Below are 72,089 nucleotides of genomic sequence, written 5' to 3'. Positions count from 1 at the left end.
AGGTAACTTAAAAATTAACAACAGTCTTAGGTGGCCCCTCTCAGGAGTGGAGGAATAATGAAAGTCTCCACATCTCCAAAATGCCATAACTAATTTTAGCTGGACCAGGGACACTATCTAGGGCCAATGGACACCTTCTGTCCTCTGGGGAAGAAGAAGATTGTGAGGAAGACAGGCACCTGCTCAAGCCAGACTGGTCCCCCTCCCACTGGGCCAACTTTGCATTTTATATTATTTATTTCTATTAGTATTTTAGTGTAAACTGCCTTGGCTGCCTTGGCAGAAGGGTGGTATATACCTGTAATCAATTAAGAATAAATAAATCATACATGGATACTTTATCTTGACCATATAATACATTTTTTAAATAAACAATCCTTATCCTATATTATTTTTATGGTGGCCTCTTTCAGTTCTCTTTCCCTGCCCCAATCTGTCTTAAATCCCATTTCACTATTATTATTATTTTTGTATCTTTCTGCTGGTTTTTACCTGTCTTCTAAATAAGATTTTCTTGAAGAAGAGCGTTTCTGGTTTTTCTTCATTTACTCCTCTGTCTTTCTAAGGGGGAAATGCACAGGGGGTGGGGAACAAAGAGAAAGGGAACCCCGGCATTCCCAATGGGACCTGCTATATTGTATTGAAAGCCCATGGCACTGGGAGGAAGCCCAAGGTCAGCAGAACAAAAACTAAGCAAAATAGTTTTAAAAAACAAGACAGCCCAGTGGGGACTATGTGTGATAGCAATGGGATGTTGAATGTCAGTTGCAAAATAAAAATGGGTGGGAAATAGGGTTGGGGAGAAATTCGATTTAGTTCTCAATTACAGCTGGTTTTATAATATTCACACTCTCCAAAACAATATGAGAACACAACCATCCTTTAAAATTTGCAATTATACACATTTTGTGATGCAGCTCTCCAACGAAACAGTGTTTATTAAAAGGCACATATTAGGGGGAAATGTGCATAAAAAATTACGTATTGGCGAAAATAACGGAGGGAAAAAATGCATTGTATCTGGAGAAACTGCATGCCTGAAAATTGCACTAAAAGGCTGAAGAAGTTTCATTAGTTTTTGTTGTTTTTATGCAGATTGCTGCAGAATTGTGGAGAACTGAATTTATCGTTGGAAAAAGGAGAAACCAAGAGACCAACACTGACAGATCCTTCCATCCCTAGCAGGGAAGGAACGGAACGGGATATTCTGAAAAAGGTATGGCTGCCCCGAGTCCTGCTAGCCAGTGGTAAGGAGACGATGCATATTTTTGTCTGTGTGGGTCCCACTTGTAAGAACAATTCACAGATCAGCATTTTCTAATGCGTAGGCATTGTCCACAGGCGTAAAAGGTTTGAAGTCTAAGGGTAGAAATGATTCGAGAGTGAATATTGCCAGCATTTGCATATCAGAGCATGACTCATATACAGCCGGTGACTAATTTTATTTCTCCCCTTACAGTAATAGAGGGTTCTTACTTAAAAGCTTTTCAGATCTATATGGACAATGTCAAGTAAAGTGATTTCTCGCCCTCTCTCTCTCTCTCTCTCACTGTGTCTAGAATAATGTGTTGACTAATAATAACAACAGGACTGACTGATTGACTGAGAAGGATAGGTAAGAGACCCGGTCTGATGTAAGGACGACTGTGGGAGTAATTTGACATAAGGCTGTTAAGGAAAGGGAGAAGATGAGTCTCTGCCATTTGCCTGCCTGCCTGCCTGCCTGCCCACCCACCCGCCGCCTACCCCTGTAACTGATCTCTGTGTCGGAGGTCACAAGCCAGCTGTCTTGCTTGCTGTTTTTGCTTAGCATTCAAATGAATTATATTCCCTTTTAGTCACTATATCTTGGGTGGCTGGGGCTGGTTAAATGCTTTTGTTTCTTAAATTAACCTCTCACAAAGACATTGAACTAAAAACGCAGTGTCAGTGTGTAAGATTTCATGCCCACAGGTTATCATAGCAGCAGGAGTCGTGGATGTCATATTTTGGGTAACTTTCGAATTACCGTCGGCACAGGAGAACCTTTGATCTTGACCATGTTCTGCTAATTATTTAATCTCAAACAATATAATAATATGTTCCAGCCCATACCTTAAGTAAGGGCACAGCGCTTACGCAAGGCCTCGTTTGTACACATGAGCCTGCAGCCTTCACTGTGCAGAAAGGCATTGTATAAAAATCTTTTGGGGGTGCAATTTTATTTTTTACACAGTTCATTATTCTGTGTAAATACATTTCTCTGTGTAGCAATCGTGTCCATTTCTGTGGCCCACATATTTCAATTTTTAAATTTCATTTCTTCTTATCCTTGAACGAAATGCTAAGAGCAAGTCTATTTTTTCTCTCTTTTACCCTCTCACTTCTTGAAACAGGAAATGGGGGGGGGGAGCAAAGCAAAGGATTGTGGCATTGCGGTGCACACACACACACACACACACACACACACACACACTCTTTTTAAAAAGAGTGAAGCTTGTGATTTCCCCAGTTCAGTTCTTTTATGAATTCTCAGGTTTGCTCTGCCCTGCCTCCCACGCCTTCCCAATCCCAGTTTAACTAGGACATTTCGAAAATTAATTCTGGGCCAAGAGCATGTGCGACGTGCCACAACTTCCAGCTTCTTTAGTACATTTGCATCTTTGTCTTCTCCCACTTTACTAAAGTGAATTGTTTAAAAAAATAATAATAATAGTTTTTAAAATTTATATCCCATCCATCTGGCTTGGGTTTCCCCAGCCACTCTGGACGGCTTACAACAAATATAAAAACACAACACAACTTCAAGCATAAAAAGATATCCTATGCAACCCACAAACAAGCCAATAAATCAATAGAAACCAACAACAACAACAAACAACAACAGCAGCAGCAAACAACAAACAGTTTACAGTTATACCCAAATTGAAATAACTGCCAACCGCAACTAAGCATTTAACCAACACCAACCCAACAAAAACAAAACAGAGGAACCAAAATTAGAACCGTTTAAAACACTTTAAAACACTTTAGCCAGTTGCCCCAACCCAAGAGTTGTTCCAGGAATGTCCCAGTGGCCTCCCAGGAGCCTTGCAGCAGAGAAGAACAGTTCTCCTTCCAGCGCTCTCGGCGGCGGCAGTGTCACAGCAGCAGCAATGTTTATTGAATTTATATTGCACCTACGCTCCTAAAGAAGCCCAGGGTGGTAAACAACAAGTGATTAAACAACAAAAAAAAATATTTACAATCAATTCCAATACAGATGTAGGCTAGGACTCTACTTAAAAAGCTATTTGAGAAAGAAGAAGGGATCCAGAAGACATTGAAAAGAAAACAGGTGTCACCTGTCTGAAATTTAATGGTGGTGGTGGGGACTCCAAAGGGCAGGTGACACAACACTAAAGCCTTGATTCCTACATTGGGCAGAATGGACCTCCTGATAAAATGGTATCTGTAGTTGGCCATCATTATTACCTGCGGACCAAAGGTATATAAGAGGTGAGATGATCTTTCTTGTATCCTGATCCCAAGCTCTCTAGAGCTTTATGCACCAAAACCAGCAGCTTGAACTTAGTTAGACATTGCCAATCCACACGTTGGTTGGGCTTCCCAGACGATGTGCCTTGCTGATGTGGTCCAAAGGAAAACAGAGCAATATGTTTCGCAACAGCTTGGCTGCAGGAGTTGTCAGAAGGAGCCATCTAACTGTTCTAGGAACTCCTCTCCAGATTTGCGTAGGGTTTACTCCTTGGCCTATTCTCCTCCCAAAAGGCAGCAGAGGTTTAGGATCAGTGTTTTCATTCTCCTAGATGGGCTACCTTCTCAGGTTGAGGAGTCCCAGCTAGCCCTCACTTCCCTCTACAGCACATGCAGAAACTGCCTTCTTGGCTGTTGGGCCCACTTTTGGTCACATCCTCTCAATCTGCCAGAGCCTGTATGCATTGAGGAAACACTCAATAAAGCAGTTTTGATGTGATTAGTGCCAATATTCTTTTTCTATGGAGAATGGATGCAAACATGAGTCCTTGCACAACAGTGTCATGCCATACAAAAAAGAATCTTATTAACTCATATTTTAAAAGAACACTTTTATACCACTTTTTGGCCCTGTGGGTAGAGTGAGCAGCATACAACAATTCTTCTCTGTTGCCTGTCAGAAGCCGCTGCTACAGAATGGACTGACTAAAATCCCAAAAGCATATTTGCTTCCAAAGTTCTGAGAGCCCCCAAGATTTATAGATCTCTCCCTGGATGCTATAAGGGCCCGCCTGTTATCACAGCTTCTTTTAAACCCGACATATCCTCCCTTACTAACTTTAGCTCTTTATCTCAAAATCCAGCACGGTGCGGACGGTACCTTGGGAATGTCTGCCGTCACACCGCCAGTGTGCCTTCTCAAGCCCATTTCAGAGAGGCCAACCCCCAAGGGTGAGAGAGCCTCTCTGTGTTTGTCCTTTGTGTGGAGACAGTGAACAAGGGCACTAATTAGTGCACGGCCTGAGTATTCTAAACAAATAGAGGAAGGGACAACAGAATAAAGAAAGATATGTGTTCACTACTGGAATTGTGTTTTGACATTTATTTTGGACTTCATCAAGGCAACAGTCTTCTGCATTAATTGAAGAAGAAAAATAAACAGTCTCATTACCATCAGATCTGATGATGGGGGGAAATGGGCTGGAAAAAAATCCTGGATCTTGGCTGAGCCCCGTTCTACATTTAACAAAAGGGTAGAAGCACATTCTTCACGGCTGTGCCGTTTGGCTATTATGTTTAACAATCTAATTAGAAGGGCTGCGTAGTGTTTCCCCATAATAAAAGCAAAGACAGCACACACAAGCAAAACCAATTAGATAGCTGTAGTTCCACAGAGCTGGACTGCCCTCCAGCTAGTTTCTAACAAACCATCCAAAGGCAGCTTCTGCCCACAGCCTGAACAGGAACATGGCAGTGGTTTTAAGGGACAAGGCATTGCTTACAGACCCTCCAAGTGCCCCTATTTTCCAGGGACAGCCCCAGATTTATTTTTGATCCCAGAATGTCCTACTTTTCCTTAGGACGTCCCTATTTTCATCAGAGAACTATTGGAGATTATGGAGTTATGCAGCCTTTGAGCCAAGGAGATAAGTAACCATGCAGCCTTTAGAAGACACCTGAAGGCAGCCCTGTATAGGGAAGTTTTGAAAATATTTAATGTTTTATTATGTTTTTATATATGTTGGAAGCAGCCCAGAGTGACTAGGGCAATCCAGTCAAATAGGTGTGGTATAAATAATAAAATTGTTATTGTTGTTGTTATGGAATAAGACAGCCCTATTTTCATCAAAGAAACATTGGAGGGTATGTGTTTATCAGTGGTCCAGTGCCAAACCAGTGACCGGCTTCAGAGTTTACTGGTTTTCCCCACAATCATAACTTCTAAATACCCTACAGTCAAGACCTCCTAAGCATGAACAAAATGTTACTCAAGTAGAGGAATTTCCCAATATTCTTCTACATGCAGTGTTGTTAGAAACAGGCCAACATGCATCTTTTTCAGACTGTTTGCAGTTGGCAAGCCTAATTCAAGAAAGCAAACATTTAAGCCTCCTCAAATTGTTTTATTCATGGGGGCCACTGTGGATGCTGCGATGATTCTCTGCCTGCCCATTTTAGTGAGCTCAGCATCCTCCTCAGAAAGCAGCAGGATGTCTTAGCAGGTTGACTGAGCTCTCCCAGCTCAACCAATTGAAGATTCCCAGCATTACTATTAGCTCAGTAGCAGAGTATCTACTTTGCTTGCATAAGGTCCTCGGTTCAGTCCTGGGCATCTTAATCCACAGAGGCCATGTGAAAGAAGCATGCCACTGATTTACACCTCTGAGAGATAGGCTAGCTCTCCAATTTGAAAACCATAGGTCTAGTCGAATGTTGCTAACAACTAACCCAGATCTCTAGATTCTCCTAAACATTATTCTTGAAAAGAGTATTTTTTTGAAATACCACTGCCTTAAAAAATCTGTTCACTGAAGCCATGGTGAATGGTAGTTAGAAAACATCTGAAGCAGGGAAAGGTATCCCACAGTAAAAGCAAAAAATGTCCATTTTCAGGTCACCACCTTATTACCGGGAAACACTGGCCTGCAAGCGCTCCAATTGGAGAACAGCCTTTACCAAAGGTGTCATGGGCTTTGAAGACACTCAAACTCTGGACGAAAGGGAGAAATGTGCTAAGAGGAAGGCACACTTGGCAAACCCTCCCATGATCAACTCCCACCTGGAAATCTATGTCCCCACTGTGGAAGGACGTGTGGATCCAGAATTGGCCTCCACAGTCACTTACAGACTCAGTGTTAAAACATTGTTTATGGAAGACAATCTTACTTGGCTATGAGTGATCGTCAAAGAAGAAAGAAGAAGAACCTGAAAATGTAGAGTGAGGTACCATGAGTAGAATTTCCGCAGATAATCTAAGTGATCTTTTAAATCTATGCAGGTGATATTTCAGGGAGGAACATATGAACAGGTGGGAACATATGAACATACTTTCTACTGAGTCAGACCATTGGTCCATGTAGTTCAGTGTTGTCTACACTGATGGGCAGTGGCTCTCCAAGGTTTCCCACGTGGAGATGCCATGGATTGAATGTGCCAAGCAGATGCTCTCCCACTGAGCCATGCCCCTTAGTTGATGGGCCAATTGCCAAAGATCTATGAAATGCTACCTTAATGCCCATCCCCCCTTGAGATGCATTCCAATGCCCATCCCCTCCCAAGTTCAATAGCATGCAAACAGGTGACCATAAATCAAAAACGTTGCTTTTGCTTTTATGAACATTAGGTTCCGTACACAAGGGACTCCTTTTAATTTGAAACAGGACCAGAGCTATACATTAAGCAACATAATTGCCATGCTCCTCTCGGCCTCTTTTCCCTCTGCCGCCTTCGATCATGTATGAATTAAATTAAGGCAAAACTGTACTGAGCGGGTTGCTCCACTGCAAGCTTAGTCATCTGCTTAGCATTTTGTGTGTCCCACAAGGCAATTGTGGTTATTCACAAGTCTATTAATTAAAACGAAAACTTGTAAGGAAACGACTCGGTGGGTAGATGAACCACTCAACCACTTCAAAATAAGGAAAACATAAAAAAAATTGCAAAGAAGGAGGGCTCTTGCATTCCACGGACTGAATAATCTGATAGCACCAATCATTTGAAGTAAACTTTTACAAGCCTTGTGGACAGTGAGCACTTGTCATTGCGGCGTTTACACACATTTTTAATGCCTGAGAGTTAATGCAAGCAATGCAATGCTTGCTAGAATCTGGGAGATGGTGTTAATACCGACAGCAGAAACAGAAAGCCTCTGGGTCCGGGAGGGTTTTTTGTGCTGTGATTTGCAGGCTCTCTTTCCATACAGATTTGAGGTGGCATATAAAAAGAAAACAGTAACATCATAATAGGTGCTGGTGGCTTATCAGCCACTGAACCAATTTTAAGGGCTTGCTACTTACATATAAGGGACGCGGGTGGCGCTGTGGGTTAAAGCCTCAGCGCCTAGGGCTTGCCGATCGAAAGGTCGGTGGTTCGAATCCCCGCGGCGGGGTGCGCTCCCGTTGCTCGGTCCCAGCGCCTGCCAACCTAGCAGTTCGAAAGCACCCCCAGGTGCAAGTAGATAAATAGGGACCGCTTACTGGCGGGAAGGTAAACGGCGTTTCCGTGTGCTGCACTGGCTCACCAGATGCAGCTTTGTCACGCTGGCCACGTGACCCGGAAGTGTCTCCGGAGAGCGCTGGCCCCTGGCCTCTTAAGTGAGATGGGCGCACAACCCCAGAGTCTGTCAAGACTGGCCCGTACGGGCAGGGCTACCTTTACCTTTACTTACATATAAAGGGACGCAGGTGGTGCTGTGGGTTAAACCACAGAGCCTAGGGCTTGCCAATCAGGTCGGCGGTTTGAATCCCCGTGACGGGGTGAGCTCCTGTTCCTCAGTCCCTGCTCCTGCCAACCTAGCAGTTCGAAAGCACGTCAAAGTACAAGTAGATAAATAGGTACCGCTCCAGCGGGAAGGTAAACGGCATTTCCGTGCCCTGCTCTGGCCACGACTGGACTTAATGGTCAGGGGCCCCTTTACCTTTACGTACATACATATAAAGCCATTAACAATTCTAGAATGGGGTTACCTGAGATGGAATATGGAAATCTTCACCTACACTGCCCAGTAAGAACATCAAGATCAGCGGCTTTTAATATCATTAGCAACGGTGTTCTTCTGGAGCAGCTTTCTGAGCTGAGGGTGGATGGCACCACTTTGTGATGGTTACAGTCCTACTTGGATGGTTGTTTTCAGAGGGTAGTGCTTGGGAGTGTTGTTCATCCCCATGGCGTTTTTTATGCGGGATTCCACAGGGTTCATTTCTAACCCCTGTGATGTTTAACATCTCCAGGAAACTGCTGAGTGAGGTCACCTGGATCTTTGGAATACATTGTCAGCAATATGTTGATAACACGCAACTCTGCTTCTTCTTTACATCTGCAGGTGTGGCAATGAATGTGCCAGATCAACCATTTCAACTCTCTCAATTGTTGTGCCATTTTGTTGTTGTTGTTTAGTTGTTTAGTCATGTCTGACTTTGTGACCCCATGGACCAGAGCACGCCAGGCACTCCTGTCTTCCACTGCCTCCCGCAGTTTGGTCGAACTCATGCTGGTAGCTTCGAGAACACTGTCCAACCATCTCCTCTGTTGTCCCTTTCTCCTTGTGCCCTCAATCTTTCCCAGCATCAGGGTCTTTTCCAGGGAGTCTTCTCTTCTCATGAGGTGGCCAAAGTATTGGAGCCTCAGCTTCAGGATCTGTCATAGAATCATAGAATCATAGAGTTGGAGGAGACCACAAGGGCCATCGAGTCCAACCCCCTGCCAAGCAGGAAACACCACCAGAGCACTCCTGACATATGGTTGTCAAGCCTCTGCTTAAAGACCTCCAAAGAAGGAGACTCCACCACACTCCTTGGCTGCAAATTCCACTGTCGAACAGCTCTTACTGTCAGGAAGTTCTTCCTAATGTTTAGGTGGAATCTTCTTTCTTGTAGTTTGGATCCATTGCTCCGTGTCTGCTTCTCTGGAGCAGCAGAAAACAACCTTTCTCCCTCCTCTATGTGACATCCTTTTATATATTTGAACATGGCTATCATATCACCCCTTAACCTCCTCTTCTCCAGGCTAAACATGCCCAGCTCCCTTAGCCGTTCCTCATAAGGCATCGTTTCCAGGCCTTTGACCATTTTGGTTGCCCTCCTCTGGACACATTCCAGTTTGTCAGTGTCCTTCTTGAACTGTGGCGCCCAGAATTGGACACAGTACTCCAGGTGAGGTCTGACCAGAGCAGAATACAGTGGCACTATTACTTCCCTTGATCTAGATGCTATACTCCTATTGATGCAGCCCAGAATTGCATTGGCTTTTTTAGCTGCCGCGTCACACTGTTGGCTCATGTCAAGTTTGTGGTCAACCAAGACTCCTAGATCCTTTTCACATGTACTGCTCTCAAGCCAGGTGTCACCCATCTTGTATTTGTGCCTCTCAGTGTTCCTTCCAGTGAACACTGATTTCCTTGCCATTTTATTGGGCTTGCTTTATTCTGCATTTTCATTGTGGGTGTTTATTTTGAAGAAAGTGTTCTAATGTGTATTTCTATTATATGTGTGGCTTTATACTTGCAAATGGCTTAGAAGCCACCTTGGCAAATAAACAGCATACAAATAAATAAAGATGCAATTAAAAAAAAAAAGCTGCTTTGAAACAGGATTCTTTCTCCTATATGCGGCAGTATTCTGGTGCCCAAGGCAGAAAAACTAAATGGTGCCACACCCAAAGTATAATAATAGGTAAATATTTCACAATCTGCTGCCTTCTTTCAGTATCTCAGAAACTCTCTCACCTTGCCTCACCCTACCTAACAGTGAGGTTGGCCTTCTTACGCTAATATTATTTCAAGGTAGAAGGGGGAAAGAGCATAGCTGTGTAATTTACTTTTGTAAATGAGATATTGGTTATGAAAGGCGGTCAACCTAAACCTACACCAGATCCACTAGCAAATATTATTATGCTTGATGATCAAGGCATAGGTTAGCCAGCTAAACCAATATTCTGTATGATGTTATATACCAGTGAATGTGTTGCTTGGGGTTCCATGTCTATTTAACTGACTCCCAATGAATATTCTTAAATAAATCTTTAGAATAATAAGCAAAATGTGTCTGGAATTCCTAGGAGGATTAGGAGGAAGGCCAAATATACTATATGAAGGAGTTGGTAAAAAAAGAAGTGTGTGTTTGGAGGGGGGGGGAGAGGTCAGATTACTAAACCAAGAATGTATCATGTATTTTTTGTACTGAATGAATACTGTTGTTTGAAAGTATAAGGTGAAGGAACTGGATGGGCAAGACTTGGAGATTATTGCAAAAATTCCTTCCCATTTGTCTGTAATTATCGCATACTTAGTAACTGAGGGAGCAATAGTTATGATGATGTCCTTATGTTGTAGTATTTCCAGATAGGGATATGGGAGACGTTCATGTTTAAACTTGCCTCATGCATGCTTTCCAAAACAATATGGAAACTGAAATGCTGCCATGCTCATTGGTGGCATCTTTATTCAGCCTGCCTGTTATTTTTCCTCAACCCAGCTTTTCTACCACTTTGTTTTCCATCCCTACCAGTCCATGCCAGGCCCTTCTTCAAATATCTATCTATCTATCTATCTATCTATCTATCTATCTATCTATCTATCTATCTCTATCTATCTATCTATCTATCTATCTATCTATCTATCTATCTATCATCTATCTATCTATCTATCTATCTATCTATCTATCTATCTATCATCTATCTATCTATCTATCTATCTATCTATCTATCTATCATCTATCATCATCTATCTTCTTGTCTGTATCTTAAAGGTAAAGGGACCCCTGACAATTAAGTCCAGTTGCGAACAACTCTGGGTTTGTGGCGCTCATCTCGCTTTACAGGCCAAGGGAGCTGGCGTTTGCCCTCTCTGCAGACAGTTTTTCCGGGTCATGTGGCCAGCATGACTAAGCCGCTTCTGGTGCAACAGAACACCAACACCAGAGCAGTGCACGGAAACACCGTTTACCTTCCTGCCGGAGCAGTACCTATTTATCTACTTGCACTTGACATGCTTTCGAACTGCTAGGTTGGCAGGATCTGGGACCAAGCAACGGGAGCTCACCCCGTCGCGGGGATTCGAACCACCAACCTTTTGATTGGCAAGCCCAAGGCTCAGTGGTTTAGACCACAGTGCCACCCGCGTCCCCTAGTGTCTGTGTCTTAGTGGTTTATATTATCTGTCTTTAGTTAGAATAGTTACTTGGGCAGGCATCATTTCTTTCCCCTCTCCAGCAGCCCCCATCCCAATTTGGCCATAGCGTTAGGCGTGGCATTTTATTTAAACTGCATCCTCTTTCAATCAGTCCTATTCATTTACAGTGGTACCTCAGGTTAAGTACTTAATTCATTCCGGAGGTCCGTACTTAACCTGAAACTGTTCTTAACCTGAAGCACCACTTTAGCTAATGGGACCTCCTGCTGCTGTCGCACCGCCGGAGCACGATTTCTGTTCTCATCCTGAAGCAAAGTTCTTAACCTGAAGCACTATTTCTGGGGTTAGTGGAGTCTGTAACCTGAAGCGTATGTAACCTGAGGTACCACTGTATTCTTTAGTTTATAATGAACATAAAAACATAACTAACATAAAAACTGGGGCCATTGTGAGTACAATTAACACTGAGCATACTGTGTGCATTTGACTTCTTCACCAGGGACAATAATCTTAATCCTTACATTAAATTGGACTCATCGTAATGTGTGTGTGTGTTGAGGACTGGCTCAAGACATTTTAGTACATGAGGTAAACCACAAAATGGCGCCCTCCGCCCTGCCAGGGTCAAGAGTCCACTGAAGTGGTGGCAGATCTGGCCTCCAAGGAATGTGCCGTTACTGTTGCTGCCACTATGGAAGTGGTGCATTCTTCGGAGGCCACAACTGACCCCCCCCCATGGATCCTGCTGCCTGAGGTGGTCACCTCACCTTGCCTCATGGATGGGGTGGCCCTGGAGTGTATATTTACACACACTGAATAGACCATTCATATATGGCTTTTTGCAGGCATAAATGAGAGAAGGATGATAAAATCCAGCATCTGAAAGTGAAATAGGAACATGGGATGTCATCCAGCTATGAGCAGACGCACTCAAATTAACAGAGCTAAGTTAGTCGTACTCATTATTTTCAATGGATATTCATTATTTTCAATAGATCTACTCTGGGTAGGACTAACATCCAATCAGAATTGGGACAGATGGACCTAATTTCATTTAACAGAAAGCCTGTTGATGCATTGCTCATGCAGTGAGGGCAAGTGTGGTGAAATGATCTGTGGGTTCTGTACCTTCAAAGTCACACTGTTCCTTCTGCCCCTGTCCAGGGTTCTAAACAATGTATGCATAAGGGTGTCCATGGATAGAAAAGTTTTAATGCTACTCAACATAGTGATGGCAATGGTGGGGGTAGGAGGAGCAATATGACTTTGGTGCAGAGTTAAAGTTGTGGTCGCACAACACGTTTTGCCACCCTTTCTCTCTTTGCATGAATATACTTACGGTGGTAATCCGAATAACTGGGTGTATGTTTCTTTTTCCAGACAAAGCCTACTTACTCTTGGAAGAGTTCCAGTCTATTTCCATTGACATAATATTAAAATTCATTTTGCTTTTAATGGGAAGAGGACTGCAGCCTATGGGGATGATTAAGTCAAACACAATCAGGAAATATATGAAGTTGCTTTGTACTAGGTCAGATTCTTTGTCTATCCCTGCATCATCTACTCCAGACTTACTCCAACCTTTCATCCTCCAGGTGCTATGGACTACAAATTAGGGCTCTGCATTGGATCCAGCTTAATCCAGGGTCCCAAACTGAATTGGTCTGATTTGGTTCCACCTGGAGCAATTCAGGGCTGTCAAAAGGGATGGTGGTCTAGCAATAAGGAGTGGGGAGAAGGAGATCCACAGGCAGCCTGCATGTGTCTCCTTTTCCCTGTTTTAAACATGTCCTTGGGCGCATCTCTTTCTCCCCCTGCAACCATGTGACATTGCAAAACCCTCAAATCAGCCCAGGGCCCAGATCTGATTACACCCATACTATACATCCCATTGAGACGCGGGTGGCACTGTGGGTTAAACCACTGAGCCTAAGACTTGCCGATCAGAAGATCAGCGGTTCGAATCCCCGCAACGGGGTGAGCTCCTGTTCCTCAGTCCCTGCTCCTGCCAACCTAGCTGTTTGAAAGCACGTCAAAGTGCAAGTAGATAAATAGGTACCGCTCCGGCGGGAAGGTAAGCGGTGTTTCCGTGCGCTGCTCTGGTTCGCCAGAAGCGGCTTAGTCATGCTGGCCACATGACCCGGAAGCTGTATGCCGGCTCCCTTGGCCAATAAAGCAAGATGAGCGCCGCAACCCCAGAGTCGGCCACGACTGGACCTAGTGGTCAGGGGTCCCTTTACCTTTATACATCCCATTATCCTTAAACATTGGCTGTGCTGGCTGGGGCCAATGGGGGTTAGATTCCAAAACATCTGGAGGGCAGTAGGTTGGCATATGACATAGGAAGCCAAGACCAGAATCAAAGGAACCCCGCAGCTATTTCCATATACCCAAGCAAGCTTTGAGCTTGTGTGCCTTTATCGGCAGCCTCCTCACCCCATTCGTGCAAGGCAAAACCTTCTGCAACTAAGGGAACTTTCAAAAACATTTTTATTTCTTTTTTTGCACGGCAGAGGGGCCTGCTGTTTAGAGGGGGCGGGGGAAAGAAAAATCCCATTGGTCAAGCCCAAGCACTTGGGCATGCTTAAAGTAGTTTTTGTTTCGGATCCCAGCCAATGTTAGGGGAGGAGTCCATTCAGTATCTTGAAAGTACTTCATTTTACTTTGTAAATGATGACCAAAATGAAAAGCAGATTGATTGCTCAGATGCTCTAGAAAAAAATAGAATCACTGTGCAGAGCATCCTGGTAAACCCAGTATGGTAATAATAATAATAGTTCTACAGGCATACACAGGAATACTCTTTATTCAAACACATTCACAGTGACTGTACCTTGGGTTAAGTACTTAATTCATTCTGGAGTTCCGTTCTTAACCTGAAACTGTTCTTAACCTGAAGCACCACATTAGCCAATGGGGCCTCCTGCTGCCACTGTGCCACCACTGCACGATTTCTGTTCTTATCCTGAAGCAAAGTTCTTAACCCGAGGTAAAATTTCTGGGTTAGCGGAGTCTGTAACCTGAAGCCTATGTAACCTGAAGCGTATGTAACTCGAGGTACCACTGTAACTTGGTTACAATAGAAAGAAGAATAAACCCAAATCAGACTGTTTCCCTAAACTAAAATGATATTTTTAACAACAACTCTGACGGTAGCTGACTTAGTATGGACTTCCACAACTTAAGGTGCAATCCTAACCTGACTTACCTGGGTGTCAGTCCCTCTGAAGTTCATGGTATTTACATCTGAGTAGACATGGTCAGGACTGCAGCCATAACTGTTTACCAACAGCAAAACTATTCAAGGTGCAGTCATACCTGATGAATGTGATCCCAAACTTTCTCCAAGGTGTTTTGAGCCTGGGAACATTTACAGTACATCTGTTATTATTTTGGTTCACCGTAAAGCTTGTTTTACAGTTTCATTTGATGGCTGCTTGTACAAATTACAGAGGAGGAGAGCGCCCAGTGACTATGCTGCAGGCCCAGTTATTTATTTATATGGTGCCAATTGTGGTGGGAGATGTTTGGTTAATGATGAAATGATGATGCCACAATTCCTATCTTGCTCAGCTGTCATGGGAAAAGATATTGACCAATCAGACTTGACAAACGGGAGGGAAGGGGCAATTAAGTTGAATCAGGAAGGTTTTTTTGGGGGTGGTTCCAGCCTTTGCTATGAGCTCATTAGCTGGGGAGGAGGGAGAATAAGATACAATCATTCTATGATTCTGTGAATCTGCCAGACACACAAGTCATCTGTCCTTGAACTATGGCAATCCCTCTTCCTTGCCTGGATGCAGAATGGAAAGATTTTGTGTGTGTTTGTAGAAACCTATATTTTGCATCACTGAAACGTCACCTATTCTACAAAGAAAAGAGCCACATCTGTGGCTACCTCTGCTTCTGACCTCACACCCACCACTTGACATGTGACCTGTGGAAGATTGTCTACGAGAGGATGTGGTCCCCCCGGCTGCAAGTTCACCACACCTGATACAAACCCTATGACAAATTCTGCTTTTCAACATCTGATAATCGAAACAGAGATGGGAGTCTATTCAAAGATGGTGGTTCTCCTGCGCCTCCAGTATTTGTGGGCAGAAGATGAGTGCAATAAATGCCGCATTTGCTGTTTCACAGCAAGACATTTGGATATTAAATAAGTACTCTGCAAACCACTTTTTCACTACAGTGGTACCTCAGGTTAAGAACTTAAATCGTTTCGAAGGTCCGTTCTTAACCTGAAGCTGTTCTTAACCTGAGGTACCACTTTAGCTAATGGGGCCTCCCGCTGCCACCACGCAATTTCTGTTCTCATCCTGAAGCAAAGTTCTTAACCCGAGGTACTATTTCTGGGTCAGCGGAGTCTGTAACCTGAAGTGTCTGTAACCCGAGGTACCACTGTATTATAAAAGCTGGATATTATGGCGAGTGAGTACATTTCCTGAACTTTTCAGTAGACATTCTGAAGTGTCTTCGTTCCACTGGCCATTTTTCACGCCTTTAAATAGCCCTCCCTTCTCCTTTCACTATTTATGCTGCAAATACTTGTCCACTTTTATGTTTGTCCCATTAGCTCAGCTGAGTTTGCTGTCTGCGTTTAGCTCTTTAAATCTTTACTCACATATTTCAAGCCCACCTCCCACCCCCTTTGCTCAGGCAAGCAGGCCAGTTGGGAGAGAGGGAGGAACCCTCCCATGCAGCTGCTCTGTTCCTTTTTCTGCATCGGTTCTGCAGAAAAGCAAAGGCACTCACTTCACAGCAACGAGCTCAGGAATTCTATTCCTAACTCCGCCACTGATTTTTATTTTTTTTGGAGGGGGGGGGGCCTCCAATCCAGCCGAGCAGTTCAGCTGCTAATTCAAACACGTTTAAGGCTCATTAATTTGATTGAAGCTTTCGTGCGCTGCGTTACGAAATTGCCTTGATGATTTGAGAAATTATAATTTTATTGAATGTGTATTTGGCGGTTATATGTACGAGAGAGCATCTTGTTCCTGGTCTGTGTATAAATCTGCTGAGAGCCGTGTGGCGGCGGGAGGGGGGCTGACTGGGGAAGACACTGCAGTAAAGATCTGCAAAAGGGGAGGGCCATAGCTCAGTGGTAGAGCAATTCATAGATAAATACCATAAGAAGAGCCTACTGGATCAGACCAAAGTCCTATGTAGTCCAGCACTATGTAGTCACAGTGGCCAACCAGATATCAAAGGGAAGCTTGCCAGCAAGATCTGGGCACAACAGCACTGTCCTAGCCTAGCACCTTTTGTTCAGAGCCATTGCAGCTAGTAGCCATTGATGGTCGGCTAGTAGCCTTATTTTCCATGAGAATGTCTAATCCTCTTCTAAAGACATCCAATTTGGTAGCCATCACTCCCTCTCATGGAAGTGAATCCCATAGTTTAACTGTGTGGAGAGGTACTTTTTTTTGCCTTGACTCTTCCAACATTGAGCTTCCTTGTAGGTCTCTGAATCCTAGTACAGTTGTACAGTGGTACCTCGGTTTATGAACTTAATCCGTTCTGGAAGTCCGTTCTTAAACTGAAACCGTTCTTAAACTGAGGTGCGCTTTCCCTAATGAGGCCTCCTGCTGCTGGTGCCCTTCCACCATTCAGATTCCGTTCTTAGACTGAGGTAAAGTTTGCAATCTGGGACACTACTTCTGGTTTTGCGGAGTTCATAAACCAAATCGTTCGTAAACAGGGCTGTTCTTAAACCGAGGTGCCACTGTACGATCATGCAGCCAATGGGAAGCCTCACCTTGGTTTTCGAATGGGAACGGACTCCCAGAACGCATTCTGTTTGAGAAACAAGGTACAACTGTACTGTGTTATGTAAGAGGGAGAAGAAAGAACAACTTTGCCCAATTTCTGTGTGAATGAATAGATGCCCTTTTGCATAGGAAGTTCAATGTACAAAGTCGGCTCCATCTCCTGCACAGGGATGCTGCAAGTTTAATCACATTAGGTGGTTTTGTTGGTGCTATTAAAATTGTCATGCCTTTGTGGAGGAACAGCTTCACACAAATCGCTTCCTGTGTGGAAGGGCAGCCCTTGCCATCCTTCAGAGTTGAAGACCTGTAGCAAGTATTCAGAATGTGATGTTGATGCTTTGCTGTAATAAGTTAATAGAAACCCCAATAAAAGCCGTCGAAATGTGTTGGTCCACTGCAAATGCGAGTAGCCTTGAATCAGTTTAGCAATGTTTGAGTGCAGTCAGCTATTTTCGCTGTGCTGTGTGGAGAGAGAGTGGATTTACACATTTTACCAGACATCCATTTAGGAGAACTTTAGGGTCTTATTCTGTAAGTTTGAGTTTGACACCTCTTATATGCTGAAGAAACTACTGTAGTATGTTGAGGCTTGCCAAGTCTACTGTTTCTCCCTGGGGACTTTGGCCTTTTGGCTTTCTCTTCTGGGAAATCTAGCCATTCTGCAATTTTTCACTAGCACTAGTTTTAAAGCTTAGTGCAGAAAATGAGAGAACAATTTGCCTCTACTAAATAATAGGCCTGGCGCTGAATTGCATTACAGTAATCTTTTGTTCCCTTGTGTTTTCTGAAACCTTAAATGATCCAGAAACACATTATCTACATTTTCTCACAGGACCTCATTCTTCTCGGCAAATATTTTCTTTCTCTTTCTGTTTTCTCCATCAGTTTTCACATTTCTCCTGCTTATTTCTCATACGGGTTTCGAGTTTGCCACAGAAATCTCTAGGGATTAATTGTGCTGGGCTGTGTCCAAATCATGCCCTCTGGTTTAAGAAGGAAAAGAATAGTCCAAAGTTAAGCTACTTTTAAGATTCTGTGTGACTTCAAAGGGAGAAGTGGGCAAGCCGAGAAGAGGGCATCTCTCTGCTTAAAGCAAAAGAGAATTAAAAGTGTTTATATTTGGTTCCTATTTCAGACATATAAATATAGGCTGCCATTTTTCCCCAGACCTATCCAAATCCCCACTGTCTAGGCTCTGTAAGAGCAGCCGAGCCACTGCTGAATCCACAGCCTGGTCACAGGACAATTGAGCTGGGGTAGCAATCAGGTTCCTTTAGGTCCCAATGCCAGTCTCTCTTCTGCCCCCATTTCGTGTTCTGTGCCATCCCCAGATCTGCTTTGGAGGGTTGTGGGATTGTCCAGAACGCATTTAGGAAGTGTGTGGGGTGAGGAGGGGGGTAGAGTCCCATTGCACAATTATTAAGTTGAATACCACTCTGTGTCCAAGTGACTGATGTGGCTGGTCAGTCTGCTGCCCATGTGCTAAACCTTGATGGAAAACATCATGATTCCTCCTCCTCCTCCTTCTTACAGCTCTTTATAGTGGTACCTCGGGTTACAGGCGCTTCAGGTTACACACTCCACTAACCCAGAAATAGTGCTTCAGGTTAAGAACTTTGCTTCAGGATAAGAACAGAAATCGGGCTCCGGCGGCGCGGCAGCTGCAGGAGGCCCCATTAGCTAAAGTGGTGCTTCAGGTTAAGAACAGTTTCAGGTTAAGAATGGACCTCCGGAATGAATTAAGTACTTAACCCGAGGTACCACTGTATCTTTAAACTGAAACTGGATTGGTGAGGAGTCCTTTGAAGAGGAGACTGCCCTCTGTAAGGTAGAATCCATGATCAACAATTTATTTACTATCTAGTGGTTCCTGGTGTATTGAGCTACACCTGGAACCAGCCAACATGATGACCTCTGAAATTCTGGGCCACAGCTCCCATCATCCCTGCCCTTTGGCCATGCTGGTTGAGGTTAATGGGGACCATAGTCCAAAACCTTAGCACTACATTGGCTATCCCTGTGCCACATAAACTTCGGCTGTGTTCTTTCTCTGGTGTTCAACAGGTTGTGGGTGTTTATTCAACACTCCCCTTCTTGCCCCTGGTCTGAACTTGTAGTCTTCCAGCATTCTAAAAATCACAGTGCCTATTTATTTCCCCATATTAGTTGGAAAAGCCAACAAACACACTTGCTGTATCTGTCGCAAAGGTAAAGGAAAAGCCCAGGGATGTGAATGCAGACATTCTCCAATTACTGTTCTTCATTGAGGGAGCCACCAAAACACTATTAAATCACAGTAACAGCATTACTAATTCGATTTCCTGTACATAAACAATCTTCCCTGGGCTTTGAAGAGTTTAACTGAAGGTACAAATAGGTTCAAATTGCAATAATTCAGCTGAAAGCATAAGGCTAATCCATCTTCCTTATAAATCAGTGACACAGAAGTTAATTAAAATGTAAACAATGGGTTGCATTGTTGCTGAAAGCTCTAGAGAAGGAAGCTCTGAAATTCTTTCTGTAATGGCTTTTACCTGACTGTTCTCACCACTGTGGGCGAGGTTAAGTACAAGATCACATTACCAAACTCGTCCTTTCTTCCCCTTTAAATGAAATACAATTTTCAGTTCATCTGACAACAGCATGGCAAACTGTAATCAAAGAGATGAAATGCCTTTGGTGATTCCCCCACCCGCTGCCAGCAGATTATCCTGCCTTAAATTTGCTTCCAAACAGCTTTATTAAATAAATATCAACAAATTGTTTAATTTGGGGGAGATTACTAATTAGAGAAACAACAGCACATAACAACCCCTCCAAAAAGCATTGCAGATTCTTTCTCTCTCTTTCTTTTTTAAAAAAGATATATTTTATTAAATTTCCAAAAATTTCAAACAAGCATTCCAATACATAATAGATTTTTCTTTTGTCGACTTCCCACCCCATTTTCCATGGTGCTTTTATTTATTTATCCCCCTTGCTGCACCCTATCTTCCCTCTCTTATATCATAACAACAATACAATAATTTCTAAATTCTTCTGTGGCTCCCAGTTCAAATCCTGCTCGCGAATTCATCCTATTATAATATTTCTCTAAATAGTTCAAAAAAGTCTTCCCTCATTCCATAAAGCGGTCGTCATTAAGTTCTCTTGTTTTAGCTGTTAACTTTGCTGATTTTAATTGTCTTGCAGATTCTTAAAGACTAAAGGTGTTTTGGGTTCATCAGATGCATGAAGTGTTAGTGTCACTGGCCTGCCTGCCGATCTATCTAGAAGAAGAAGAGTTTGGATTTGATATCCCGCTTTATCACTACCCGAAGGAGTCTCGAAGCGGCTAACATTCTCCTTTCCCTTCCTCCCCCACAACAAACACTCTGTGAGGTGAGTGGGGCTGAGAGACTTCAAAGAAGTGTGACTGGCCCAAGGTCACCCAGCAGCTGCATGTGGAGGAGCGGAGACGCGAACCCAGTTCCCCAGATTGCAAGACTACCGCTCTTAACCACTACACCACACTGGCTATCTATCATCTATCTATCTCTATCATCTATCTATCTATCTATCTATCTATCTATCTATCTATCTATCTATCTCTATCTATCTATCTATCTATCTATCTATCTATCTATCTATCTATCATCTATCTATCTATCTATCTATCTATCTATCTATCTATCTATCATCTATCATCTATCTATCTCTATCATCTAAAGCTACACACTGCAGTATTAATAAAAAATATAAACAGTGGGGCCAAAAAGTCATGAAATGCAAGAGGTATCTTTATGCCATTCACAACTGCAGGAAAACCTTGACTTTACTTAAAACCTTGACTTTACTTGACTTGACTTAAAATCAAGGACAGGAAAACCTTGATTTTAACTGAGTCCTGAGTTCCTGAAAGATCACTTGGATCATCTGAGGAAATTCTCCATGTGGACCCACACTATACAGAATATCACAGAGCGGTAACATGAAAGCAGGCATTTTCTGCTGCTGCACTTGTGGAATGCTTCCCCCTACACCGTGTGGGAAGCAACAGCCTACAGCTGCTTCAGGTGTAAAGAAATATCTTTTTGCTGAGGTTTCCCCTGACCTGTAAGAAATCGGAACTCATTTTACATGTTTGAATCTTCTGAAATTCTGTTTTATTCACTCTAGTATGCTTTCATGTGTTTTTATATACCTGTTTTACTGATTTAAGGTTATGCTGTCGATTTTGCTTTAACGTTTTAATCGTATTTACATATTGTACACCGCCAAGAGATTTTTTGGGGAATATTAAGTGGTATATAAATGATTTTAAGTAAAGTAAAACAAATGCTGGGAAATCAAATTTGCTGATAGGGCCTAGTGTCACAAATCTTAATTCAGTGCTACAGTCTCCCTTTGAATTCCCATCCAGCCACCCAAAGATTGTTGATTTCCAGTTGAGCATCAGAATGCCCTGGGAGAGTTCAATGTTCTGCTACTGAACAGAAGTGAAGAGCTGGAGATGGTATGCTAGCTTCCCAGCAGGAGGCCCACTGTTGTTTACTAGGAAAGGGAGGGATAAGGAGGTCAGTGCAGTGCAAACGCATTGGCACAGGCAATCTGGCACTCCCTTCCAGGGCATTTGCAATGTACCAGCCTCCTTGCTACCTTGCCCCCCCCCCCCCGGTAAGCAACAATGACTTTCCTACCAAGAAGCTAGTGTAGCATCTCTGCTCCACCTGGTGAGCTGCTCCTTTGTGTTAGATATACAGGCATTCATTCTTCTATACTGACATCAATCTATTTGTTCCAGGAGGTTTTGGGCAGGTGATGACAGGCATAACTGAAGATGAATAGGTGAGTGGTATGACAGATGTTATGTGGTCCTGTAATCACGTTGCTTGGGTTTTATATATTGCAGAATTAAGTTTTGCTCGCTGTGGAAAGGAGTTTTAGGCCAATACAAGGTGTAAAAGCCTTGAGCTTAGCACGCTGATACTGAATATTATTGCTTTATTTCATCATTTGGAAACTGCTAATCATATGATGTTTCATAGCAGTGTCCTAGTAAAAAATTATAGAATTGGAGAGTTGGAAGAGACCCCCAAGGCTCCAACCCCCTACAATGCAGGAATCTCCACTAAAGCATCCATGACAGATGTGTTAGCATTCCTGCTCCGTGATTACAGTCATGGGATTGTTGTCTTTCACATGACAGTGTATGTTTTGATTCCACAGAGTGGGAAGTGACAGAGACAGGATGTTTGTGTTACTGTGTTCCGTGAAGTAGGACTGTTGTCCTTTGTTCATTCTCTTTGCTGTCTGGTGCTAGAGAGAGAGGGAGCCGTATTGCAGTGCTCTGTGTGTGTTTATATGTAAATAAAGTAGATTAGCTAAAATGCTGAGTTGCTGGGGTCTGTTACACAAGCTGCGAAGACTCTGCGGGTCCCTAAGTGTGCCGATGTCTGTTGGCATCGGTCGCTGTGATGTTTGGGCAGAAGAAAGCTTTTGAAGCTCCCGAACGATCGACCAGGAGGGAGGGAACATGCCAGTCAGGCATGTTTCTCTGCCAGGGTCCTACTCGAGAGTAGGATGAGATCCTGACAAGATGGCCATCCAAACTCGAGTCCACAACCTGCCAAGGGAGTCCATTCCACTGTCAAACAGTTCTGTTCAGAACGTTCTTTCTGATGTTTAGTCGGAATCTCCTTTCTTATAACCTGAAGCCATCAGTTGAGGTTCTACCCTCCGGAGCAGGAGAAATCCTGTTTTTGCTGCTCTTGGAGGAAGCAAATATGTGCCAGAAGACGGAGCAGAAATCCTGGCCTTTAGAGCCTTGGGGGGGGGGGGGGGAGGGATACCTGCCAACCTATTCCCATCCCTTTATTTTGGCCACAAATTCTGTAAATAGTACACCTTGTAACTGAACGTGCACCCCAAATATTCATGAAAGTTGCATGAGCTTGAAGGGAAAAGGATAAACCACTGAGGTAAAAGCAGTGCGCTACCAATTGCCAGCACACGCAAGTGAGAGCCTATATGTGGCTTGCCTCCTCCGTGGTGCGCAGCTTGCTGAATTATTTGGATCACCTCATGTAACCTGCCGCACCGAAAAACCATTAGAGCAAGAAAAACTCCTGTATACCACCGTTGCTACGCATCTCATATAAAAGAGGAAAAGAAAAACAAAACAAAAGTTTGTTCCATGTACAGTACTTCTCCTGCTGCTCTGGCAGCTGCATTTATCTCCTAATGTTGCCACTATATGTGAAAAAGTCAGGCTTGCGGTATTTTTCTCTCACCCCTCACCCCAGCAGCAAAACATGTCATTATGTCCAGAAAAGGGTAGGGCTTTTGCAAATGAACTTTCTCTCTCTTTTTTTGCAAACTGTCTGACCTCACTGTTTGCTTATTGCGGCTCTAACTCACAGTGACCTTGTAAAGCTCATGAAGTATGAAGATGTGGCAAAATAAATAAATAAATAAATAAATAAGCAATAATAACAAAGCATTACTGTAATTAAAGGCCATATTAAGTTGGAAAAGAAAGTAAGAAAAGGTTCGGCAAATTGTTGTTGTTGTTGTTTAGTCGTTTAGTCATGTCCGACTCTTCGTTACCCCCTGGACCAGAGCACGCCAGGCACTCCTGTCTTCCACTGCCTCCCACAGTTTGGTCAAACTCATGCTGGTAGCTTCGAGAACACTATCCAACCATCTCGTCCTCTGTCGTCCCCTTCTCCTTGTGCCCTCCAACTTTCCCAACATCAGGGTCTTTTCCAGGGAGTCTTCTCTTCTCATGAGGTGGCCAAAGTATTGTAGTCTCAGCTTCACGATCTGTCCTTCCAGTGAGTACTCAGGGCTGATTTCCTTAAGAATGAAGAGGTTTGATCTTCTTGCAGTCCATGGGACTCTCAAGAGTCTCCTCCAACACCATAATTCAAAAGCATCAATTCTTCGGTGATCAGCCTTCTTTATGGTCCAGCTCTCACTTCCATACATCACTACTGGGAAAACCATGGCTTTAACTATACGGACCTTTGTCAGCAAGGTGATATCTCTGCTTTTTAAGATGCTGTCTAGGGTTCAGCAAATGCATGGACCAAATACTGACATCTTCTCTCTGAGGAAGGATTCTAGGTTAAATAAACAAAAGGGACATCTTGGCTTCAATCTCTCCTCTCTTGGTCAACAATGATGAATCTTCCCAATATAGTGCTTGCTGATTGAAAGCAAATGAGCCTACACTCTATATCCCAGCCCACCTATGTTTGCAGAGGTGACTAATGTTTCTCCTGGAGTTGAAGACAAAAACCTTGAAGAACAGCTAGCGAGAGCAAGGGATGGAGAAGGAATGTTTTCTTATACACTGGATTTGGCGGTTCCTACTCAACTGAGCTTTGGCCACATCCAACTGCCTTGTCCATAAAGTGACGAAGGCTACCAAATTTCAGAATGATAGCTGCAGTGGTTCTGTCACTGAGGCACCTATGACACACACCCCAATCCATGTGGAAAACAAATATGGTTTTTAATTCCCCCCTCAAATCATTGTAATTGGAGTGCCCTGGGAAAATAATTCACTGTGATTGAAAGCTAGACCTGCTCATGAAAAGGAAATGTCCCCTCCTCTTTCCACAGCTTTCCTCTTAAACTCTGGACATTTCCACAGTTAGCTTGGTTTAATTTCTCTTGTGTGTGGGATATAAAGCTGTCAGTCAAGTCCAACATTCTGAGAGGACTAACTGCCTCTATGTGGCAGGCAGTTTTGTCAGTTGGTCGGTTGCTGCTAGGAGTGTTAAATGGTAACTGCTCGGATGCAGTCTTCTCATGACTGACTACTATCTAGCATATAGTTTATCTGTTATGTAACCTAACCCTGCCTTCAGGAACAACTCTGTAAACCTGAATGAATCTGATAGTAAAGTAAAGGTAAAGGGACCCCTGACCGTTAGATCCAGTCACGGACGACTCTGGGGTTGCGGTGCTCATCTTGCTTTATTGGCCAAGGGAGCCGGCGTACAACTTCTGGGTCATGTGGCCAGCATGACTAAGCCGCTTCTGGCGAACCAGAGCAGCGCACGGAAATGCTGTTTACCTTCCCGCTGGAGTGGTACCTATTTATCTACTTGCACTTGACGTGCTTTCGAACTGCTAGGTTGGCAGGAGCAGAGACTGAGGAACGGGAGCTCACCCCATTGCGGGGATCTGAACCACCGACCTTCTGATCAGCAAGCCCTAGGCTCTGTGGTTTAGACCACAGCGCCACCCTGATAGTAAAGTAGTTTATGTTAATATGATTCAGATTCATGTGTGTTTTCTTTAAGAGGGACAGAAAGGGATTATCAGCCAGGAAGGTATAATTATTGACAGGACTCAAACAAGTTAGCAACCCGCTTGTCGCTGCATAAACTCAAACGGGATCATTTAAACTCTGCTAAATTATATAAACGTTTTCACAGTCCGCAGGGGGAGAGGGTCAGGATGAACAGCCATGGGGTGTTTTTTTTGACAGCTGAGACCATAGAGCCTCTTGGAAGCTGAGTGAGTCCCTGATCTGCCTAGTGATGCCTTGGACTATACAACTCACAAGTGTGAGAACCTTCCCCAAATCATTCCATTTCATCTTGTCATTTGGGGTGCACATAGATCTAATGCAGTAGAGGGAAGTTTCTTGCCGGTGCCCAGGGTGGGCACACTGGGACCATGGGGTGGGGTGCACTGTGAGGGCGGGGCAAGCTGCCAGAGCGAACCCCGTCCACTGGAGCCAAGTGGGGCCATGCTGTGTTCCTGCCCAGCTGTGCAATGGGAAGTCCTGCCGACCAACTCATGGTGCCCTACGAGCCCAGAACCGCTTTGCAAGATTCACAAAAGTGGCATGGGGCTGGCAGGGCACATGCCTGTTATGTCCCTCTCATGTAACAGTTCACAATGCCCTGCCAACCCCACGTGAGAAGCAGGCAACAGCTCACGGTGCTCTAATTCCCCCCATTACATTTTACACTACTGTTGTGCTCAATTATATGTTGTATATTTTTCTTGCATTTTTGCTTTTACTTCTATACTGCCTTGAGAAGCCCTTTTGCTCTGAAAGGCAGTATAAAAACGTTTTGGATAACAGCACCATCCAATGCTGTTCTCCAAAATCGGCTGGATAGGTAGCAAAAGAAGGATCTCTGTAAAACAATGCCCCCGCTGCCAACTCCTTCAACAGGCCCAGATTTAGATTTTCTACTACATCAACAGCTGCAGTGATGTAATTCTATCATTATTAATTATGGATTGTGGCTGAGGGTACGACAAAGAGCGAACACTTTCTCAGACTGCAGATTATTCATACACATTGAGGTCCTTCAAATAAATTGGAACAGCAAAGTGAGAGGGACCACCTGCATTTACAAAGTCCTCCCCTCTTTTGCCCATTTTCAGAATTGAATAAAACATCTCCTCTGTTTTTCTTAGATTTTGAGAATTTTTATTGTCTTTTATAGTTGGTTTTAATCATTGACTGCCCTGAATGTTGCATAAGCTCTAGTTCACAGAATTTATATACTGCTTAATTGTAAAAAACAAAAAAAAAACAAAAAAAACAACCCAAATCCTCAGAGCGGTTTACAAAAATCATAAAATAATGAATTTATCAGAAAAAATCAGTTAAAATTAGCTATTTAAAACATTATAATTAATTAAAATCAATGATAAGCTAAAAACCAGATTAAAACACATGCCAACATTCTAAATGTCTGGAAAGGCAAAAGGTTTTTGCAGGTGCTCAAAAGAAGAGTACAGCAAAGGTGCAGAGAGTTTCGAAGTGTGGGCGCTGCCACACTAAAATATTGATTTCTTATGGAGGGTGATGGGGGAGGGCAATGTTGCAAGGGCGATTGGAGGGGGCAATATTGTGCATGTTACATCAGGACTTCACCTCCTCCTGCTGCCACCACTTGTGAGACACTCCTCTCACCCTCCTTTCCCTCCATGGCAGCAGCAGCAGAAGGAGCTGGCTGCTAAAGCCACTGTTCTCAGCTCCTTGCTTCACATCTGTGCCAAATATTGGGGGGAGGGGAGGCAGAAGGACTCAGCCCCCAGGAGATGGCACCCCTGGTTTCTTACTAATGCAGAAGAAATATTATGTGGCACCTGTAACAGTACCAGTTCTGCACTAGGAGGACAGAATACAAATGTCTGTATAAATATAGAAGAAGAAGAAGAGTTTGGATTTGATAGCCCGCTTTATCACTACCCGAAGGAGTCTCAAAGCAGCTAACATTCTCCTTTCCCTTCCTTCCCCACAACAAACACTCTGTGAGGTGAGTGGGGCTGAGAGACTTCAGAGAAGTGTGACTAGCCCAAGGTTACCCAGCAGCTGCATGTGGAGGAGCGGAGACACGAACCCAGTTCACCAGATTACGAGTCCACCGCACTTAACCACTACACCACACTGGCTCTCTTCAAGCATTTTGGAAATGCGTACAGTAAGCACTCAAAGGGGATGTGGCAGTAGGAATGAGTCCGCTTCCTTTGGCCACCTTGTGCCCTCCTTGACTTGAAACATCAGAGTTCCAACGTTTGCTGGGAGACTCCCTTGTTCTAGAAGGCTCCCTATTTCACACAGGCACCCTCCAGCTTCCAGGGGTTGAGGGGGATGAAAGAAACAAAGAGGAGGGCCACTCAGTTCCGGCACTTCTCAGGTGGGCGCCATTGCCATTGTAAGAGAACAAGGGAGGTGTTTGTGGTGAGTTCCAGCACCTCTTTTTCTAGAAAAATAGCACTACGTGCCCCCAGCCCCACGTGTTTACTATACACTGTTCCAGAATGCCTGAAGAGGGTTATAAATAAATATGAACAAGTAAATTGTCCTTCTGCTTAAGTGGAGAGTAGTTCTCCAAAAGAAGAAAAGAAATGGTTTGGGAAGGGAAGGAACTGTTCTATAGAAAGCGTTGGGTTCATTTGCTTTTACAGAGCAGCCTCGCTTAGAAAAGAGCATTTCATCAAAACCCAGCCTGTCTCTGGAGGCCTCGTGACATTCTTCAGCAATGCAGAAAGTGAAAAATCAGATGCCAGTCAGAATGTGCGCATGGAAGCCAGTTTCCATAATAAAGTACTTGATCTTCTCAAATAAAAAGCAAAAATCCCGATATGTCTCTATAGGAATAAACTGGCAAGGAACAACAAATAATATATTACAAGAATTGTTTTCTCCTTTAGTCTAGACAAGAGAAGGTGTGATGACCTTTGCTGCTTCTGCCAACACCAACAGTTTACGTCGCAGCTGGAAGGACGGTCCCAGCTAATGGGGAGTCCAGTGGCTTGTCAGCCCAACAATCCACTCGGGACATTATTTCAAGCTGTCCTTTGGCATTTGGATATGGGAAGGCCTTTTATGCTAGCCTTTTGTGGGTTCATTTGTTGTGTCCAAATGAGGAAGGCTGGCAGAATGTGAAAATTTATATAAATGAGGGCATTGTGTGTTCAAAAGAAGAGAGGTACGTTTGATCTTAGCTGTTACTGATTTACCTTTTCCTCGCGATAACATTCATTAGGCAGGATAAGGTAATGCCGCTGAGTCCCCTTTATATTGTCAACAGTTAAAATATAGGCATCATATAAGGTGTAACATCAGTCATGTCTCAAGGCGACATCCCCCCGCCCACCTAACCATGATTTGAAACTTCTTCTGCACCGGGCGTTTTCTTTGAACATACAGTCCCTCCTCTCTGTTTCTATATATTTGCGGCTTTGCTCAAATATACACAGCAAGAAATGTTTACTTCGTGCCACATCAGGGATTCTGGAGCTTGTTTTGGTATGCTCAGAGTCTGAGGCTAGGATCTAGCTTGGAGAGCCACTTGGGACCACAGGTATGGTCTAAGCCTCCTTTAAAGCCATCCGAATTTGTGACTATCGCTAGCTCTTTCCCCACTACTGTCACTAGGCACTGTGTGAAGAATTTTGTCCATCCTGAATCTTCCGACATTCAGCTTCACTGGATGTTCCCTTATGTGAGAGGGAGATTTTTTTAAATTCATTTTCTCCACAACATTCATAATTCTACACATCTCTCTCACTCCCCTCCCCAATATCCACCTTTCTTTAAACAAGAAAGTCCCAAATCTCACACCCTTGTAGGGGAGTCACTTTATCCCATTGAATATTTTGGTTGCCCTTTTCTGAACATTTTCTGGCTCTAGAATCTCCTATTTTAAGTGAGGTGACCAGAATTGTACACAGTATTCCTAGTGCAGTCATTCCGTAGATTTGTATAAAGGAGTTTTATTTCCATTTTCTTTCCTAATGGGTCCCAGCGTAGAATTCGCCTTTATTCACAGATACCACAGTCTGGTCACTCACCACCAGTTCTATAAGCGTCCATGTGAAATTAAGATATATTTATATATATTGCCCAAACGTACATCACTTGCTTAACACTTGCTTACAGGTCAGTTGGTCACAATTTACCCCACTGTGGTGAGATTTTTGTGTGTTTCTATTTAAATTAAAATTATTGTTATCAGAAGTACAGTGATTTTAAAATTTGCACCTATAAATATAAATTAACATGCAATTTGTATGCAAATCAGTGTGCCCCTCTCTTTTTGGGAGATCATAGAATCATAGAATCTTAGAGCTGGAAGAGGACCAAGGGTCATCTAGTCTAACCCCCTGCAATGCAGGAACCTCAGCTAAAGTATCCATAACAGATGGCTGCCCAACATGTGCTTTAAAACCTCCATGGAAGGAGAGTCCACCACCTCCTGAGGGAGACTGTTCCACTGTTGAAGAGCTCTTATTGCCAGAAAGTTTTTTCTGTATATTTTGTGCATTTTGGCAGTGTGTAAATGGTCAACCTACTTAGCTTTGGGCTAAGTAGGTATTGTTTTAGTTACAGATAGGTAGCCGTGTTGGTCTGCCATAGTCAAAACAAAAAAAATTCCTTCCAGTAGCACCTTAAAGACCAACTAAGTTAGTTCTTGGTATGAGCTTTCATGTGCATGCACACTTTTTCAGATAGTTGGTCTTTAAGGTGCTACTGGAAGGAATTTTTTTTTGTTTTAGGTATTGTTTTGTTAATTTACCAATGGATTTCTATGCTGTTTTTAAACTTGGAAGGCCTTCTTACTTCACATATTGAAGACTTGAAGAGGGGTACAAACTTGCTGGTAAAAATGGGGTAGGTGGGTGTGTTTTCTGAGTGTTCCTATAGCTTTTCTCCAGATTAAGTTTTATACAAGTTATGTTTTTTTTTATAAAAAAAAGAGATTGGAAAGGGAGGAATATGTGCTGTACAAGGTGCTGAGATCATTCACATTTCAAATGCCAGTCAGACACACGGGAGGTGTTTGTTTTGGGAGATAATTAGATGGTGATGTAATTAGAAGCAGTGGCTGGTGCTAGGAAGCACAATCTTCTAGAGACAGGCATTTCTGCTAATTTGCTGCTGTTCAGGCTATTCAAATGGGAGCGGCGGTTAGGATAAGAACTAGGGGCCCAGGCTTAGGAGAAAACCTGCAGAAGAGAAAAACAGGTTGGGTGGCTGTTGCCCATGCATTTGCCAACTGCTTCTCATGTCCCTCATGCTTTAAAGGCAGAGGGTCTCTGGATTATAGTCACAGAAACCTGTGGCGAGATCAGGTACTCTGGGCTCACTCCCCTGTTCATCACCATGTCGTAGAAGAACTTCAAGCAACTGCAGCATTCTCAGGCTGAAGAATCTCACTCCCAAAGTTCTCACTTTCTGTTTCGCTTATCAAATATACCACTCAACCTGTTAATATACCACTCAACCTGTTAATTTGGTGCTGACCTTTCATTCAGCCCGGACACTGAAATCCAGTGCCCAGGGCCTTCTGGCAATTCCCTCATTGCGAGAAATGAGGATACAGGGAACCAGACAGAGGGCCTTCTCAGTAGTGGCGCCTGCCCTGTGGAACGCCATTCCATCTGATGTCAAGGAAATAAACTACTGTCAGACTTTTAGAAGACATCTGAAGGCAGCCCTGTTTAGGGAAGTTTTTAATATTTAATGCTGTATTGTTTTTAACACTCGATTGGAAGCAGCCCAGAGTGGCTGGGGAAACTCAGCCAGATGGGAAGGGTATAAATAATAAATTATTATTATTTTGATTATTATTATTTATCTGATGCTTAAAGTTCTGGATATATATATATATATATATATATATATATATATATATGGCAGATCAATATGTTGATCTAGCCAGGCCTGAATGTAACTTTCCTCACAAGTTGGCCCTTTTAATTTGTTGGTGAATCCATAAATTGAAGAGTCAAGACTTTCTCCTCCCCATCCCCCGCACCCGGCTCCCTCTTCTTTCATTTCCCTGAGCTGTAAGTCCACCTGTCACCACTCCAGTAAAATTACTGGAATTTGTCTTTGCCTTTTCTCTGCCTTTCATGAATACCCTATTCATGCCATAATCACTTCCTATCTCATCTGCTTCAATTGCATTGCAAATATGGCCTTTCTTTCAAAATCCTTCCCTTCTAAGATATAAACTCCATCTCACTGGAGTATGAATGGCTGGATTCTGCCAAGAGAACTACTGAAAAGGGGAACAGAGGCTTCTCTTAGGAATGTGTGGCGCACCAAGCAAAAGGTAGCCCACGAGCTTGCCAGGTATCTTGCAATCCCATTTTTGTAATCATGGGTGAGCAATAAAAACAGAAGGTTCACCAAGCTCCTGAGAGGGTGCATACATGCCCAGTGGTTCTCTGGATTGCAGGTCCACATTGCAAGAAAGCCCAAGATCTTCCCAAACCCTATCAGGTGGGTTGATGTAGCCATGAGAGGGTTAAATTTAGAAACTCTTTATTTCTAAGAGCCATTGACAGGGAGAGCCAACTAATTCTAATTTTGTCCCCATACTCCCCCTTGGATTTGGATTTGATATCTCGCTTTATCACTGCCTGAAGGAGTCTCAAAGCGGCTAACATTCTCCTTTCCCTTTCTCCCCCACAACAAACACTCTGTGAGGTGAGTGGGGCTGAGAGACTTCAGAGAAGTGTGACTAGCCCAAGGTCACCCAGCAGCTGCATGTGGAGGAGCGGAGACGCAAACCCGGTTCACCAGATTACGAGTCCACCGCTCTTAACCACTACACCACACTGGCTCTCCTTTGGCCTGGTTGCAAGAAGGCAAGCAGGTGTAAATGGCTAGGGGGTGCAGACTGAAATTGGAGGGGCAGTGCCCCATTTGCCCTAATGGACAAGCTTCTACTGGGGATCCCAAATGTTTCCCAAAGTACAAAAAATATTTAGGAAAAAAACCTTTGGGGAGGAGAAGGCCCAAACAGCCCACTGGGGTCTTGGAGACCATGCAATTCTGCCTTGTACCATGAGTTAAAAGTAGATTGCTGGAGAAGGAGCAGAAAGAGAGTTGGCTGGAACCCTGAACAGGTCCCCCTCATATTTGTTAAAACAAAGCACTGCTTTTTGCAACCCACTTAAAGCAAACACGCTTCATAAAAACTACATATTGAGTTAGCTGAAATTTGCTTGGAATCCGTTTATGCCAACCCTGGCCTCCCTCATTCTCCTCCCCGCGCTCTCCACAATCCCATAAGCAAAGGATCAACGTGTTGCATATCCTTAATGGGCATGACCACTGGAAGGATTAAGGTAAGGATCTTAACAGTCGTCAAAGTTCTGAACAAATGTTCATGTTTGCATTGTTCCCCCCATGTCTTCACCTCGTTTAACAGGAAAGGAGGGATTTTGTTTCTCCACTCTTACTATGCTCCTTCTATTTCCCAGAGACTGGCTGACTGCAACCGTGACTGACAGCTTGAGTCAGCAGTGCAGCTGGCTTTTAAGAACGGAGGTATGGAAGACAAGGCAGCTAACCCATGATGGCTACGTTTGACCACAATTGTTGGAGGCAGGATGGTCTGAAAACCAGCTCCTGGGAATCACAAGGAGGGAGAGTAGCCAGGGAGTGCTCCTGGGTCCACTTTCATTGCCAGAGCGCCAGGTGACCTCAGTGACTAGGAGCGCCTTCCACTAGCTTTGGCTCGTAAGACATCTGGGGCCATTTCTGGACCGGGGTAGCCTGACCACTGTTGCCCAGGCACTGATAACCTCCAGGCTGGATTTCTGCAATGCCACACCTTCCAAGTTTCCCTAGCTTCCCGGGACAGTCCTGGTTTTACAGAAGCCATTTCTCATTTGAACCCGGAATGTCCCACTTTTCCTTAGGACTTTTCATTGGAGAAATGTTGGAAGGTATGGAGTTATGTGACCCCTGAGACAAAGAAATAAGAAACTACACAACCTTTAGAAGACATCTAAAGGCAGTATTATGTTTTTTATATATGTTGGAAACCCAGTTAGATGGGCAGTGTGCAAATAATAAGGTTAGTAGTAGTAGTAGTTTTGAATAAAAAGGTAAAGGTAAAGGATCCCTGACAGTTAAGTCCAGTCACAGATGACTCTGGGGTTGCGGCTCTCATCTCGCTTTACAGGCCGAGGGAGCCGGCGTTTGTCCACAGACAGTTTTTCCAGGTCATGTGGCCAGCATGACTAGGCCGCTTCTGGTGCGATGGAACACCGAAACCAGAGCAGCACACCGAAACATGGTTTACCTTTCCACCAGAGCGGTACCTATTTATCTACTTGCACTTTTTGGTGTGCTTTTGAACTGCTAGATTGACAGGAGCTGGGACTGAGCAACGGGAGCTCACCCCGTAGTGGGGATTTGAATAGGACATCCCTATTCTCATCTGAGAAATGTTGGAAGGTATCCAATCTGCTTTACAAAAATATAATTAATTGATAATCACAGGCCAAGGACACATCATAGCTAGACAAAAGCCTTCAAGCAGGGTGTGGTGGGGAGTCATGCTTTTGAAGGATGTGCTGGGGAGAGTGGACATGGTTTAGGAGGAGTTCTGAGGGCCAGATAAGGGAGGTCTGGAGGCCTTGGGGTCTAGGGTCCCCCGCTCATGCCTTGCAACACTGGATTTGCCTCTGATTTTGTAGAGAATGGGAAGGCCGCAGGTGGTGCTGTGGGTTAAACAACAGAGCCTAGGACTTGCCGATCAGAAGGTCGGCGGTTCGAATCCCCGCAACGGGGTGAGCTCCCATTGCTTGGTCCCAGCTCCTGCCAACCTAGCAGTTCGAAAGCACATCAAAGTGCAAGTAGATAAATAGGTACCAATCTGGCGGGAAGGTAAAGGGAGTTTCCGTGCGCTGCTCTGGTTCACCAGAAGCAGCTTACTCATGCTGGCCACATGACCCGGAAGTTGTACCCCGGCTCCCTCGGCCAGTAAAGCGAGTTGAGCACCACAACCCCGGAGCCGGCCACGACTGGACCTAATGGTCAGGGGTCCCTTTACCTTTACCTTTGTAGAGAATGGAGAGGAAAAAGAGGCACCTTAGCCCTTCTTTGGGAATTCCAAAAATGTAAAAGGGTAAAGAGAAAAAAGAATTCCGTGTGTTTTGGATACATCAGTTTTATCTTCATCTTCTACACTCTTTGCAGGTGGGTGTATTGCCAAATTATATACATAGTTTACTTTTCATAAGGATTTCTTAAAGGGGGAAAAATTGGCTTAACATTTGTTTACAGTTTGCAAAAACTATTTTAGTGATTCATTTTGGCTGGGAGGTGAAAACAAATCAAAGATATAACAGTGCTATAAATTCTCTAAGTGAAATATAATTTGAAGGAAGAGTGCAATTGCTAAAAATTCACTCCAGGTCAAATATGCAATTTGTTGATTAGGAGGTTGAACAAATGCTTTTGATATTTTTTTTTTCAAAGGGAAGAGATGGTTTCATTTTAGTTCATATTTATTATATGGTATGTTCCAAAGCACAACTAGCAATTTCCTGACCTTCCGGCTGCTCTGTCTGTGATCCTGGGACACACCTGCAGATCACAGAGTCACAATTGCTGTAACCTAGTTCTTTGTTTTGTTTTGTTTTGTTCTCACATGCCATCTAGGTCTAGAGGCTTCCAGTGATTTTCTTCCAAAGCACAGAGAAGAATTCTATGTATCTCAAAGCTATTTTAAAATTATTCATTTTGTTCCCACCATCAAGGCATCAACAATACTTTGAATCATCTATGAGCTAGAAGACTGAATTTTTAAACATTTTATTAGCACCCGCTATCCCAGTTTTCAAATCACATTACCATTGTTGATGCTTGTGCTCAGGATACTGTTAAAGTTGTTCAGTGGAATCCCTGAGCTGGGCCTTGTGTATGAGCTTTACATGTCAAGAATGAGTTTCAAAGCTTTACCGTAGAACAGTCTTAAAACTATTTACATATAAACATTGCATGGACAATATAACAAAGCAACATGTTGCAAACTAGCAATGTGGCTCAGTCCTTTAAGTCCTTTATGGAATTCTTAGTCCGAGAGAGAGATTATAGCTTGTTCATCATTGCAAAGCTTCTCTGCTACTGCTGCTGATACTAGCCATCTCTAACTTCTCAAGTTTCTTCACCTACTTTGAGAGCTGCAGCTCAGGTTTCCTGTGATGAGTCATCATCACACCAGACTTCCGCTTTCACCCAGAGTGCAACTTTTCGGTTAAGGTAAATTTCGGTGATTACTGTATTATTTTTTAAGTATTTTAAATGTGTTGTTACAATTAACCAGAACAACTTTAACAAGTGTTGGAGTACTGATGTGGTCACATTACCCATTTTCATTTTTGAGTTCACACTTCTTGCAACTAGGAATATTGAAGAAGTCTGATAGAAATGTAAATGGGAGGAGAAATTGCTAATCTTCGCTTAGTTAAACCATCTATGGCCTTTTAAAGTGGTGGGTATTGTTTTCTTCATTACTATGCTTTGTATTTTTTGTGTTTATATTTGAAACCATCCTGTGATCCTCGGATGAAGGGCAGTACAGAAATTCAACAAACAAACAAACAAACAAACAAATAAATATATATCCACCTCATGTCTGGAATGGAAGACAATCCAGTGACTATGATCTGTTGTTATTGTTGTTTTCAGTCTGCAAACGATATGTAATTGATCGCACACCCCATTTGCATCGTGTTTCTTTGCATTTAAATGAATGGGGTGGAATAACACAATGGCAACATAATGTATATCATTTGCATAATTAATTACATAAATCATATGAGTACATATTCTGCTACAGTGGACAGTGAAACAAATAGTGTAGTTTTTGGTAGAAAACGAACTGCAGTGGTAGAGAAACAGTGTTGCATGTGATGAATACAGGGTGGAACGGGCAAGAGTGACTTCTTACATCCCTAGCTGCAACACATTAAAGCCTGAACGAATCTGTGAACTCAACACAGAGACCTCCATAGTGTTCCAGTCAATACGTGCGGGTGGGCCTGGATGAGGGCAGAATGACATTATTATTCTTAAGTTATTACTTGCTTTACTCTTATGGGACAGTGGCCCAGTCACCCTAATGGACACAATCCAGGGGGAAGAGGGAGAACTGCATGTGGTGCTGGTGGCAATTCAGTTGTCTCCATCACCCTTAGTTCCATTCTATAAGAACGTAACAATATTACAGTGCAATTTGTCTTAGAGGTCTTTTGCTCTAGTAAACGGCATATGAAGTTTGTTAAATGAAAAATGCAGGGTGACTAAGTCCCATTGAGCTCTGTGAGGCATGCTCTCGGGTGTAAGTGGTGTGGAATTGCAGTCTCAAGCCCTTCTACATATTTGTGAGACTCACTTTCACAGCTTTTATGTTCTCCATTCCTTTTTGCCAAGTTTTGGAGGTGGTGAGCTATTTTTTGTTTTGTTTTGATACATTTGACACTAGAAGTCAAGATTTCCAGACACTCTTCCCTCAGTGCCAAAGGGTTAAAGAAGAAAGTTGGCTCCTTCAGTAGGTTTTTCCAAGTTTTTATTGCTCTCTGCTCCACATATCCAAAGGAGGGGGGAAAACCCCACAAATCAAAATGTACCTATGTGGAGGTTTTCAATTAGCTCTTTTCACCCTCATGAGCACAAGAGTACTCTGTGGGAGTACTTCACTGAAGACCTGTTGCTGTTGATATTGCTATTATTAGTAGTAGTAGTACTTGTAGTAGTCATTTGATAGCTATCTTTTAAGTCTTAATTTCTCTTTCTAGCACAATGCCAATTTCATGGCCAACCTTATGAATCAATATGAAGTAAGCCATTTCAGGTGGAAGCTTCTAGAAGGGTAGCCATCTTGTTGCCTCTACCTGTGTCTGCCATGAAAAAAAAATGAATTCCACTCACATGTTGAGTGGGATCCCAATGAACCAGAAGTTCATTTTGCTTCAGATGAAACAGTCAAAATAGGCAGTGTCCTGCTTGGCTTCTTTTCTTGACAATAGTGAAAAAATGATGTAGAAGTTGGATATAAATCTATAAGTGACCTAAAGGCAGGGATGAAGAACCTGTGTCTCTCCTTATGTCATTGATCTGCAACTCCCACCAACCTCAGCCAGGATATTGGATGCAGTATGCTTCTGAATACCAGTTGTTTGGACAATCAATGGCCCCAAGGTCACCCACAAAGCTTTATGGCCGATTGGGCCTCCATTATCTCAAGCTGAACAATCCACATGCTATATACAGTTCTAACTCCCCCAGTTTCATGAAAAGAAACTCTCCAAAACCGTATATAATGTGTGCGTGCACTTCAATAGTGTGTGTCATCGCTGCAGGATATTTTAATACAGTTTGAGCTCTTACATGTTCAAATCCAGCATTAGAATATTTCTAAAAAATTAATGGCTATTGTTTTAACCTTGTGATTTTTCTCTGCCGTTAGGAAGAAAATGAAATTGTATCTGCTGAGATTCATTGCAGAGGGTAGTGTTTTAATAACACAGCATTTCTTTACCCCTCCTCCTCCTCCTCCTTTTCATTTGAAAATCTCTCAAGATTCAGGGGGCAAAAAACTCCTGACTTAATATATGTGCAAATTACTCATAGCATTCACATCCCTTGCTGCTCTGATGACGCTATTAAATGAAGGGCATATGGCAACCCTTTCGGCCTTCCTGGTTAATTGGAAAATGGTTCAGTAACTATTTAATATAATCTTGTTACTGTTACTAGGGAAAGGGTAGTTTCACCAGTAATTGTGACTTTAGTTCCCAGAAGATTAGTTCTTTTGTACCTCTTCCCTCCACCCAAGGAAAATTCCTGAACTTCAGCCGATGCAGAGGAACACATCTACCAGCTGTGAGGCACATGTAGGATTACAGCAGGATTGGCCTGGAAAAGCTCGAATTCACAAGTATGGTAAACCATACTCAGCATGGTATCTTATTTATTGGGAACTTTACAAAACACTTTCATCATAATTCCTTTCAAAGACAGGCTGAGCATAGCATGCCTTCTTTATGCATTCCTTATTACATTATAATCACAAGCTGTCTTAGTGAAACATAATACTATAAGCCTAAATTTTGAAGGAATGGTGAACAAAGCATTTTTATTTTTCTTTACATTGTAAATTAGCTGCTCTTGTAATTGAAATAATAGAAATAGCCTGAATCAAAAGTTGTAGAATATGATTATTGGGATCTCTTGTGAATATGTGGTGGCTGTCAGGGGTGGGGTGGGGGGAACTCAACTACTTCTTGGATACATCTGAGAGCAAGGAACCCTTGTTCATGTATGGTGCACGACTCTAGCTATGAAAATAAGAATGCTTTAGTCACAAAACAAAAGCTCATCAGTCCAAATAGCCAGGGTTCTGATAAGCAAGAGTACCATTTACATAAGGGGTGAGAGACCACTAGCTCATAGGACAGAGCTGGCCCATCAAGCCTTTCTCAATAGCCCACCAAACTCCTGCCATTTACCTTGGCAACTTCCTGTCCCTGCCACACCCCAATCTGCTCTGGAATTAAGGAATCTGTCCAGTAAAGCATGGGAGGAGACAGAGGGGTCTGCAAAGGGAATGGGGAATCAGTGAAAACCGTATCCTCACCACACATTCATTTACAATAGTCTTTGCTGGATCTAGGTTCTTCCATTCATGGGTTAGCAGTCAATAACACAACTTTCACCTTGATGAAACTGCAGTTGCAGCTGATGAAAAGTGGTTGCAGTTGCAACTGCCTAGGTAGCTACTTAAGTCTTCTGCTCCAAGACCTGAAGCAGCTTGAATGTGGCTGATTTGGGTCTTACCACAGGTGCTCGCACAGCCATCATAGATAATAATAATAATAATAATAATAATAATAATAATAATAATAATAATAATAATTATTTGTACTCTGTCCATCTGACTGGGTTTAATTTGATTGATTAAATTTAAGATGGATGTGAGAAACTGGTCCACAACTAGGATTTATTTTTTTTGCAACAGAACCTTGCTCTGTAGGCTTTGTGTGCAGTCCAAACATATTGAAATTAGAACAAGTGCATGGCATGCTATTTTATTTTATTAGCACATGTTTATACCACTTTTCTTCCATCGTGGGACTCAGAGAAGTGAACATAGGGTTTCCAGGTGATTCCCCCATCCAGCAACTGATCTGGCCCAAACCTGTAAGGTAGCTGCATCATGTACTTAGACTATGTCCTGGGAAACCACGCATGAGCATCTCTGTATTCACCCTGAAAAGGGTTGAGACTTGTGTCCAGCTGAACACACACAAAGGCCTCAAAGGTACTTGAAAAAAGTCCACTGTGTTGCTACCTCTGCTTCCTTCCTCCTGAAGGCAAAGAAACTTGCCTTTGGGCAAATAATAAGACAAACGGTGTGTGTGTGTGTGTGTGTGTGTGTGTGTCTTTTGGTGCCTTTTCACCATTCTGAAATTATTTCTCTTGTTATGTAAAAAGAAGTTGAAGACAGTCCTTGGAAAAAAATATCACAGTTGTGGAATGAGAAATTATAGACAGTGGAACACATTGCATGGATGGGCTTGTTTTCTTTCCTTCCGGTTTCTGATCCATAAGAAATGTTTTCATAACTTTTTTCATCCTTCTGTCTGAAATCATAAGGACTGGAATCAGACTTACAATGTTTTAAAATCTATGCAATGGTGGTTGAATAGCAATTGCCTATGTTGAATGACAACTGCAGGAATTGGTATGAATGTGCACATTACTCATGATCCATGAAGCCTCAGGCCCTCCAGGGACCCAAGGAAGACTGGAAAGGGGGTGAGGCACTGGCTGCTGCAACCAGGAGGAACTTTCACCAACGCCGTCCCCGATGGAAGATATGTCCCCACCAGTCCCCAGCACAATTTCCATCTCTTCAAGCTTGCAGAAGTCAGGAGATACAGAATCAGGCAGAGACCCACTAAAGAACATAGCCAGCTTGTTCAGAGAGGCAGAGACTAATGCAGAAGAGCACTTGCCTAAATTTAGAAGCCTTCAGGAGGCTTCAACTCTCTGCTGAGGCAACATTGCCTAAAAAGGGGGAAAGAAAAGCTCTTGAGCTAATACAAGTTCCCTTGGAGCTTTCCATGGTCCTGATATGGTCTGCCTGAACCTGAATGCACCATGCTGCAGTTTCCTGAATCTGCCTTTACCTGATGTGATACTACAGATTGCGACATTACCTGGTGTGACCTTGTTCACTGAGACGCTATATAATAAGCTTCAGGTTTCTGCGTAGCAGGGTAACTTTGAGGAATCCTATGGTTGCATCAATATACTTTGTATATGTGACATTTTAACATTGTGTGCATGAGTATATGAGCACATGACAATAGTAAGTACATTGAGATTGGCTTTCTTTTCTTTTTTTGCCAGTATTTTATCAATGCACCGATCTCACTAGTAATTTAGAGGAAGAAAAGAGATGGAGGAAATGGAAACTGCAGCCAATAGCTTGTGCTCCAATGTAGGAATTACCATTAGAAATATTTCTGGTTAATTCCACGTGTGCATCCCCCAAGTTAAATTGGAGTACACTGGAGTGCAAAACGGGGGAATAGGAGAGTGAATCAGAAGAGCAGTAAAGGAAGAATGTAATGAATGGAATTCATTCATCCCCATTTTAACTGTGAGGCCTTCGGGAGCTAAGCTGGAGCTCTATCCCTTGAGCCACTTGGTCAATCGCAGTGGAATGAGGTGAGGGCAGAGAAAGAGAAGATAAGCCCGCGGCCGGACAGAGCAGTCTCTGTTTAGAAGCATTTATAGGGGCAGAGAATATAACTTGATCAGCTCTCATCTAGAAGTCTGAAGAGCAGGCCTGGTATTAGCACATGGCAGTGTTGGGAGAGAGCCAGAACTGGGCTGTGATGTACAGACAAATCTCTGCCTAATAGTTCTTGTGCAACTAGTTGGAGACTTGCACTAGTCCTCTCTGAGGAAAACCCATGGCTGACATGGCCAAAGCAGGTTTTCATGCTTTTGTCTTGATCTACTTCTTCTCACTTTGATTTCTCCCTCTGTAATGTACCATTCATACTATGGGAGAGGAGGGAAGGAGAACTAAATATATGGATAGAGACTATTTACACTTATCAGTTAATAATAATAATAATAAGAAGAAGAAGAAGAAGAAGAAGAAGCTGCTAAAACAAAACAGACAGACAGATAGACAGACATGCCCTCTTTAACAAGTGACCCCTTAATTCTCAGTCTACACCATGTTCCAGACTACTTTAGGTGATTAACCTATCACTTAAACCAAGGTTGAGAAACCCTAGGCCTAAGGGCCTCTCTGTATGGTCCTCATTGTTCTTCCTAGGTCATGTCCCTTTCTCCCCAGACTCCACCATTCACTAGTCCTGCTTTGTATTCCAAGTGTGGCTGGAATGTGTCCTTGACCTGTGGATGTGTTGTAAAAACTAGTCTACCGTACAAAGATAAAATTTCCATTTGTTGCTCCACCCACTTTTGCCAATGGCCCAGCCCACCACTGGCATGTGATCCTCAGAAGGTTGCCCAGAAGGGAACACAGCCCTTAGGCTGCAAAGGATTCCCCACCCTTGACAACTTAATGATCATGCTCCTAATATTCCTAAATATAGAAGAGACTAGGGCAAGGAGACAGCATCTTAAAAAGCAGAGACATCTCCTTGCCAACAAAGGTCCGTATAGTTAAAGCTATGGTTTCCCCAGTAGTAATGTATGGAAGTGAGAGCTGAACCATGAAGAAGGCTGATCACCGAAGAATTGATGCTTTTGAATTATGGTGCTGGAGGAGACTCTTGAGAGTCCCATGGACTGCAAGAAGATCAAACCTATCCATTCTTAAGGAAATCAGCCCTGAGTACTCACTGGAAGGAGAGATCCTGAAGCTGAGGCTCCAATACTTTGGCCACCTCATGAGAAGAGAAGACTCCCTGGAAAAGACCCTGATGTTGGGAAAGATGGAGGGCACAAGGAGAAGTGGACGACAGAGGACGAAATGGTTGGACAGTGTTCTCGAAGCTACCAGCATGAGTTTGACCAAACTGTGAGAGGCAGTGGAAGACTAAACAACAACAACAAGGGCAGGGAGAGCCAACATGGCATCCTCCAGATGTTTAGGACTCTGACTCCCACCAGCCCCAACATGTATGGCCAGTGCTCAGAGGTGATGGGAGTTGTAGTCCAAAAAAATCTGAAGGGCACTACATTGGATTCTCCTGGTCTTGCAAGCCTCAAGTTGGGATTTACTGAAGCACTTAGGAAATTTGCCTGGAGAAGAAAAGCAGGTACCATTAAGAACAGCAAATGGGGGGGGGACACCCTGTTTTTTATATCTAGTTTTACTGTTCATCGTGAGGCTTGTCTCTTGACAGGCATAAATCACATTTGCAGATTAAACTAATTTTCTGTGGCCTTAAAGGGCTTTTCTGGATCCAGTCATTACAATTTTAATTTAACCATTTCCATATGTGGGGAAAACATGTCTCGGTGCAATGATGTAAAACTTTATTACAGCAATTGAGAAACTCATCTCCTCATGTTTCTTCTGCACTTTCATATGCCTTGGCTGCCGGGAGGTAACGTAAGGAACGTAAAATTTAATGATGCAGTGATCCATAATGATAACTTGCCCATAAGTCATGCAAAGAAGGCCTCAATGGGGAACAGCTGGTGCGAGAGAGCATCATCTCTTTCTAATTAATGCCTCAAAAAGGTGTACAGCTATGTTCATTAAGGAGTTCACCCGAATTCAGCAAACTGTAAAGCTGAAAGGTTGCCACTTGCCACATTATCATTAAGCTATAAGACCCCCTAAGGTCATTTGCTTAGATGTAATTCTTTGTTACTTTTACAGTGGTACCTCGTGTTACATACCCTTCAGGTTACAGACGCTTCAGGTTACACACTCCGCTAACCCAGAAATAGTGCTTCAGGTTAAGAACTTTGCTTCAGGATAAGAACAGAAATTGGGCTCCGGTGGCGCAGTGGCCGCGGGAGGCCCCATTAGCTAAAGTGGTGCTTCAGGTTAAGAACAGTTTCAGGTTAAGAACAGACCTCCAGAACGAATTAAGTACTTAACCCAAGGTACCACTGTATTCAAGAAAATGTGTTTAGGGTGGATGGATCTCCTTGTTTCATGTCTGTTTTATGTTCACATTTTAGCCATAATTCCATTCTATTTCACCCGACCCCCCGCAGATCACCTTTTTGAACTGTTCCTCTCATTGTAGCATTTAAATGCGCATTTTCCTTCAAAATGCAATTTAAATGTGTACCTTCTCTCAAAATACGTATTTGTTTGCATAGTTTGGTATACCTAAATTGCCAAGAGTTGTGACACAGAAGGGCAACATCTGTGGGATAGTTAAATTACAACCTGCAAAGGTAAAGGTAAAGGACCCCTGGACGGTTAAGTGCAGTCAAAGGCGACTATGGGGTGTGGTGCTCATCTCGCTTCAGGCCGAGGGAAGCTGGCGTTTGTCCACAGACAGCTTTCTGGGTCATGTGGCCAGCATGACTAAACTGGTTCTGGTGCAACGGACACCATGCTGGAAGCCAGAGCACACAGAAATGCCGTTTACCTTCCCGCCACAGCGGTACCTATTTATCTACTTGCACTGGCGTGCTTTTGAACTGCTAGGTTGGCAGAAGCTGGGACAGAGCAACTGGATGTCACCACCGTTGAGTGGATTTGAACTGCTGACTTTCTGATTGGCAAACCCAAGAGGCTCTGTGGTTTAGACCACAGCACCACCTGCATCCCCTTACCTTTTACCTTTACAACCTGCACAATAGTTGAAGTGGTACAGTTCAGGATATTTCTTATAAGAACTCTATAATACCTAATTCCCCAAGGATAGCTACAGGATAGTAATGCCAAAGTGTTTTGCTTAAGGATTCTCAGGCTTATCTTTTAGCATGAGCTGAAATTCAACTTGTAACGTATTTCATTCATCCATTGCCATTCACAGATCTGGAAAAAAGGACTGTGGTCCAGACAATGGAATGGAATCAAGGACAACTGAAAAATGCTGAGATAAGATGAACATTAAAAAGAAGCAAATCTGTTGGAATTTAAATAAAATTCTTTCATAGCATACTTCTTAAAAAGAAGTAATAAAGACAATTTTGTTGGGAATCTGAAGTGAGATGGCCACGTAGGAGAAGTTGTCTCTAGTTCCAGTCACCACACAGAGGCAGCGTAAGGTCCAAAATAGTTTATTGCTGAAGAAGATAAGGCTTCAGAAATACAGTTCTGGACATTGATATACAGCTTGTAGGCTTTGCAGATACAGATGCAGATATATACAAGCACATAGTATCTCTTTTGCTCCAGCTTCAAGACGTAACACAGACTCTAACTCACATACCGACTCACTGACTGACTAATGAGCTGACATGCTTTGAGCACTTATATAGATGGCACTAGCTCATTGCCATAGCAACTGGTTTGGCTGACCATGCACCTGTTGGCTTATCTCATACATGGGGCAATGTGTGCTCATGGCCAGTTCCCCCAACAGAATCTGATAAGAATCAAACAAAAACAAGGTGCCCTTAGTGGCATTTCAAATATAACTTGAAGAGGTACAGTCTTCATTCAGGGTGTATTCTATCTCAGGTTTCCTGGAGGATTTATTTATTTTTGAAAACACAGGCCCTTTACAAGGGAAAGGTACTCTGCCCGAGTTCAGAGGCCCCATGCCCTTAGGTCCCTGGGGGAGAAAATCTTTGTGCCAGAAGTTCTGGAACCAACTGTTGGCAAATGTGTCTTGGAGCTGAATTTGAAAAAATCTTTGGCCAAATGTTTGTGATGAAAAGGGTTCTGAAACTGTAGCCATTTGCTTTTCAAATGCCAAGCTATTTCTGACTAATTGGATTAAAATCCATTTTATTGAAAGATGTCTGAACTAGTCAGGTCCTTAGTGATACAAAGTGAAGGAAAGTAAAAACACCAATGATGATAGTGATGCTTTCTATCAACATTTCACATCTGTCCTTAATGTGAAACAGATGCATTCTGGAACAAGCCATTGTTTTCTACTCGAATGTGACAATATGCTTTGATGCTTTCTCCTTAATTGTAACATCATGTAATGAAGACCTCTCACTGTGTGTGTGGTAAATTGCTGAAGACTTTGGTAAGGGAAAGAAAAATTGGTAAAAGAAATTCTCATGGACCTGTAGTCATTGTTCTTCTTGAAAATCAGATGATTCCTTTCAAAGCTATGGAAATGCCAAATGGGAATTTTGGAACAACATTGACAGACAGCAGCATACATAACTATGCTTTTATTATTCCCTGCAAGCTTAAGAACATAGTAAAAGCCCTGTGGGGTCAGACCAAAGACCTATCTAAGAGGTTAGTTGGACTCCAACACTCATCAGCCCCAGCCAGGATGGCCAGTGATCAGGAATTATGGGGTTTCAGTTCAACCCCAGCTGAAGGGCCACAGTTTCCCTGCCTCTTGCCTATCTAGTTCAGCAAATTGTTTTCCACCCCTGGAGCTTTCATGAGAATGTGGATACAGATGAATCATCAAGAAAACATTATTCTTGTATGGCAGAAGTGTCACCACTGTTGCAGAGTTTGTATGGGGATGGTGTCCAAAGAAGGAAGTCCCGCCCCCCCCCCCAGCAGGCAGAAGTGTGGGTCATTATGTTGCCATGCAGAAAAGGGAGAAACAGGTGTATTGTGGACCCACGTTCAGTGCCGGATTTACATATAACCTAAACAAGCTATAGCTTAGGGCCCCACTTTCTTGGGGCCCCCAAAAAATTTAAAGGAAAAAACAACTGGATGTACATTTCCAAAATATAATACAAAAAAAAAAAAAAAAAAAAAAACCTACATACAGCAACAGTGTTTTGTGTGGTGTAGGCTCCTATATGTTACGTGCAAATGGCTTTAGATACCTGTTAGGTCCATAAATTACCATACAGAATATATTCAACACAAAAACAGTGACAATTTGTTGTTGACAAAGGACAGCTGGACATATAAAGGGCCCCATTACCTTCATTAGCTTGGGGCCTCATCAAACCTAAATCTGGCCCTGCCCACATTACAGAGGACAGTCCTCATTTTGAAGAGGTCTTTTATTTGAAAGGCTATCCAGTTCAAACCTAACTTGATATGTAAGGAACTCTAAAGAGGGAGAAAAGGACCATCGACAGTGAGCACCTAGGCAGTAGACTTAGCAGGTATACATGTACTGTATCCTGGTTACAGTCTTCTCCACTATGGAGAAATGTATTACGTTTCAGTTATTCTATTCTATACTACTATTACAGCAGGCATAGGCAAACTCGGCCCTCCAGATGTTTTGAGACTACAGTTCTCATCATCCCTGACCTCTGGTCATGTTAGCAAGGGATGATGGGAGTTGTAGTCCCAAAATATCTGGAGGGCCAAGTTTGCCTATGCTTGTATTACAGCAATTATTTTTAAACTTTCACTTTATACCTATTGGTTAGCATGCTAATATTCTGTGCAAGTGTGTGTGTGTCTGTCTTCATTTGTCTTCTCTTTCGTTGATGTATTTCCGCTGCTTCAGCAGATGCCTAAACGGTCACCCTATACTTTATGCTTACTTACCGCTGTAGAATTCCACTAGATTAGAACTGGGAAGACTGCAGACTTGTTCGATCTAATCTGTTGTGGGGTTTTTTGAAAGCTTGAACCCCAAGGTGGAGCTAGGTGCAAAATACCAGCTCAGGTGCATAGCAGGAAAAGAGCAGGGTGTCTCTGAGCATAATATTAGCCTACAAATTTGTTTCCACTGTAAGAACTGAGACAAAAAATCAACTCCCCTGGTTTCTTCATTTCTGGTATTGTTAAGTTGTGGGTGAACATATCAGACTACACAGCAATTCTTCAAACAGCTCTTGTTTATTTACAGGCCCAGAACAGAACTGGACTGAAGGGTTCAGCCAACCTGCTTATATAGAGCTCAACTACAAAGCAACAGTAACAACTTTCTGTAACTATCCAATCACTGAACGTCACTTTCAATTCCTTATTTGCATATGTGGACCTGAGTGAAAACTATCTATAATATCCCCCAGCTGGCCCAGGGTGAGCACTTCACTACAACAGGTATCTTCTTCATTTAGGCGGAGAGAGGAACACTTTTAGTTGTTTCTGTGGTTAGGGAGTCAGAAAACGTTGTTGATCTGCCACAAATCACCCAGAGATCTACTAGTAGATCGGGACTGGCAGAACCCAATTTTCCTTCTGCCTATCCCTACACAAGATATCTAAGCTGTCAATATGCATGTAAAAGCCTTCTTCCTCATGCCCTAAATGGATATTTAAAGGTAAAGGCACCCTGACCGTTAGATCCAGTCGCGGACAACTCTCGGGTTGCGGCGCTCATCTTGCTTTACTGGCTGAGGGAGCCAGTGTACAGCTGTACAACTGGTCATGTGGCCAGCATGACTAAGCTGCTACTGGCGAACCAAAGCAACGCACGGAATGCCATTTACCTTCCTGCCAGAACGGTACCTATTTATCTACCTGCACTTTGAGGTGCTTTCGAACTTCTAGGTGGGCAGGAGCAGGGACCGAGCAACGGGAGCTCACCCCGTCGCGGGGATTTAAACCGCCAACCTTCTGATCGGCAAGCCTTAGGCTCTGTGGTTTAGACCACAGCGCCACCCGCGTCCCCTAAATGGATTAGGATTGTTCAAAACATGGCAGGAGCAGCAGAAGCAATGATAGCAGCAGCAGCAGTGCTTTAACAGCAGGATAACAGGCATTTATGCAGCGGTGGCAGCCCCAGCAGATTGAAAGTGACACTTTTAGGGCCACGCTTCAGGGCAGAGGTTTGGGTCCTGCAGCCTGGGGCCCTGAATAAATGTCAGAGAGTGACTGATGCACGATGGGGGAATGTTTTAAATGTGTATGTAGATGTAGTCTGTCTGTGGCAGAAGAAGTGGGAGAGAGAGTGAGAAAAGAGAAATATAGATGTAGTCCTTTTAGGTTTTGCAGTAATTTATGTTTGAACTTGTGGTCCTAAATTACTTCTGAAAAATTAATCATGAGCGGGAGGGAACCTTGGTGGGAAAGTGAGCAAAGTCTTCACTCTGTGTGTGTATCCTTGCCAGTAAACAGCTTTCTTAGGACAGGACAGCCAACAGGCACTTGTCTGAAAGCCCAGACTCCTTCCAATTCCACAGCTCTTTCACTGCCAAACATTTGGTGGTGGGGAGTAGACTGCTACTCTCTCCCTCTAGATGCTTCTTAATAGTTTCTGGGGTTGTTAAAATTTCATATCAATACATTTGTAAATAAAAAGAAACATTTTGCAATAACTTTTTTTTCTAATTCGAGAAGTTCACACAGGCAACCATTAAACATTTCATAATCTCCCAACACTGTTTATGCTTCTCATTCCTCACTTGTCATCCGAAGACTTGTTCACACATTCGCACAGAGTATTCTTATCTTGTGGTAAGCTTCGCTGTGGTTTCCTCTCTCCCTCTCATGCTAAGACCAGATGTTCTGTGTTTTTGGTGCTGCTTGGGAAGCCTTCCATTACCTTTCCCCCTGCTCACTTTGCCAGCATCTTTTGGGATGAGATGATGAGAGGCATCTTATAGGTCAAAAATCTTCTTTGCCCTTGCTCCTCTTCTCAACAAACCACAAGCTCCTTCTCTCTCTCTCTCTCTCTCTCTCTCTCTCTCTCTCTCACACACACACACACACACACACACAAGATTGCACAGTTTCTAAAAAAAGATCCAGTTCTGGAGTTGCAATATGATGTAGCTATGGATTTTCAAAACAAAGGGCAAGCGTTTTCAGGCTGAGGTCTGCATTCCCGCATGGGCAACCTTTGGTAGACAACATGCCAGAGTGGGTGAGATCAGACGGGTGCAAGTGTGTAAATCTAAGCCAAGAATGAGCAGAGCAACACTTATTCTTATGCTTGTCAACACGTTGGTACAGACAACAACCATTTTAGGTGTGTCCAATATGTGCGCCACTGCGCACGCACGCATCAACCGAGCTTGGAAGTGACACCAAAATGCCACAAAATGCCTGTAATCATATAAGTCCCTCTACAGTTCAGGACCAGATTGCTTCGGAGGCTGACTTATCCCTTATGCACCTGATAGATCACTGTGGTCTATGAGAGTTTCTCTTGCAAGATCTCAGAGCCTGCACCACAGTAACTCAGAGCAGGGTTTTTGTTTTTCAATGTGGCTGCCTATTGGAATAGCATTTCTGTTGAGGTACAGCAAGTGTTCACTATCTGCACATTCAGAAAATGGTTGAAGGCCTTTTTTGTTCCCGCTTTCCCAGCTGCTTTAACGGGTCTTTACCACAAGGTGTTTTTTTAAATTTTCTTGTTTGTAAGTCATCTTGACGCAGTGGTCCGGAAGGCAATTAATTAATTGTAATAATAATAATTATAAACAATAATATAGTTGGCTACATTCCAACCAGGTGAAAGTCAGATGCTTCTAATGCACATGTTTCCCTCCGTACAGGTGAGCAAGAAGCGTTATTAGAGTTTAAGGATACAAAAAGCACTTGAGGGGAAGATTTTAAGTGCACTCATCTAAAAGCAGCTTCAGATGTGGATGGACTCTAACTCAACTCTCAACATCCCACATCTTGGGCCAGTAGGGAGTCAGAGGATCTGGATACTTGCAGGTCCCTATCCCTTGGCCTAGAACCTTAATTTTGATTGGGAGCCCTGCTTGAATAGGGTTCCAAATCGTGTGGCGAATTCTAAGAACGTCCAGATAATTGTGATGAAAATCTCCTTTCAGGCCTTCCTCCCGATGCAGAATAGTCTGAAGGGAGCCAGCCTGTTTGAGGACATAGAGGGTGGGGCCTGATGTATCACTGCACTCACTTTTCACTAAGCCCCCACACATTTCCTCCAAATGCTTTATTGGTATATGTCAGTGGGAATACCAGTATCCTATTTTAGGATACTATTTAACTTTAAAAAACAAACAAAACCCAACTAATATATCAGGGAGAGGGTTAAGCACAGCATATCTCTCTGATGCACAAACTGGACTTTAAAAAGAAAAAGAAAAACAGGCAGTAGAGCATTCCAATATATGACACACATGGACTCCACTGTAGCCTGATGTGGAATTTTAATACTTCAGCCAACTTCTTCATTCCGCATAATCTGTCCTCTGGCTCTAGTCTCTGAAATCTGTGCATGTGTTGCAGAAGGACTAACTCATTCCAGGCACCTATTTAAATAATTGTTTTATGTATGTTTGTAATATATATATATATATATATACACACATACAGAGAGAGAGAGAGAGAGAGAGAGTGTATATGTCTGTCATCAGTAATGGTCTGAATGAGGGTGAACAAATTGAAACTCAATCCAGACAAGAAAGAGGTGCTCTGAATCAGTCGAAAGGCAGAACAGGCAGTAGAGATTCGTCTTCTGCTGGATTGAGATAATACCTACTAAAATGAATGGACCTCAGTTAGTCATGCTTATTATGTATTTTTCGCTCTATAAGACGCACCAGACCACAAGACGCACCCAGTTTTTGGAGGAGGAAAACAAGAAAAAAAATATTCTGAATCTCAGAAGCCAGAACAGCAAGAGGGATCGCTGCGCAGCGAAAGCAGCAATCCCTCTTGCTGTTCTGGCTTCTGGGATAGCTGTGCAGCCTGCATTCACTCCATAAGATGCACACACATTTCCCCTTACTTTTTAGGAGGGAAAAAGTGAGTCTTATAGAGTAAAAAATACGGTAATTTAAATAGGTCTGCTCTGAGTAGGACTAGTGTTTGATTTAACCCATTCGGAAGTGGGAGGAATTCAACATAGCACTGTTCCATCAGAGCAAGTGTGCTATTCTGAGGGTTCTGCCAGCCCCTTTGACCTATTTCTCTGGAGCGGGGGTTAGACAGGATGAAGAAAGTGGGGAAAACCTCATTATACTAGGAGAAGTCCTGCATGATCTTTTGCTTGTAGGACTATTCAGTTGAATCCCATCCATTGTGTCCTTCCCATGATGCGAATGGAGAAAAGGAGAAAAGGTACATGGAACGCTATCTCTAAGTTTGATTTTAAGAAAAGGTTAATATTAGTTCAAGCTCAACTGCAAACAAGAAAGATTCAAAACTCATAATATCAATGCGTAGTCATCAATCAAACTGATATGTGCAGCAATGACAGGAAATAAATCAATAATTGATAAAAGACTGCATTTTCCTAAAGCCTTGGCTAAATCTTTTGACAGTTGCTTTATTTTAATCGAAGCCAGAAAATCATAACATAGTGATAAGAACAGTTGAACATTATTAAAAGCATTGCAACTAAGATGAAAGAAAAAACATATAAAAATTAATCTATCCTGACAATCAGCATATGATCTAGTGAAAACAGAGACATGATTCACTCCAGGAATCAGTGGTGTAGCGTGCGGGGTGTAGGGGGGGCCGGCCGCACCGGGCGCAACATCTGGGGCTTAGGGTTAGGGGGCGCAAATCCACGGGTTAGGGGGCACAAATTACTTGCCTTGCCCCGGGTGCTGACAACCCACGCTACACCACTGTCAGGAATGAAATAGTAGGGCAACCCTTAAACTATCACTGATTGGTTTTTGCTGTTATTATTACTGTTGTTATTATTATTTGGCTGTGCCATTCTTCCCACCCAGGGGTGCATGTGGGATTTGGTTTGTTCATATTGCATTATGAGCTGACCTAATCCAAACTTTCTGGACTAGTATACAGATCAAAACAGATCAAAACATCCCTGTCCATCACATCTTGCTCTTCTCTGAATATTACATACTAATAATGTGGAAACAGACTTAATAATGAACACATGCAAAAGTGGCGCAATCCGGAATTATCTTGATCTGACCATTCCTATTCTGAACACACTAATCCGGAAATTATACAATGCAAATGATATGACAAACGGTTGTGGTGCATAAAACTCACTACTTTAGAATTTCCTTTGATATCTGGATCTCATAATTGAAAACTGGGTGCTCACAACATCTCTTACAGCCTGGTCCTTTTCATGTTTCCTGAGGGTGTAAGTCTCACTAAATTCACCTCCTCTCAAATGTGCATATGATGGCAGTCTTGGGCATCCTCTCATTGTGCTTTATCCAATACCTGTTTTGTCCTACGCAGAGAGTAGGGACGGGTGAATTTGTCAATTTCAGTTTTTTCTCCTTTTCTCCTTTTCTCCTTTTCCCAAATGTCATTCAGTTCTCCACATATCCGTGTCAGTTTGAGATTTTTTAAAATTTCATAAAAACCAATCAACATTTTAGTGCAAGCTTTTCCTAATAGCCACATTTAAAAGAAATTTTGCCTAACCTATACATTTTCGCAAAGCAAATACCCACTAATATAATACATTTTGTGTATTACTTTCAAAAAGACATGCACATTTTATGCACATTTCCCCTAATATACCCATTTTTGTATGCAGTATTAGGTTGGAGGACTGCATCATCAAATTTTGAGAATTGTGATTTTCAAAGGACAGGAGCATTTTTGTTTGCAAATCATTCTAGAAAGTGTGGATTAGGTAGGTTCGCCTTAGCATATGAACTGTATTGAACTGTATTGAATTTCTCCTCCATCCCTAGTAAAGAGCACTGTTTCTTTCCATGCTGACTGCTGGACTGTTTTGCTAAACCATTTGGGAACTAAAGTTGTTCTGTGTTGATAGGTGCATTTGAGTGTGTATATATGTTCTGTTTTCATAAAAGCACTGCAGATCTTACAAGAATAACAGAACCTGCCTGGGATGTCAGGAATGGGACCAGGACTGCTTAGTGCTCCTGTCATAAGATGAGACTCAAATTTTTCATAACTTCTAGTTCTGAACAACTAACGCATTGGCATTTATTAAAGTCCCCAAACAGAGGAGAGATGAAACTTGTCATAGTGACTCTTTCTCACAGAGTCATGTGCTTGTTTAAAACTGTGCATTGCAACGATTTCAGGTCCATACACATCAACTGGGTTAACTTAAGGCAGGCATTTGCTATCCCCAGATGACCCTTGACACGTTCATACATTTCATTCAGGAAATAATACATGGCAGAAAGAACAGACAAAGCAGATGTATTGCTGGTTTTGATATTTACATTCAGCTTTGAAATGGAAATAAAGCCTAACTGAAGTAAAAAAAAAACAAAAAAAAACATAGCAAAAAAAAAAACCCAAAAAAGAAAGTCAACAGCATTTTTATTTCCATTATCATGTTTTGAAGGCCTGGGTATTTGAAAAGAAATGAAACAAGAATTCAGTGATGCTAGAAAGACTCACATTAATCAAATAAAGATTGGAACTACACTCCGGAAAGCCAAACCCAATTATTAACAAATTGCACAATTTCTCCTGATTCTACTCATATGTTGAACTGAACTTTCTCGCTCCTGTAACTTCAGAATTTATCAGTATCCAATGTTGTTGTTGTTGTTATATGCTTCCTCTCCCCCTCCTCTGAAAATGGTTCAGTGTGGTCCCCCAGATGTTGCAGGACTACAATTCCCATTACCCCCTGACTATTGGCAATGCTGACTGGGATCTGGTGTCTAATAAACATCTGGAGGGCCACAGGTTCCCCATTCTTGATATAAGGCTACATTTGGCCCCCAGGGCCAAAGGTTCCCCATCCTTTATCTAGGAGGACTGAGGGACTGAAAGCATGGGATATCATGGAGTGATTGAATATATATTTATCTGCTGGAACTCATGTGGCAGAAAAGCATGTGCATAATTAAATATAAAATAAGTAGCACATAGTTCTATGCCAATATCTCCAATCTTCTGGTGTTTAGACAGCACAGTGGCTTGGGTAAGCTATTTCTCCATTTCGGTCTGGTTTTTGTTTAAAGCACTTCATAACCACAGCCATAATCCAGGTTAAATGTGACATTAATCAAGGAATGGATTAAGGCCACGAACAAGACTGAAGCTTACTGGCTTTAGTAGAGCTTTCCATTTGGCCACACGCACTTTGTTCTTAAGAGAGCCTGGTGCACTCTCTGTTTTATAGCAGTCCCTGAATTAGTTCTCATCCTCTCCAAGTAATGGGGAACCAAGCTGTTTTCAAAATGGTGGCACTCGTAAATCAATAGGAAGCTGTCTTGTGCAGGTGTTCTAGATCAGTGCAATCCTGTGCATGCCTACTCTAAAGTAATTCCCACTGAGCTCAATGGGTCTTACTCCCAGCCAAGAGCATGCCCAAGGGCACAATGTCATGTGTGTTTCTCTGAGAGTAAGTCCACTGCATGCTATGGAGCTTACTTCCTTGCAGATGTATACACAGGGATTGCAGCCTAAGGAAACACCATTTTCCTGCTGCATCAGGAACCCTATTTTGCAAATGTGTGCTTTGCACATGATTCCCTTAACTGGGCTTCTAAAACAACAACAACAACAACGCGTCTCCCAGGCTGTCAGTATTTTGCAAGATGAATTCAATTCCATACCAGAAATTTAGCTTTCTGCTGTTGAAGTATGTTAAAGTGCTTTGTCACAACAAATCCTTTTTTTAAAAAAAGTGACTTTTTGTGGTTAGGAATGTCATAGGGAAATGTACTGAAAAATGTGGAATGACGAAAGGATTAACAGGAAGACATAAAAACACCATGCAAGCAAATCAGAATTTATATACTCGTTATTGTATAAGCTTCCTACAAACAAATCAGAACAAATGCTCATTAAAGAACCAGCATAGACTAACCACTGCATAAGCTTTGTGTAAGCAAATCAGGATAAAAGGTTCAATTAACAGGTCTTATGGAGAAGTCCTCCAAGACATTGCAGTACCATGAGGAGGCATAAGGTAAAGTCTGAAGCTACCTCGAAATAACAAAAACTAAAAAGTTCTCTGCTCCCCATTTTATTTCTGGCATTAAAATAATTGCAACAGGTCTCCAAAGCATGGACAATATTTGTTTAGAAATATAACATTTTAAAGGCAGTCCTCTTTGCATAATATCTGTGAATAATTCAGAGCTTGGAAAGTTCATTTTTAAAAAGGACTAGTTGTAGTTCAGCACATCCCAAAATGAATCAGTTCCAGTTCACGGCCTTCCCTTTACAAGATGAACTAGTTCGGTTCATGTTCAGTTCACAGTTCAATTCCAGTTCATTTTTCCAGCATTCAGAATGTTACAAGTCGCTTTGCAAAAGTATAAAATATACTTAAGGAGACTAAGAAAACATCTAAACATTGGGAAGTGAATTGTTAATTTATTGTTCAGTATTTTAGTTTAATTTATAGATTATTTTAATTTATTATTATAATTGTTTTTATTTATTTATCCCATAATTATGATCTTTAAAGGCCCATAGTCTAAAGAATAAAAAACCCAATTTAATAGAATTAAGTAACTTTAATTAATCAGCAGAAGATGCAGCTCTTTACCCTACCTTTTAACGCTTGAGGAATATATTTTTAGGACCCAACTTATTTTTGTGTGATTGTTAGTTGTTTTAAATGTTTTATTATTGTGTTTTAATATCGTAACTTCCCCCTGCCAGGACCTCAGGGTGAAGGGTTTATAACTTGAAGATGAATTAGAAATTGTTCATCTACACCAAAATGAACATTTCACTCAGCAGTTAGGAGAACTGCTTTCAGGTACAGCTCTGAGATTTTTGAAACAATTCAGTGAACTTTGTGAAACCAAACCAGTTAATTCCAAGCATTGGGATAACTGCAAGACTCAATTACCAAAAATACAAATAAATAAAAAATCACCCCTAAAACACCCCCACTGATTGCAGAATTATTTTTCCTCCTCTCATAAAGGAGCAATAACCAAGTAGGAAAAAATCTCTATGAAGTCATCTTGCAGATCAATGACTTGCTATCTACGGTCTAACAGATGTGTTATGATGACTTTATCTCTGCAAAGCATAATTTTTGGAGCCTGAGGAAGGGTCGGGCCTCCCAAAGAGAAAACAAGCAAAATGTGGTAGAAGAGTTCAAAAACTGTTCATGGAAAAATAATGATTATACCTGGAGGGCAAATTGGAGACTTTGTTGAGTCTTGGTCTCCAACTCCCATTTTACAGTTAACCTGAACCCCAGACTCTTAGAATGTTGGGAACTCGAAAGTTTAACATAATTTCCTCTTTGCATTGTTTGTATATCCATTGATATAAATCCCATGGGAAGTGACTCAATACCATTAGCATGAGTCAGTTTGATTAACAATATGTTTCTAAATTGCTGACACTTTGTTCTTTCCAAACCTTTTCCCACACTCCTGATCCCGTTGCTAAAACTGAATATTGAACAGTGCAATCCTACACGTTTACTCCGAAAAATGTCCAATTAAGTTCAATAGGACTTACTTCCAAGGTAAGCATGCATAGGATGCTGAAATCATTGAAAATAAAAGGTTTTCCATTCCTGGTTTGCATACATACATGGAAGTAAGTCTCATAGAACTTAATGGTGTTTATTTCTAAGTAGCGATCCAGCGGATCTCACTGTAAGGCTGAAATCCTGTACCTGCTTATTTGGGAATAAGCGCAGTTGGGAATTATGGTTACTTAGCTTGGCCTACCTCACAGGGCAGGCATGAGAAGAACACGAGGAAACTCTTATGCACTGTACACTGACCTCCTTGTAAGATGGGCGAGATCCTAGTGAAATTGACAGATAGGCTGGCTAGCAGCAGCAGCATAAACCTGTCTAATCCACTTTAAAGTCATATTATTTAAAGTCATAAAGCCCTTAACAAATTACATTTCCCAGCATTCTTTGGGGGAGGCCATGGTGGTTTAAAGTGGTATAATACTGCTGTAAATGTATAGCGCGGACGGGGCTGTGATATTGCAGGAAACCTTGTTCAGCCTGAGGGCTCCATTACTCAGGGAAGGGGGGATTATTGGGTTGTTCTTGGTTTTGGTTTTATTATGCATTTTGTGTTTTTATATTGTTGTGAAGCACCCTGAGACCTGCTAGTATACAAATTTAAATAAGAATATGAATAATAATAAGAAGAAGAATGCCCTCATGGAGCCACATATCAGGAGTAGGGCAGTATACAAATTTAAATAAGAATAAGAATGCCCTCTTGAGCCACATATCAGGAGTAGGTGTAGTAAAAGTGGATCTGACTAGACACAAGGTATTAAAAATGTGCTCTCTGAGGTAAATAATTCTCATCCCTTCTTATGTGTAGGGATTGTAAGGCTTTGTGAGGTATCACTTGTAGATTTTTGTGATGCTAAAGAGAAATCAAATGCAGTAGCTGTCGAATTAACTGTAAAGCCAAACCTTCAATACTTACGCTGAATTTCCATTATTCTTATTGAAGGAATTGTTGCTCCAAAGCTCAAGCAAAGGAAGAAAGAAAGAAAAACCCTCTTGATTTTTGACACCTTCCTTGCAAAGCTTCTTTGTTTCCATGGAGAAGTTTCATGCAAAGCTGCTTTTTGTCAGTAGTTGGCACCTCTAATTATAGCTGACAGGATACTCCCAATTTGACAAGGGTTTTTTTTTCGTTTCTTCCACCTTTAGCTTTCAAATGCAGCCATGTGTTTCTAGAGGAACCTAGGGAGGGATCCTGATCTCTTAACCTCCTTTGAAAATTCTTCATTGTTCAACAGTAATGTGGGGGAATACTCCTAAATTCTTGAGCGAAAATTAAGTTTGACGCAAAATCAGCTCCATACATTCTAGGTGAGAATTTATTTCTTGGGCTCTCAAGCAGACAATGGCTGAGGGAAATCAAGAAATCTTAACAGTGTTTTCATTCGCAGTCCTAGGAAACGTATCACGTATCTTTCTCTCTTGCACTTTCGTGTTACACATGAATGCTGTTAAAGCAAGAGAGGCTTTGGAAGGAAGAAAAAAGTATACAGCTACTGCATATTTTACAAGTGCCTTAATGACCAAATTGTCTTTCGCAGATCTAAAACTAAAGCCCCAATTAAGACAAAATGGCTTGGTTCAAACACCGTGTGGCAGAGGAACCCTCTCCAGCACCCGGGGCGGGACTGCGCATGTGCGGCAGCCCATACGGATATTGTGCATGCTCCCTTGGCTGCTCTATAGCTGGGGGGGGGGGCAGTGGGCCATCTTGTCACCCCCCCGGGGGAGGCACTCGGGGCGTCCCGTCCCCCTCACCCCTGCCTTCGTACGCCACTGGTTCTCAGTCCAAGAAACCGTGGTTTGTTGGAGCAGGCATAATAATAATAATGGTAATAAAATTTTATTCATATCCTGCCCTCCCCAGCCGAAGCCGGGCTCAGAGCAGCTAACAACAATAAACGTAACATAGTTTACATAGAATCACAATTGATTAATTAAAATACATACTAAAATCAATTTATTCTAAAATCAATTCAGAATTAAAATAATGACAACCATTGGGCTAAAGTTCTATGAGGATTGCCACAGGAGGGGGTCAGACTGTGCCTTGGCCAAAGGCCTGGTGGAACAGCTCTGTCTTGCAGGCCCTGCGGAAAGATGTCAAGTCCCACAGGGCCCTATTCTCTTGTGACAGAGCGTTCCACCAGATCGGGGCCACAGCTGAAAAAGCCCTGGCTCTGGTTGAGGCCAGCCTAACCTCCCTGTGGCCCAGGATCTCCAAGATGTTTTTGTTTGAAGACTGTAAGGTCCTCCATGGGACATACCAGGAGAGGCGGTCCCATAGGTAAGAGGGTCCTAGGCCATATAGGGCTTTAAAGGTTAAAACCAGCACCTTAAACCTCAAATGTTTTTCCCTTCCTATTCTTCTTCCCACCTCCTTTCACATATCCAACTTCAGAGGAGACTTTCTGGTTTGTTAACCCATTCCCATGAAGTCAAAACCAGTTCCATTCTTGTTTGGAAAATGAGCTTGTGAGGAGTGCTTAAATGAAAAGTTCCTTCTTCATGCCTCATGTGAAGCCACAAAAGCCCTATTCAGGGGAAGGAATGGGGAGGCACATATGCCAGACCTGTCTTCCATGTTCCAGCACACACTGGCTCCAATGCAGACCTTTTCAAGTCCACTGCAAGTGTGATGGCCTGGGATTCCGAGTCTGAGAGTGAACCGGAGGAATCCCAGCTGGCACAGGAGTCCCCGCCTCCAGGGCCGGCTGAACTGGGGCAGGGCCTTGATTCTGAGGAGCCTGCACCTGGGCCGGATCCTCAGGAGCAGGCACCAGGTGAATCCATTCTGGCCCCAGAGGTGGTTGAGGACTCAGTGCCTGCAGGTGAGTCTCCCCCTGGGCCCAGTAACCCTTCAGCCTCTCCTGAACTGCAGAGGCTTAGGGCAGAGAGGCGAAGGGAACTGGTTTCTCCCAGGAGGAGTGCTCGCCTTAAGGCCAGGGGAGGCGGGGCTCCTGGGGGCCGGGACCGCCCCTGGCCTCAGAGAAGATAAAGGCCAGTCAGCCCGGTCCCAGGTTGCGGGAGCAATGTCGTCATTGAAGAGCTGTTTCGGCCAGCATCCAGTCCTGTTCCTCCAGTGTTCCTGTTCCCCGCCCGGCTTCCTGCTTCTGATCTTCGAGTGTTCCTGTCCCTGCCCGGCTCCCTGCTTCGGACCTCGCCTCGCACCTTGTGGACTATTTCCAGGCTAGTGACTCAGGACTGAACCTTGACTACGGTAGCAGTAACCTTCCCCCCCGGGACCAGCACAGCAAGAGTCTAAAGGGGGATTCCAAAAACGACTGGTTTCAAAACCGCACTGATTTTTTCATTAGAATTCCTGAGCAGCATCAACTACAAGGTTGTTAGTATAATAATTATTCATTTTACTTATTCTTATATTGATATCTGAGCTTCTCTTGAGAGGGAGTTCTGCAGCCAGTGACAAGGCCCTCTTTCTGGTGGTAAACTAACCCAGGGCAGATCTACACTTGCAGTTTATAACATTAACAATGCATTATTACAATGTGACACGGGAGGGCGCTGCAGAGCAGCGAGCCACCAGCAGAGGGAAAATGCATGTTAAACGTTATAGAACGTTGCATCTAATATTGTTCTCATAACGTTTTAAAGATTGCTGTAGATCCAGCTTTAGACTTCAATGTAGCGGGAATATTGAAAGAGGGACTCAGCTCATAGCTGTTTTGATTATTATAATTGGCCCAATTTTTTATTATTATATTTGACTTTTTAAAAAAGTCTGTTTTTATTACTATATATTAATGAATATTTCATAATATTAGGTTAACAGCTTAGAAGTTGTTGTTTTTTAATTAAGTGGTGTATAAATATTGCTAAATACAATAATATAAACCCAGGAAAGGAATGCTTGAGGAAATTTAGGCTTTGTGACTTCCAATATTCCCTGATCCGCGTCTCTTGGACTGAAGTGAAGAGAGAAACTTGGGCACCTGGGCTTCCAGACTTTTCCAATTCAGTTCTCAGCTCAAACAAAAGCATTATTTTAACAAGCATATTTTGATGGGAAATAGCTTTGGAAATGCATGTTTTGAAGCTTTTACTGTTTTTTTTTTTTATTCCAGCATATAACATCATGTTCTATATTTCCTTGGATCACTGCTGTGTTTCATTGTTTTGTGGATTTTTATTGCCTTAAATTGTTTAATATGTTTTATTCCTCTGCACAGCAACATAGGATGCAACATGAACGGTGATATAAAAAAGGTCTTAATAAATAAACAAACAAACAAACAAACAAACGCTATCATCCTATTTAAACTCACCTTGTGGATTTAGCAGCAGTTCTTCTGACAGAAGGCATTTGCAATTCCTACAGTTCTATTAAAAAAAAAAAACCAGGAGAGAAAAAGGCCCGGTAACAAATTTGCAGCCCGTGCAGGTATCTGAACAGAGGTGTAAATATGTTGGCAGGATCTTGCTCTTGTCAGAATACTTTTGCTAACTGCAGTTTCCGGACCAAGCGCAAAGTTGTGGTGTGTGCTTTGGTTGTGGTGTGTGTAGTGCCTGTGACAGTTTCCAAATGTGCCCACAGGTCTAAAAAGGTTGGCGACACCTGTACATGTAAATATAGCAGTAAATGATGGCAGCGGGGAAAATGTGTTAGGTGCAGACTAAATACTGCAAGCCGTTGGTGACCAAAAAGGCATTCCAAAACTGCATATATTCTCTAGTCTGGCATACCTATAGAAAAGGCCTGTCAACGCAAACCTGAGGTATGGCTGGTTTGAAGCTTATTAATTTAATATGAACAACTTGTGAGGTGATGTGTCATGAGGAATGCCAAGGCAAAGAAAATTAATATTCTTTCCATCTAGACTTTTCTGTTAGATCACTTTCTGTTTAAGCTTGTTTTCCGTCAGGATCCTGAGGCATCGCTTGACTTTCTCAAATACATTTCCCTTGTAGCCTTTGAACAATTCCGCCATTGTTCGCCGGCTTGTTGTATATTATTCTAGCACATTTCAAAATCGCAAATCAAAAGCCTATCAACATGCATTATGGAGATCCTCAATATTATGGGCGGGTTTGTTTGAAATGGCTTTATCCTAATTACAAATCTCTCTACAGTGGCTTTATTAAAAGGACAAGTTTCACATGCAAACTTACTCCCTTGCACGGTGGTCTTGTCATATTTTTATATATCTAATAATACTTTGCCTGAATTTCCTTCCTGGCATCACACATGCTTGAACAGGGAGGGGGAAGAAGGAGAGTATGTTGGCATTCAATGCTCCACCATCTTAGTGTGTTCCAATAAGCTTGCCAATATGGGCCATATTTTTTTTTTGCCTCACTTTATTAAGGCAGTGTCAGGTGCTAGCCTCTAGGAACACACCTGCCTCATGCCAGCTCACACCACTGATTCCTCCAGCTCAATGTTGTCTCTGCGAAGTGGCAGAAACTCTTTGGGATTTTGGAGAGGGGTCTCTCTCTCTCTCATCCCTCTGTGGAGATGCCAGGGATTGGAGACCCAGGGTCTTCTTATGCAAAGTGTTAAGTTGTGGGTGAACATATCAGACGACACAGCGATTCTTCAAACAGCTCTTGTTTATTCACAGGCCAGAACAGAACTGAACTGAAGGGTTCAGCCAGCCTGCTTATATAAAGCTCCACTACAACGCAACATATAGAACTCCATACAACGTGACTGTAACAACTTTTTGTAACTATATAGAACTCCACTACAACGCAACTGTAACAACTTTCTGCAACTATCCAATCACTGAACGTCACTTTCAATCCCTTACTTGCATATGTGGACCTGAGTGAAAACTATCTACAGTATCCCCCTGCTGGCCCAGGGTGAGAACTTCAGTACATACCGTAACACAAAGCAAATACTCTACTAATGGCTCGTCCCCATGAGCACATGGCATGATTGCCCAAAGTGCAAGAATTATCTTTTGGGTATGAGGAGTGCAGGTCTGAGTATGAGACCCCTTGTCCTCTTGCATATTTTCATAAAAGGATTTATCTAATTTATATGGGAACCCCTACCTGCTAGTTAGGCAAGCTTCCTCTCTACCTATATTGCTTTAGACACCTGATGAAAACCATTTTTAAAAAATATATATATATATTCAGCAAGGCTAGCCACACACCCAATTTACTTACCTATATTTGTTTTTAAAGTTTTACTGCTTTGATCTGATTTAAAGATAATTATTTTATGTGTATAGTTTTGGGGAGCTTAGATGGGTTTTAAGTAAAGTTCACCATTTAGAGAGATCTTTGATTAAGCAGTTTATAAAGGAGATCTATTTGTCATGTTACAGTGATAGCAAAAAGAGCTGTTTCTTAAGATATGTAAGCATGAGGCTGGGTGCACATCACACATTTAAAGCACACCACCCCCCAAAATTCATGGGAACTGCTGTTTGTTAAGGGTGTCAGGATTGCAGCTCTGTGAGAGGTAAACGAAAGCCCCCAGTGTTCTTGAGGTGGATGCAGCCTCAGTGAGGCTAATAGGAAGAAACTGGCACAAGGGTTAATTCTTTTAAATGCAAATACTCTTCTCTCCTTCCCCAAAGCCTCACTGCTGAATGTGAATTACATACTTTTACACCAGGATGCGGGTGGCTCTGTGGTCTAAACCACTGAGCTTTTTGGGCTTGCCAGTCATAAGGTTGGCAGTTTGAATTTGTGCGACGGGGTCAGCTCCTGTTGCTCTGTCCCAGCTCCTGCCAACCTAGCAATTTGAAAGCATACCAGTGCAAGTAGATAAATAGGTACTGCTGTGGTGGGAAGATAGACAGTGTTTCCGTGTGCTCTGGCTTTCGTCACGGTGTCCCATTGTGTCAGAAGCAGTTCAGTCATGCTGGCCACATGACCCGGAAAAGCTGTCTGTGGACAAACGCCGGTTCCCTCGACCTGAAAGCATAGATGAATGCTGCACCCCATAGTCAAATTCAACTGCACTTTACTGTCCAGGGGTCCTTTACCTTTACATACTTTTACTTTCTGAAGGGTTGTTAGGAGACCCCCATTCACCTCACAGATATACAATTCCCAGAGTTCCCTGGGAAGAGGGATTGATTGTTCCACCGCAGTGGGACTTGTAGCTCAGTGAGGAGTATAGGGGTGCCCTGACACCTCTCAGAACCCTTAACGAACTCCAGACCCTAGGATTCTTCAGGAGAAGTCATGGCTGTATAAAGGAGTAAGACACTGCTTTGAATGTACATTTCAGATGGGAATCAGCTGGCAGGGGGGCACAGAATCCCCATCCCATACCCTCCAACATTTATCCAATGAAAAAAGGGACGTCCCATTCCATAATGATAATTTTACTATTTATACCCATCACATCTTACTGGGTTGCTCCAGCCACTTTGGGCAGCTTCCAACATATTTAAAACATTAAACATTTTAAAAAAATAATTCCCTATACGGGATTGCCTTCAGACGTCTCGGGGGGGGGGGGGTCAGATAACTCCATACCCTCCAACATTTCTCCAGTGAAAACAGGGACATCCTGAGGAAAAGTGGGACATTTCAGGATCAAATCAGAAACTGGAAAAGGTTCTCTAAATCAGGGATGCCACTAGAAAATAGGGACACTTGGAAGGTCTATCATCCCAGGTGTGCAGAGTTGTTTCACATCCCTCTCTCCTTTAACAGTGACTCACCTTGTGCCTCTGTGACATAAATTCAGGTGCCAGGCAACAACAATCCTCTTCTCCCAGGCCTTTGGCTAATTAGTCAATTCTGTGGCCTTTTAAACTGTGGGGGTATTATTTTTGTTTTTTTTACAATGGTTAGCATTTCTGTGTTTTTATATTGTAAACCGCCCTGGCTGAAGGGCAGTATAGAACTTTAATAAATAATAACAAACCACAGCGGCACTGCAGCACCTAATGTTTGCAAGGAAAAGATGCATTTTTGGGTTGACTCTGATATTACTACGCCTTTCAGGTACATGAAGAGAAACAAGGATGAATGGCCCGAGATGCAGTCCTTTGTCAGTACATGGTTAACTGCTGTGCCAGAAGCAGGCACGAGAGACAATTACTTACAACTTGTATAATTTATGTGATTCCATTTGCAACACATGCGGATTCATCTTAAACTGAGAAGCAGGGGAGCTGCATTGATTTTGAACTCCACAAGCGCTGTCATGTCAGCACAAAACCCTTGTGAGAAAGTGCTGCTCTGGTCTCTCAGTTTTTTCTCCTATACTCAATGACACAGCATCTGGCCATATAATATAGACTTGACATCACGTTGTGTGTGTGTGTGTGTGTGTGTGTGTGTTTGTGTTTGTGGATAATACAATTTGATAACATTTGAATCTGCACTCAGTGAATTAGTTCACTAACAGTGACTCACAAGTGGGATCTGCAGTTTTGGATGATCCTGTTACAGTGGTACCTCGGGTTACAGACGCTTCAGGTTACATACGCTTCAGGTTACAGACTCCGCTAACCCAGAAATAGTGCTTCAGGTTAAGAACTTTGCTTCAGGATGAGAACAGAAATTGTGCAGCGGCGGCGCAGCAGCAGCGGGAGGCCCCATTAGCTAAAGTGGTGCTTCAGGTTAAGAACAGTTTCAGGTTAAGAACGGACCTCCAGAACGAATTAAGTTCTTAACCCGAGGTACGACTGTACTGTTAAAGCCAGCCATGCCTTCTTTCAGGAAATGCCATTCCACTGTCCCTTTGGCTTTTCCCCTCATAAGGCAGCCATTATTCTGTGTCCACAGAAGAATGCTGGTTTGGAGGAGACATTTGAAGGAAGTAAGAGAGGTGTTGTCACGTAGGCTGGTGCTCTGGGATGCCACTGCAAGCCTACAGGGCAGCAATAGAGAAATACATATTTGGCACAGCACTAACATATCCCTTTCTGTTCTCATATGCAGATGCAAAGGATGGGTGGTGAACCTTAAGCCTGGGAGTCTAATGTGGCCCTCCAAATTCCACTATCTGGCTTTGGGACTTTCCTTGATCCACACCTCCTCTCTCCAAACCCTGCTCCACTCCCCACTTGAGTGCTTTTCCGTGGTTGGAGATAACCTTAAGGTGAATTAATGTCTCCTGCTTGTCTGGATGTAGGAGTGCAGAAACTGCTGACCTTTGTGCGGTTGGTGCTATGTATTCAGTGGTTTGCCTGAGCTTGAGTCTGGACTAAGGATTCTGAGCCCCTGTGCTCTGATTCAGTACATGATATCCAGTCACAGAACTTTTCAGGATCTGAGCCTCTGCCATTGGCCCTTTAACTCTGAGTTATGATACGCAGCTTGGGAGTTTAGACAGCCAATCACGTTGAGAGTGGGAGTGGCCCAGGCCTTCAGAAATGTATATAAGCAGTTGCTTTGCCCCTGTTGTCCAGTTTTGTTAGTTTAATAAGGTACATGCTGTTATCACTGTGTCTTGCCTCTTGGGAACCCACCTACACTTCAGTTGGGATGCAGCCTACTGTACAAAGGCATAAGTCATATCCATGGCCCTGCTTAGTTGTGCCTTTGGCTTCTTTCACTTTATGCCTCTGCCTCCACTGGTATCTGGTCCTGCCAGCTGGTTGTCCATAAGCGAATGTGGCCCCCAGACATATAAAGGTTCCCCACCAGCAGCTTAAAGCAAGAAAGAAGAGCTTAATTAATTCAGCTTTGGGAAAAAGAAGAAGTTAAAATCTGACAATCACTTGAGAGAAGTGAGTTCTGTGTTAACAAGGGGTTGATTTGTATCAGTCTTTTTTTTCTTCAATTGGCCGAGATAAATTATTCCATTAGCTCATCAGTATTGGAGAAACATAATCACTCAGTGTAGCTGGACGTTTCATTCATTAATGGAAAGCAGTGCATAAATGCATACATAAATAAAATGCCTGGCATTTATATGACATACACTGACAGCGGAGATGCCCATGTCAGGCCGAGATATGCTAACGAATTTCCATAGAGGACCATGTTTTCATTTTTATGACTGATTTATACACACCTCTTTCAAAGCTTGAGGTGGCTGGTATAAATAATGTCTAAGAAAACATTAAAATGGAAGAAAAAAACAACTCATAGAATTTAAATAGCAGCAGGAATACAATTCTGTAAATGGAGCAACTTTTCCACAAAACCAATTGTATGTCTGCCACCAACCTAAAAGGAACAAGCATTGATAATCTTGTTGCATTCATTCTAGAGTTTGGGGTTACCTCCAGATGGTGGAGACATCAGGTACCAGACATCAGCCCGGGGATCTTCACTTGGTCGCAAGTGGAGGATTTTTGTTGTTGTTGTTGTTGTTGTTTAGTCGTGTCCGACTCTTCGTGACCCCCTGGACCAGAGCACGCCAGGCACTTCTGTCTTCCACTGCCTCCCGCAGTTTGGTCAAACTCATGCTGGTAGCTTCAAGAACACTGTGCAACCATCTCGTCCTCTGTCGTCCCCTTCTCCTTGTGCCCTCCATCTTTCCCAACATCAGGGTCTTTTCCAGGGAGTCTTCTCTTCTCATGAGGTGGCCATTTGGAAGGTGCAAATGAGCCTGGCACATTGCGAATTTCGAACACTGAGGCAAATATATATTTATTTTCCCAGGCTTTTCATGGTGAAGTTAACTTCCACTGTGCTGCTCATCTTTTAATGGGGTATGGTCCTTTTTATTGTCTAGCTGGATGAACATTTGAGGAACTTTGAACAGTACGTTGTTTTTCATTTGGATTTTAAGCGATTTTACTTCTTTGTATATTATCTTGCTGTTAAGTCGCCTTGGGTCACTTTTGGTGGTGGTGGTGGGGGTATAATAAGCAACTGTAATAAATACAATAAATAAATAATTCTGATGGGACTAAAGTGTGACTGACTTAACGTAGATCCAACTCGTTGTCCCCAGAAACTTGAAACCAGTTCTATATCTTCAAACGATTTGCAGATTGCAAACCGTAGTGGTCTGTTGGTTTAGCACCACATGTTTTTAAATGTCATTTTTATTATCCCACCCCTCACCCTGCCCGCAGCACGCAGGCCCCGTGTCTCCTTCATAGACCAGATCTGTAGCTAGCTAATAATGAGTAATAGAAGGTTTAGTATATGCGATTTTCTTGCCGTATGAAAACATGTTTCCTCAAGTAACATTTCCTGTAATTTTGTTTTATGTTCTCCCACATTTCACTCACATGTCATTCAGCACCATATGTATATAGCATGTGGTTCCCCCCTCTTTTTCTCCCCCGCTCAAGCCCCCAACCTCTATTATGAGGAAGTGAGACTTCTTGTTTTTATTGGAATTCCAAGGATGGATAAGGCAAAGTTCATTCTCTTTATGTCATACGCTCAAAAAAACTTCTGGTAGCCATTAGTTCTGCAGAGATGAGGATGGCATTTGATGCATTTGCTTCAGCTATGCTAACGGTATTTGAGAGAGGATTCAGAGCCTCCCAAACAATAACATCCCCCAGGTGAAGTAGGAAAGGTCTGCTCAAGGTGAACTCCTGCCCTTTGCTTGACACATGCTTCTGAGGGTGATGTGCAGTGCACTTGCACCGGCTAGACGTCTGGTATGCCATCTGTCTCCTTCAATCCATGAGGTGTGGGGTCTCAGGATGGAAGGAACATGGAGATACCAGGCTTTCCCACTGAGTGCAGTTGATGGTGACGGGGGCTATGGAGACAATGAGGAACTTTCCATTGTGCAAGCTGAGTGTGATGGCCTAGGATTCGGACTCAGAGGCTGAACCTGAGGAATCCCAGCCTGCCCAGGAGTCCCCGCCTCCAGAACCAGCTGAGCCGGGGCTGGGGCCTGAGCCTGAAGGGTCCTCACCTGGGCTGGATCCTCAGGTGCAGGCACCAGCTGAGTCTGCTCTGGTCCCTGAAGTGATGGAGGACCCATTGCCTGCAGGTGCTCCACTCTCAGCCCCGTCAGGGGAAGAGGAGGTTGCCTCTCGGTCCTGTAACCCTCCAGCCTCTCCTGAGCTGCAGAGGCTCAGGGCAGAGAGGCGGAGGAAACTAAGTTCCTGAAGGGGGAGTGCTCGCCTCTGGACCAGGAGAGGCGAGTCACCTGTGGGCCAGGGCCGCCCTATGCCTTGGGGCAGATAAAAGCCAGTCAGCCCCAGTCCCAGGTTGCAGGAGCAACGTTGTTGCTAGCCTGTTCCTGCCTGCACCCTGACCTGCTCTTTTGCCAGAGTTCCTGATCCCACACGACTCCCCGCCTTGGACCCAGCTACAGTTTTGACGGACAGCCTTCATATCACACCATTGACCTTGGACTGGACTCGGACCTCACCTCTCGGTTAACCCCCGGGACCAGCACACTGAGGATGAATTGGGGAGAGAATTGCCCCTCTCCAGATGGACATAAGGACCCTACTGGATCAGACCAAAAGCCCATCTGTAGAGCAGCCATATTCCTACCAGATGTCCTGTAGGGTGCCACAGTGTCAAGCTGGGTGCTGCAAGGCTCTGTCCTGGGCCCAATGATGTTCAACATATTTAAAAATTACAGTCGCACCTTGGTTTTCGAACAGTTCTCAGACATTTTGGCCGCCGAACGCCGCAAACCCGGAAGTGACTGTTCCAGTTTGCAAACTATTTTTGGAAGCCAAACGTCCGACGGGGCGTCCGTGGCTTCCGATTGGCTGCAGGAGCTTCCTGCAGGAGCCAATCAGAAGCCACCCTTTGGTTTCCAAACATTTTGGAAGTCGAACGGACTTCTGGAACGGATTCCGTTCAATCTCCAAGGTACAATTGTACCCAGTGGTTGCTAAAAAAGTGTTTTTGTTTGGACAAGTCTATCCAGACATGTAGACTACCCACCTGCGTTTTCATCTGGTTTTTAGCTCATTGTGGATTTTAATTATTTTTTAAAATGTTTTAAATAGTTGCTTTAAATTGTTTTTTATTGGTAATGTTATTGTCTTATTCTTGTTGTAAGTCACGTTGAGATTTTATTACAAAAAAGCAGTATCTGTGGGGTAGCAGAGCTGGAAATAATGCAAATGTATTTCACATCTGGAAAACCAATGCATCTCTTTGGTTTCAGACAGTACATGGGTAGATGAGTCTAAAAAGCCTGGGACACAAATTTTGACAGCCCTCTAGTGTGACTATGGTGGCTCATTTACTAAAAGTAATGTATTTAGTTTTAACTCTGGAAGTGTATACCCGATTCTGACCAAACCAAGCCTCCCAGAGCAAAATATACATCAGGAGACTTGGTTTGGTCACAATCAAGTGCACACTTCCGGAGTTAACACTAAATACAATATTTCTGGTAAGTGAGCCATCATAGCCAGTAGAGGGCTGTGAAATTTGTGACCCAAGCTTTTTAGACTCATCAACCCATGTACTATCTGAAACCCAAGGGGCGTATTGTTTGCCAGATGTGGATATTTTTTCCAGCTCTCCTACCCTACCATACATAATTCTTATGAAATAAAAAGAAAATGAATCAAAATAATTTATAAAGCTCTGTCACGTGTGTCCACATCTTCTGGAGGGCATCAGGTTGTCTATCCCTGTTCCAAAAAGGGCCTAAAGTGACTTTAAGAAGACCCCAGTCATACAGGTTAAAAGCTTTCCAGGTTGCAGCACCTGCAAGCGAATCATTTGCTGATTTTCCCCACCCTGAGCTGCCTGTGTCCTCTTAGGGAAAGTATGAGGAACATTTGGCCCTCCAGATGTTGTTGGACTCCAACTCCCATCACCCACAGCCGTTGGTCAGGGTTGATGGGGATTGTTGTCCTGCAACATCTAGGAGGCTGCAGGTTGCCCAGCCCTGCCTTAGGAAGCAGCAGTGCTATATAACATGCCAGATACTTAAAAAAAAACTTTTTATGCAGGATCGCTTGCATTGAGCCAAACTGCCACCCTGCCCCACGAAAACATTTTAGCATTTTCCATTCATAGCATCATGGCATGATTATAATATCTGGCAACAATGTCACTAGTCGATAGTAAAACATGGCAGAACAATGACATAATGTCTATAAAAGAGGCACAAAGAAATACTATGTATTAATAGCTCAGAATTTCAAAACAAAACTAAAAAACCCAATAGAAACACGAGTGGTGTTTGGGTTCTTTTCAGATGTCCTGAACCTGTGAAATTTGGACGGCTTTTAATATTTTTTTCCCCTCCAGTGGTTTGTAATGAGAAAAACTGTCCTCTTTCAAAAACAAAAAAACACCCTATTTGCCCTATGATCTCTCCAGGATTCCTTAACCATTTTTGAATTTGCCAAAGTAAAAGTTTTTATAGAAGCACAAGTACAGCTTTATCCTTTAAATAATCATGGTGAATCTAAGGATACGTTCCAGTAGAGATGATGAAAAGGTGAAGGAAATTTGCACAACGTGACACAACTTTCCACTGTGATAGAATCATAGAACTGTTGGAAGTTGGAAGAGATCCCGGGGGTCACCTTGTGCAAACCCCTGAAATGCAGGAATCTCAACTAGATCATACATGAGATGGCCATCAAATCTCTTCTTTAAAACTTCAAAGGAAGCACCACGTTCCAAGGGTGTCTGTTCCATAGTCAGAAAGTTCTTCCTGATGTTTAGTTGGAATCTCCTTTCTTATAACTTGAATCCGTTGGCCTTCAGAGCAGGAAAAACCAAGCTTGCTCCATCCTCCATGTGACAGCCCTTTAGATATTTGAAGACACTGTGGGTTAAACCACAGAGCCTAGGGCTTGGCAATCAGGTCAGCTGTTCAAATCCCCGTCACGGGGTGAGCTCCCATTGCTCGGTCCCTGCTCCTGCCAACCTAGCAGTTCGAAAGCACATCAAAGTGCAAGTAGATAAATAGGTACCACTCCGGCGGGAAGGTAAACAGCGTTTATGTGCGCTGCTCTGGTTTGCCAGAAGCGACTTAGTCATGCTGGCCACATGATCCGGAAGCTGTACGCCGGCTCCCTCGGCCAATAAAGCAAGATGAGCGCCGCAACCCCAGAGTCATCCACGACTGGACCTAATGGTCAGGGGTCCCTTTTATCATATCTAGCAGAAATTAGTGAGCACTGTTGCCTAAAAACAAAAGTACCCCCAAGGTGCAGTTCTACACATGTGTGTTCAAATGTTAGTCTTACTGAGTTTTTAAATATATATATATAAATAAATTATGGCGTTTACATCCCAGATCAACCCTAAGACGGTCCCTGCCCTTAAGCTCAGTCACAATCTAAAAGACATGGCACAAGAGGAGAATGGAATAGGAGGGAGGAGAGGAAAACAAGCTCAAAAAAAAGTTCCTCAAGTCTCAGTTCATAATTATAGTGCAGTTATATAGTTCTGTCTATGCAGATCTGGGCTGTCTAGAAGAATAGCAATTCCTCTCCAACATCACGTACTGGTTCTGGCTGCCTTTTGTTTGATGAAAGAGCAGTCTCTCCCCATAA

General features: G+C 42.9%; 3 long non-coding RNA genes across 6 annotated transcripts; 2 read left to right on the top strand and 1 right to left on the bottom strand.

The window, feature by feature from the left end:
• Positions 1-13,775: 13,775 nt before the first annotated feature.
• LOC310842716 lies at positions 13,776-14,780 on the bottom strand. The gene is made up of 2 exons (XR_014563318.1): positions 14,511-14,780; positions 13,776-14,013 (listed from the first exon to the last, which is right to left on the bottom strand). It is a non-coding gene; the product is annotated as an uncharacterized lncRNA (long non-coding RNA).
• Positions 14,781-20,938: 6,158 nt separating this feature from the next.
• LOC310843892 lies at positions 20,939-46,214 on the top strand. 4 transcript variants are annotated; one of them, XR_014563747.1, is made up of 5 exons: positions 23,942-24,848; positions 28,252-28,529; positions 30,859-33,034; positions 35,009-35,608; positions 44,347-46,214. It is a non-coding gene; the product is annotated as an uncharacterized lncRNA (long non-coding RNA). The 4 variants fall into 4 exon arrangements; XR_014563749.1 differs by lacking the exon at positions 44,347-46,214 and having other exon boundaries at positions 30,859-32,207; positions 32,818-33,034; positions 35,009-37,116; XR_014563748.1 differs by lacking the exons at positions 23,942-24,848; positions 44,347-46,214 and adding an exon at positions 20,939-21,903 and having other exon boundaries at positions 35,009-37,116.
• On the top strand, positions 33,701-34,598 carry LOC310843925. The gene is made up of 2 exons (XR_014563788.1): positions 33,701-33,799; positions 34,412-34,598. It is a non-coding gene; the product is annotated as an uncharacterized lncRNA (long non-coding RNA).
• Positions 46,215-72,089: the final 25,875 nt, after the last annotated feature.

The sequence above is a fragment of the Podarcis gaigeae genome (assembly GCF_964106915.1).
Source record: "Podarcis gaigeae genome assembly, chromosome: 4".
Taxonomy (NCBI): Eukaryota; Metazoa; Chordata; class Lepidosauria; order Squamata; family Lacertidae; genus Podarcis; species Podarcis gaigeae.
Note: the sequence above shows the minus strand (reverse complement) of the source record. Positions and strands in the feature narration are given on the sequence as shown.